Source organism: Hemiscyllium ocellatum, chromosome 46 (genome assembly GCF_020745735.1).
Source record: "Hemiscyllium ocellatum isolate sHemOce1 chromosome 46, sHemOce1.pat.X.cur, whole genome shotgun sequence".
NCBI classification, from domain to species: domain Eukaryota; kingdom Metazoa; phylum Chordata; class Chondrichthyes; order Orectolobiformes; family Hemiscylliidae; genus Hemiscyllium; species Hemiscyllium ocellatum.
This window is the reverse complement of record NC_083446.1, coordinates 12,956,980-13,028,909: the sequence shown is the minus strand read 5'-3', so window position 1 is coordinate 13,028,909 and position 71,930 is coordinate 12,956,980. Positions and strand designations below refer to the sequence as shown.

General features: G+C 43.7%; 2 protein-coding genes, 1 long non-coding RNA gene and 1 other non-coding gene across 8 annotated transcripts; 2 read left to right on the top strand and 2 right to left on the bottom strand.

Moving 5' to 3' along the window:
- Positions 1-5,038: 5,038 nt before the first annotated feature.
- Positions 5,039-8,488, bottom strand: LOC132836134 (uncharacterized). Its single transcript, XR_009647335.1, has 3 exons — positions 8,153-8,488; positions 6,610-6,709; positions 5,039-6,259 (listed from the first exon to the last, which is right to left on the bottom strand). It is a non-coding gene; the product is annotated as an uncharacterized LOC132836134 (long non-coding RNA).
- Positions 8,489-31,744: 23,256 nt separating this feature from the next.
- Positions 31,745-31,817, top strand: trnar-acg (transfer RNA arginine (anticodon ACG)). Its single transcript has one exon. It is a non-coding gene; the product is annotated as a tRNA-Arg (tRNA).
- A 6,826-nt stretch (positions 31,818-38,643) lies between these two features.
- On the bottom strand, positions 38,644-46,358 carry LOC132836127 (zinc finger protein 239-like). 2 transcript variants are annotated; one of them, XM_060855437.1, is made up of 3 exons: positions 46,282-46,358; positions 43,976-44,073; positions 38,644-39,756 (listed from the first exon to the last, which is right to left on the bottom strand). In XM_060855437.1, the coding sequence occupies exon 3, from the start codon at positions 39,649-39,651 to the stop codon at positions 38,761-38,763; it is 891 nt and encodes a 296-aa protein (XP_060711420.1). In that variant the 5' UTR covers positions 39,652-39,756; positions 43,976-44,073; positions 46,282-46,358; the 3' UTR covers positions 38,644-38,760. The 2 variants fall into 2 exon arrangements, with proteins under 2 accessions (XP_060711420.1, XP_060711419.1); XM_060855436.1 differs by lacking the exon at positions 46,282-46,358 and adding an exon at positions 45,801-45,886.
- On the top strand, positions 46,153-71,707 carry LOC132836126 (zinc finger protein 239-like). Of its 4 annotated transcripts, none has more exons than XM_060855434.1 (3): positions 46,153-46,421; positions 63,756-64,680; positions 70,529-71,707. In XM_060855434.1, exon 3 carries the CDS (start codon positions 70,723-70,725, stop codon positions 71,620-71,622), a length of 900 nt encoding a protein of 299 aa, XP_060711417.1. In that variant the 5' UTR covers positions 46,153-46,421; positions 63,756-64,680; positions 70,529-70,722; the 3' UTR covers positions 71,623-71,707. The 4 variants fall into 4 exon arrangements, with proteins under 4 accessions (XP_060711417.1, XP_060711415.1, XP_060711416.1 ...); XM_060855432.1 differs by having other exon boundaries at positions 63,588-64,680; XM_060855433.1 differs by lacking the exon at positions 46,153-46,421 and adding an exon at positions 58,688-58,709 and having other exon boundaries at positions 63,588-64,680.
- The last annotated feature ends 223 nt before the right edge of the window (positions 71,708-71,930 follow it).

The window sequence follows — 71,930 nt, the reverse complement described above, 5'->3', positions numbered from 1 at the left end:
TAATGTTCTGTTTTGGAGTTAAAGAATAACATTGTTGTTCTTTCTTTAAATAGTGGGATTTGGGTAGTTCTCACACTTTAATAGATTATGAGGCGAGGTGAGCTTTTGTGTGTGGAGAAAGTGAGGACTACAGATGCTGGAGATCAGAGTCGAGAGTGTGGTGCTGGAAAAGCTTCATCATGATGAAGAGCTTTTGCCCAAAACATCGATTCTCCTGCTCCTCGGATGCTGCCTCACCTGCTGTGTTTTTCCAGCACCGCAGTCTCGACTCTGAGCTTTTCGGTGTACTTGGTTTAAGGATTTACCCCATGTCGCAACAGTTTGGGGACTCAGGTCCGTGATTTGGACAGGTTTAGACAGGTCCAGTCTGAGATTTGGCCAGATTTGGGGTAAAAGATCCCAGCAGATTTAAACACTTGCCGATTAGTGTCCTAGATCTTTAAATAAAACGTAGAGGAGACAATTTGTTTAATTTGGTTATTTATGGTTGGTTAAATTAAAAGTGAGAGAAATGGCTCTTTAAATTGCTAAAGAGGTTCTGGGGTTTGAAGATGATTCCCAAATTTGCGAAGAATGTTTCGAAAGAAAAGACCATACTTTTAGAATTAGCATAGACGTTAGAATTAGGTTTAACTAAGGACAAAAGCAAAGTTGAAATTGTAAGGGCATTACTTAAACACTTAGCTGTGTCAAAGAAACAGACAAGTGCAGTAGAGTTAGAAAAACTTAAATTACAATTGAGGAAAATGGAGTTAGAAGATGAAGAGAGAAAGAGGAAAGAGAAAGGCAGGAAGGGGAAAGAGAAAGAGACAGAGGAAAAAGGAAGAGAAAGAAGGTTCTTAGCTGAGCAAAGAATAGAGAAAAAAGGGAGAAAGAGAAATGGAGAGAGAGTTTGAACATCAGAAGTTAGTCAGCAAAGTCAAGTTAACAGGATGGAGATTAAAAGAGAAGGGAGTGATATATAGCCTTCTTCATTTCATTTGAAAAATTGGCAAGGCAGATGGAGTGGTTAGAGGACTTGTGGGTAATGCTAGTCCAGACTAAACTGGTAGGCAGAGCTAGTGAGGTATTTGCAGTACTGTCAGATGAGGGGTCAAGAGATTATGAAGAGGTCAAACAGGCTATTTTAAGTGCTATGAATTGGTACCAGAAGCATATTGACAGCGGTTCAGAAACATAAAGAACGAACCAGGCCAGACTTACGTTGAGTTCGAAAGAATTAAACAGAGACATCTTGATAGATGGGTGTGGGCCTTAAAAATAGTTAAGATCTATGAGGCTCTAAGAGAGATTATTCTGTTGGAGGAGTCATAGAGATTAAAAACTCACTTCCAGAGATTATAAGAATTCATGTGAATGAACAGAAAGTTCAAGAAGTGAGAAGAACAGATGGCAGATGAATATACATTGGTGCATAAGACAAAGTTTAACTTCTAGTGAGAATTTCATCCTGTGAGGAATAGAAATTGGGAGAAGGGGAGATCCTACACTATGAAACAAAGAGGAGAGGACGCTGGTAATTGTTTTCCACAGGTTAAAAAAGAAGCCCAAGAGGGTGGAAAGGAGGTGAAAGGCCTCAAGTGTTTCCACTGCAGTAAAGTGGGACATGTAAAGTCACAGTGCTGGTCGTTAAAGAAAGGCGCTGTGGGAAAAGATGTGGTCAAAGAGACTAAGCCAGTGGCATTAGTTAAAGTAGTAAAGGAGACCCCAAGGAAAGTCGAGGAGCTGCAGGAGAGTTCACAGCCTAGGCATGGACTAGTTTTGGCGTTAGTACCTGATATCTATAAAGAATTTGCCTCTGTGTGTAAAGTTTACTCAGAAAGAACAGGGACAGAAGGGCAAGAAGTTATAATTTTGAATAATACAGGACCTGTTTTTGCATTCTTTCTGACCTGTTACCCAAGAGTGTAGTAATTTATCAGATAGATGGACAGAAATTTAACGTTCCCCGATGTAAGATCAGGTTGGAGTGCCAGACTGGTGAAGCAACAGTGGGAGTGATTGACAGTGTGTCAGTTCTAGGAACCTAATTTGTTCTTGGGAACAATTTAACAGGATCCAAGGTGGGAGTGACACCCCTTGTCGTGGAGAAGCCAAAGGAAGACCAGGGAACTGAGAAGTTAAAAGAAAAATACCCTGGTATTTTCCCAGAATGTGTAGTAACAAGATCCCACTATCATAAGTCACAGCACAAAGCAAAAACTAAAGAGAAAGATGAAGGAGTTGAGGTTCTGTTGGCGGACACCCTGTTTGATGTAATGGTGCAGAAAAACCCTAAACAGGCAGAGGGTAAAATAGAAGTGTTTATTCCTGGAAGGATCATGGACTTGCAACAGAAAGACGTGACGATAAAAGATATATTAGTGGATGTGTACTTCAAAAAGGCAGCAGAGAATATTCCTGAGGGTTATTATCTCAAATATAGAATCCTAAGATAAAAATGGAGACCACAGCAGGTTAGTTCAGAGGAGAAAAGGGCACCAGATTGTGTTGCCTATAGCATACAGACAGGAAATGTTACGTGTAGCACATGAACTACCAGTAGGAGGTCAACTTGGTGTATGGAAGACTCAGGTTAAGGTACAAAAACATTTCTATTGGCCTGGAATGCACAAGTGTGTGGTTAACTTTTGCAATTTGTGTCATATTGACAAATAGTAGGTAAGCTACAGGCGGTAATAAAACCAGCACCTTTATTGCCAATTCCCACCTTCTGAAAAACCTTTCACGTGGGTTATAGTTGACTGTGTAGGCCCGCTCCCGAGAACTAAAAGTGGGAACCAGTACTTGCCAACCATAATGGATGTGTCTATCAGATTTCCGGAGGCAATTCCATTACGGAGCATTAAGGCAAAAAGGGTGGTAGAGGAGTTCGTAGCTTTCTTCACACAATATGGGCTACCTAGAGAGATTCAGTTAGATCAAGGGTCTAAGTTTACTGCTAGGCTCTTTAAGGGAGTCATTGATCGCTTAAAAATCACACAACACCAGGTTATAGTCCAACAGGTTTAATTGGAAGCACACTAGCTTTCGGAGGAGCGTCGCTCCGAAAGCTAGTGTGCTTCCAATTAAACCTGTTGGACTATACCTGGTGTTGAGTGATTTTTAACTTTGTACACCCCAGTCCAACACCGGCATCTCCAAATCATGGATAGCTTAGGTATACAGTACTTTAAATTCAATGTGTATCATCCTGAATCCCAGGGAGCTTTAGAAAGATGGCATCAGACCTTGAAGACCATGTTGAGAGCATACTGTCAGGATTACCTGAATGATTGGGCTAAAGGTATCCCATTTGTACTGTTTGCCATAAGAGATGCCACAAATGGATCCACTCAGTTTACTCCCTTTGAGTTAATATTTGGACATGAAGTGAGAGGCCATTTGATATTAATTAAATAGAAATTGACAGGATCAAAGTCAGAAATCTCACACTTGAATTATGTATCGGAGGTGAGGGAGAAATTAAATTGAGTAGATTAGCTAAACAGCACCTATAAAGGGCACAGCATAGAATGAAGCAGGTGGCAGATAAAAACTCTGAAATTCAGACCTTTTCCCATGAAGGTGATGTATTAATATTGTTAGCAGTCATAGGAGATACCTTTAAAGTCAGGTTTAGTGGTCCCTATCAAATTGAGAAAAAGTTGAGTCAGGTGAACTATCTGGAAAAGATGCCAGATAGGAAAAACTGTATTGGGTGTGCATGTGAATATGTTGAAACCTTATTATAAGAGAGAGAAAGAATTGAAGAAACAGATGTTAGTTACAGCCCCGCAGAGTGAGGAATCAAATCCAGATGTTGTGGAGTTTAATATGCTTCAAAATACATTAAACAATGAGGAAGTCCTTGAGGAATGGGATAGGTTAGTAAACTATCTGTCTCAGGAGTTGAAAGATTTGTTAGAGCTGTATGAGGACATATATAAGAATAAAATGTGGAGGACTAATGCATGAGGTAGATGTGGACAATGCTGTTCCAATAAAACAACACCCCTACAAGCTTAATGGTTTCAATGCCAGACAAGTCCAGAAGGAAATGGAAGCGATGCTTAATGAAGATATCATCCAACTGAGTGAGTGGAGTTTGTCGATCATCTTAGTTCCCAAATCTGACAGACTCAACAATTGTGTGTGGACTATCGAAAGGTCAATGCCATAACAAAATTGGACTCATACCCAATTCGGAGATTGGAGGACGATATAGAGAAAGTTCGACAAGCATCACAAAGTTGGACTTACTGTGTGGTTATTGGCAGGTACCTTTATCAGAGGAAGTGAAAGAAATTTCTGCATTTGTAACCCCAAATGGGCAATATCAATTCAAAGTGATGCCCTTTGGAATGAAGAACGCATCCACCACATTCCAAAGACTCATGAACAGTGTTGTGGCTGGATTAAGAGAAGCAAAACTGGTAATAAACTTACAGAAAACAGAATTCACGAAAGCAGAGGTGACGTTCTTGGGACATAACATCGATCATGAAAGGTTGACCCCAAGGAACGCAAAGATGAAGGCCATCGAGGAATTTCATGACTAACCTTGAAGAAAGAGGTGCTTCAGATTTTGGAACTAAGTGGATTCTATCAGAAGTTTGTTTCAAACTTCAGCAACATAGTGGCACTATTAACAAATTGCTGAAGAAGAACACAAAGTTTCGGTGAACAGAACAATGCCAGGGGGTATTTGACAATTTACAAGCAGTTTTAACCATCCCACCAGTTTTAGCTATACCAAATGTTTTGAAACCCTTCAAAGTTTCAATTGATGCTAGTGACACAGGAGTTGGAGCTGTACTGCTACAGGAAGATGATGGAATTGAACTGCCAGTTGGTTACTTTTCCAAGAAACTCAACAACTATCAGAGAAAATACTCTACGATCGAAAAAGAATTATTGAGTTTGGTACTGGCCTTACAACATTTTAATGTGTATGTCACAAACAATATGTCGGAGACAGTTGTGTACATGGATCACAATCCTCTTACATTCTTGGAATGCTTTAAAGACAAGAAAATGAGACTATTTTGTGAGAGTCTTATGTTCCAGACTTTTAATTTACAAATTGTACATGTTGTGGCTCGTAAGAATGTGATAGCAGATGCATTACCTTGGCTTTAACAAAAAAAAAGATGAGATTGAATAAATACCAATGTTATATAAATGTGTGTGTGTGCCGATGTTAGTATAAACTTAGATTAGTGTCCTATGTATACCATGGTAATGTGGTTAAGAAGGAAAAAGCCATCTTTCCATTATGATGGGTCATTTTTTTTCTTAAGGGGGGACGTGTTATGAAGTTGAAGGCGTGTACTGTACCTTTAAGAGAGTGTGAAAGCTGGCAAACACCTGTTGAGATAGACTGCACTGGAAAATTTTAAAATGTAACATTTAGCTGGGAAACAGATAGTTGAGTTTGGTTGCTATGTTTTCACAACAATTTGAATTCAACCAATCAGTTTAAATTATGCCCCAAGATACTAAAATCCAATCGAATTTGAATTTTACTGTTTTGATAACATTAAATCAATGAGACGATCTGATGTTTTGGGGTATAAAAATAAGGCATTTTGGACAATTAGCCAAAGAGACAAAGAGCACCTACTGCTATTCAGACTGCTGCAATCATTCTCTCTGAACAGTACCCTTTCATATGAAACACCTTTGCAGCAGAAGACCGAATACGACCCAGGGTGATCTACAGGACTGGATTGACACAGCTAGCTGGTTTTGAAAATTGATTAGCTGTAAATTTATTAGGGGCTTTATTGGATCAGTATATTGTTATAAAGTGAGAGGTAGATAACAAATTTAGAAAAAAAAAGGATGCTAACAATTCTAATTGGTTGTAGTTTAATGTTCTCTTTTGGAGTTTAAGAATAAAATTGCTATTTTTCCTTTAAATACTGGAATTTGGGTAGTTCTCTGTGACTCATACTTTAACAGATGACGAGGGAAGATGAGCTTTTCTGTGTGTTTGGTTCAAGTAGCAGAAGGATCTACCCTGTGTTGTAACAGACTCCAATGCTCCAGGGATGGGGTGGGGGTGGTGGTCCTTGCGCGTCCAGCCTCTCCTTGTGGCTTGGGCCCTCCATTCCTGGAAATCTCCTTGTGAGTTCTTTTGCAGCTTCTCCAATTTAATAATATCCTTCCTAATGTTGGAGAGTCAGTGCTGAGGGAGCGCCGCACTTTCAGAGCGTCAGTGCTGAGGGAGTAGGCACTGTTGGAGGATCAGTACTGAGGGAGCATCCAGTTGGAACTGTGTGTAAATGGGACAGTGTTAATAAAAACATTGTTGTTTGTCAATTATATAAATAATTTAGCTGAAAATATAGAAGGTATGGTTAGTAAATTTGTGGATGACACCAAAATTGATGGTATAACGGACAGTGAAGAAGATTATCTCAGTTTACAAAGGGATCTTGATTAATTGAGTCAATGGGCTGAGGACTTGCATTTTGGTAAAACAAACAAGGGCAAGACTTATATAGTTAATGGTAGGATCCTGAATAGTGCTATTGAACAGACAGACCTAGAGGTTCAGATACATAGTTCCTTGAAAGTGGAGTCACAGGTAGACAGGGTGGTTAAGGTGTCTGCTACCCATACCTTCATTGCTCAGACCATTGAGTGTAGGAGTTAGGACGTCATATTGAGGTTGCGCAGGGCATTGGTTGGGCCTCTTCTGGAGTGTCCAGTTCTGGTCGCCCTGCAATAGGAGGGATATTGTTAAGTTGGAGATGGTTAAGAAAAGATTTACCATGATGTTACTAGAATTGGAGGGTTTAAGTTATAAGGAGAAGCTGAGACGTTTTTTCCTGGAATGTAGGAGGTTAAGGGATGGCCTTACAGAGGTTTATAAAATCATGTTGGATAGATAAGGTGAATAGCAAAAGTCTTTTCCCTAGGGTAGGGGAGTGAGGGGAAAAGATTTAAAGGGGACCTGAGGGGCAATTTTTTCAGAGAGGCTGGTTCATGTGTGGAATGAGCTGCTAGAGGAAGTGGCAAATACATTTAAAAACCATCGGACAGGTACATGAATAGGAAAAGTTTAGAGAGATATGGGCCAAACACAGGCAAGCGGGACTAGTTCAGTTTGCTGTCTGACTCTATGGCAGATTGGGATCGTCATCCACTACTTACACTGGACACCAAACCTACTGAACCATACCTTCTGGATCCCTTCTAGTTGCTCTGAGCCCTCAATTAACACTCCAGCTCCTCTGCAGTTTTACATTTGTCTCCAGCTACTCTCTAGGAGAAAGTGAGAACTGCAGATGCTGGAGATCAGAGTCGCGAGTGTAATGCTGGAAAAGCACAGCAGGTCAGACAGCATCCGAGGAGCAGGAGAGTCGACGTTTTGGGTATAAACCCTTCATCCTGGTAATCCGGATGAAGGGTTTATGCCCGAGATGTCGATTCTCCTTGTCCTCGAACGCTGCCTGACCTGCTGTGCCTTTTCCAGCATTACACTCTTGGGTCCAGCTACTCTCTACTTGGTAAAAACAATGACTGCAGATGCTGGAAACCAGATTCTGGATCAGTGGTGCTGGAAGAGCACAGCAGTTCAGGCAGCATCCAAAGTGCAGCGAAATCGACGTTTCGGACAAAGGGCTTTTGCCCGAAACGTCGATTTCGCTGCACTTTGGATGCTGTCTGAACTGCTGTGCTCTTCCAGCACCACTGATCCTACTCTCTACTTGGTCCCAGCCTAAGTAAGACTCTAGATCTCCACTAGATGATCTGGGCCTCTATCTAGATTGGGTTGGGATGTCTGGTTGGCATGGATGGGTTGGATCGAAGGGTCTGTTTCCATGCTGTACATCTCTATGACTCTATGACCTATCTTACTCTCGAGTCCCAGCACCTGGTTTAGGAAGACTCCAGCACCCCCGTTCCTGGTTTAATACTACAGTGGACTCCAGTCCCTGGTCTGGACATAATAAGATTCCTTGGATTATCACTAATTTGACTACATTGTGTTTATTCTCCATTTCTCCGTTGAAAATACCGAAAAATTGAACAGACACAGTCTTCATACCACCCAGTTACAGGACTGAAAGTCATAAAGGTGCAGTTTGACACAATTCCAAATGAAGGAGAGTTTCAGCCAATGGGTGAAGAGCTGTGCTCAGCCTTGCCTCTTGCTCACTCTGATTGTTTGGAGGTCCAGCTGTTCCCGCTTGGTCCTCCAGCACCGCCCCCTCTTGTCTATTGGTCTTGCGCTGTCGTCAATCACCAGGACGCGCGAGGTGGCGCATGCGCAGTGCGAGTGGCGGTGCAGAGAAGTGGTTGATTTTGTTCCCGTTTTCGGAAGAAATGTTGGCTTCTGAGTCCGGGGTGCGTGGAACAATGATGATCCCGCATACTTCGGGTATGTTTCAAAGCGAAGACGACAATATGTCGATCGCGTGTTTTGGCGAAGTCTGCAACGTGTTGGCAGTTGTTTCACTGGAAGGCCCCAGGTTAACCACAGCCACCTCTTCTGCGGCCGCCATCTTAATGTGGGTTACGACAGGGCATGCGTGTGACCGTCATCTTAATGTGGGTGTTGTTACGACAGGGCATGCGTGTGACCGTCATCTTAATGTGGGCATTGTTACGACAGGGCATGCGTGTGACCGCCATCTTAATGTGGGTGTTGTTGCGACAGGGCATGCGTGTGACCGCCATCTTAATGTGGGTGTTGTTGTGACAGGGCATACGTGTGACCGCCATCTTGTAGAGGCTGAGTTTCGTAGGTTGCGTGTGCAATGTGCTGCAACTGTGAATTTGTGGAGAAGGTCACTAGACTCCAAACGTTAACCTTGCTTTTGGCTCCATATATGTAACCTGACCTGCTGAGCGGACCCCAGCAATTTTTTTCTTTGTTTAGGATTCACAGTTCTTTGTTTTTTTTAAAGCATTTACTTCCTGGATTGAAGCCAGTGCTCTATGAACTCCATTTAACGGGGTTTAGGAGGAGCGAATTCAGACCAGTTAAACTTCTTTATGATGTATACGATTCTGAATGGTTTGGATATGATTCTGTGAATCACATCAACATTCAGTACAGAAAAGGCTCATAATGCACACTCTTCCTTGCCTGAGGAAAGCTTGCAATTTCAAATGAACCTGTTGGACTGCAACCTGGTGTTTCATTTTTGACCTTGTCCACCCCAGTCCAACTCTGGCATCTGCACATCTTCTTTCGTGCAGTATAATGACCAGAACTGCACACAATGAAAAACAAAAACCAAAAGAACTGCAGGTGCTATAAATTAGGAACAAAAACAGAAAATGCTGGAAAAGTTCAGCAGGTCTGGCAGCATCCACTCTGCTCTTTAATCCGCTCCATTATTGATTAGAATTAGCTTTATTGTCATGTGCTTATGTGAGTACAGTGAACAATTTGCAAGTTGCTACTTATGGTGCCATTTAAGGTAGAAAAGTACCGAAGTGTAGATGCTTAAATACAGATTCTTTGGTATGAAATAGAAAAACTAAAACAATTTCCAGTAGGACTTTAAAGTAGAAAATAACTTATAGTCCTTCTGCACCCAGTCTACATGTAAGGGACTTGCCTCCAGTACAAACCTATTCTGTCCGGGTAAATCAGGGAAAGAAAAGGCTAATAAAGGAATTAATTTTGTATGCTGATTTAGCTATCCTATTAACCAGTCCTGTGAGATCTTTGGATGGACACCTAAAATCCCTCAGTTTGTCTGAGCTTACTAGTTTGTAGCTCCTTGATCTTTCTCTACTACTGAAACCACATTAGCTGTCCTCCAGTCCTCTGGCACCTCCCTTGTGGCCAAAGACAATTCAAAAATTTATATCAGGCCTCCTCTAATTTCTTCCCTCATCTCTACAATAACCTGGGATACAACCCATCTGCACCTGGGGACTTGTCCAATTTTAAATCTGCCAAAATTTCCAATACCACCTTGCTTTTTGTGTCAATCTGCTCAAGCACTTCACAGTGCATCTCCTCACATTCAGTACTTGCACCCCCCTCTCCCAAATAAATACAAAAACTATTTACTCATCTAACACTCAACCAATGTCCTATAGCTTCAAGTACATATTGCCCCTTTGTCTCGAATGGACACTACTCTTTCCCTGGTTGTTCTCTTTCCCTTGACATTCTTGTACGATAACTTGGGATTCTCCCTAATCGTTACCATTTTCTCATACCTCTCTTTGCTCTCATAATTGCTTTGTTGCTATACGCCTTTATGACCTCTGTTGTTTTGCTCCCTTAATACCTGTTATGTCTCTTTTCTTTTTTATTCAGTCCCAAATATTCATAAACATTCATGTTTCTCTGGGCTTGTGACCCCAGCATCACACCTGAAAGGGAATATGTTGGGCCTGTACCATTATTTTGAATGTTTCCTACTGTTCTGCAGTACTCCCAATCTATTTTGGTCAGATCCTGCCTTATCTTAATAAAATCTGCCTGACCCTAATTTAAAACATTTTACAGACCATTTTTCTCTTTTTCCATATCACTCTTGTGATCTCTATCACTAAAATGTTCCCCTCCGTCACGTTGAACATCTGCCTGCCTTCTTTCCCTCGAATTAGGTCCAGTACAACATTTCCTTGTCTCTTGGAGGATCGTCAGCATATTGACAGAAAGTCATAGAGCTGTACAGCACGGAAATGGACCCTTTGGTCCAACTTGTCTATACTGACCAGATGTCCTAAATTAATCTAGTCCCATTTTCCAGCACTTGGCCCATATACGTCTCAACCCTTCCTATACATGTACTCATCCATATGCCTTTAAAATGTTGTAATTGTACAAGCCTCCCACACTTCCACTGGCAGCTCATTCCATACATACACCACCCTCTGCGTGAAAAAGTTCCCTTAGGTCCCTTTTAAATCTTTCCCCTCTCACCCTAAACCTGTGCCCTCTAGTTCTGGACTCACCTAATCTTGTCTATTTATCCTTATAGGTCACCCTATAAGGTCCCCCCCCCCAGCCTCCACTGCCCCAAGGAAAACAGCCTCAGTCCATTCAGCCTCTCCCTATAGCTTTCTCCCTGTAAATCTTTCTTGTATATATCTCAACAAATATGGCCCTTTTAAACCCTTTATTCTATGATTATCCTGGTTAATACTGGAGTAGTGAAATCCCCGAATATAATTAGTGTTATATTTTTACATACCCTGGCGAATTGACTACGTATCTGCCCCGAATTGCCCGCTGACTATTTGGAGGCCTCTACAGTAATACAATCCTGACCGTGTGACTGTCTCCTTTTTATTCATGTGTTCTCCCACAAAGCTTCCTTTGACAATCTTTCCAAGGTATTATTTCTTGCTACTGCATTAACTAAATCCCTAATTAATAATGTGACCATCTCCACTTTGTATCCTCCACTATCCTACCTGAAGAGCCTATTACCCCAGAATGTAGCTTGCCAGTCTTGTTCCTCCCTTAACTGTATCTCTGTAATGGCAACAGTATTCCAGTTCCATATGTCAATCCATGTCCTTAACCCAATTGTCTTGCCTCCCACACTTCTGGCATTAAAGTAGGGGCCACCCACTCTAGCTTTATTCCTTTGAGAATAGCTCCCAGCATGGTTGTGAATGGCTCCCAGCATGGGAAGAGATTCTCTCAATCCTCCAATGCAATTGCCACTGACTGGTTCACTCTGAAGAGTCAGAGAGGTTTTCAGCATGGAACAACCCCTTCAGCCCAACCTGTCCATGCCACCTAGATTTCATAATTAAGTTAGCAGCATTTGGTCCATATGCTTCCATACCTAATCCAACGATGTACCCATCTAAATGTTTCTTAAATGACTAACATTGTATTTGCCTCCGCTGCTACCTCTGGCAGCCTGTTCCAGACACTCACCACCCTCTGTGTGAAAAAATTGCCCCTCTGAACTCTTTTGTGTATCCAATGTAAACTGTCTAATTTTAGACTCCTCTATCATAGGGAAAAGCTGTTAGGTATCAACCTTATCTGTGCCCCTATGGTTTTACAGGCCTCTATAAGGTCACCTTTTGATCTCCTATGCTCTAGGAAAGCAACGTTCCAGCCGATCCAACCCACCTTATAATTTAAACCTTCCAGTCCAGGTAACATCCTAGTAAATCTTTTCTGCACTCTTTCTATTTTAATAATAGGGCAACCGGAACTGCATACAGTACACCAAATGTGCCTCACCAATGTCTTGCACAACTGCAACAATATATCCTAACTCCTATACACAGTGCTCTGACTGATGAAAGCAAGCATGCCGAAAACTTTCTCCAGCACCCTGTCTACCTATGATTCACTTCCAAGAGCTATGAGCCTGTACCCCTAGATTTTTTTATTCTACAGCACTCCCAGAGCCTTACCTTTGACTGTGGAAATAGTGCCATGGTTTGACCTACCAAAATGCAACTCATTTATTTAAATTAAACGCCCATCTGCCATTCCTCAGCTGACTGGCCAAGTTAATCAAGATCTCGCTCTATTCCCAAATAACCACTTTCACTGTTTACTGTACCAGCAATCTTGGTGTCATGTGCAAATTTACTAAGCAATTCTCATCCAAATCATTTATATAAATGGTGAATAACACTGGACCCAGCACCTGTGGTGCACAGCTGGTCACAGGCCTCCAGTCTGAAAAGCAACCTTCTACCAACACTCTCTGTCTTCTACTGTTATTCTTCTACTGTTACTTCTACTAAAATGGATGACCTTACATTTATCAACATTGTACTCCATTTGTCAGACCCTTGCCCACTCACTTAACCGATCTGTGTCCCTCTGCAGACTTTCAGTATCCTCTGAACGCTTTGCTCTATCACTTTTCTCAGTTAAAAAAAATCACACAACACCAGGTTATAGTCCAACAGGTTTATTTGAAAGTACTAGCTTTCGGAGTATTGTTCCTTTATCAGGTAGCTAGTGGGGCAGGATCACAACACAGTATTTATAGCACAAGATTGTAGTATAATGCAACATAATATGATAGATTGAAACAAACCTAGATTGCTGTTAAGTCTTTCATCCTTTAGAATGGGTTGCAGATACCAATTAATTAATACGTAAATCCAGAACTACTTCAAGTCACATTTCTGAAATAACTTAAGGTTTTATTTTTAAAAAGTGACAACTTAGTTCAGACAGTGCGTTAAAAGTGTGAGGTTAGAGTCTGTCTGTATTTCAACCTTGAGTCAGACCAATTCTGTTTCCCAAGTAGGAATTTATAAAATGTCACATTGATTGATAGCCTGCAGATCATGTGCTTTGTGAGCAAAACAGAATGTATCTGCAAATGCAAATTCATCCCATAGACTTATATGTATGTATGCATGCATGTGAGGGAGAGAATGAGTGTGCATTTGTGTGTGAGACTGCATGTGCTTGAGTGTGGGCATGCATGTGACACTATAAGCCTGTGAGAGGGTGTGCACGTGGGTGTGTGTGGACGGGGTACGTGTCACTGAGAGAGTGTGTGTATGAGAGAGGGTCTTCGTGAGTGTGTGAGTATGTAAGTGTGTGTGTGTGTAATGTGCTGGAGTCGCCTGTAATGTGACATGAACCCCACATCCAGGTTGAGGCCATCCTCATGAGTATCGAACTTGGCTATCAGCCTCTGCTCGGCCACTCTGCGTTGTTGCGTATCCCAAAGTCTGCCTTGGTGGACGGTCACCCGCCTGACCAGTTTAAATCTTCCTGAGTGGCTCCAGCTAAATTGTCCCCCAGGGTATTGGTTCCCCCTCCAGTTCAGGTGCAATGTGTCGCTCTTTTACAGACCACCTCTGTCCCAAAAGAGATCCCAATGATCCAAGAGATCCACTCGGCTAAGAGACCTTTTTAAATGTTCTGAGAAGACCTTCAAAAGAATGTTCAACAGATGATTCTACCAGTCCATGCACACCAAGGAAAGCTTGCTTTCCTGCTGTGTGAGAGAACAGATTCATGTGTCCATTCCATGTCCTGATATACAAACAGATTCACACTAGGGAAAAGCCATCAGAATGGCCTCGTTGGAATGTTTCTACTTGTTGGTGAATCAACAGAAGGCCCTGAAAGCAATTTATCAACTTCACAGGGAACTGCAGGTATTTCTTTCCTTAGTTTGTCAAATATGTAACTTACTACTACACGAAGCAGTTGAGATTCCAGGCATTCGAAGAAATGTAAATGGAACACGTAAGAAAGGAAATTAGAAAGATACACTGAAAGGTAGACCAGGTGGCCAGTTTGTTCCTTGTATATCTGAGATAACTCTTTGTAAACTCAATTTTCAGGCTATTGGAAGAGGAAGATTTGATGTCAAGAAAATCAAACCAAACCTCATCTCTCAATCCACTGGGCCCTGAAGATTTGCAAATCTGAAGGGAGTTAGTTCACTGTTTCAGGTGGAAACTGGTGAGAGGCCGCTCCTGCTATTGGAAGAGGTTGACCCCGCTGGAAAACATGTTGACGCAACAGCAAGAGACTGTTCACCTGCTCAGTGTGTGGGAAGAGCTTTAGTTGTTCATCCAACCTGCAGGCACACCAAGTTGATCACATTGAGAGTCATCTTCACCACTCTGCCTCTCGGGACAGCTTTGATTCCTTTTGGGGAAGATTCCAAAGTCACATTGATGAGAGGCCGTACAGTTGCTACCACTGTGGAAAGAGATTTAGTCTATTGTCCTGCCCCGGGGAGCACCAGCTCCTTCACATCATGAGAGACCGTTCAGCTGCTCTCACTGTCAGGAGGTTTTCACTGGGCCAGAGGATCTCGCTGAGCATCAGCAAGTTCACACCAAGGACAGGCCATTCAGCTGCTCCCACTGTGGGAAGAGATTCAGTCAGGCCTCCCATTGCATTAATCACCAACTGGTTCACTCGGCCAGGAGACCTTTTAAATGTTCTAAGTGTGAGAAGACATTTAAAAGAAAGATTCATCTCTTGAACCATCAGACCATGCACATTAAGAAGAGATTGTTTTTCTGTTCTGTGTGTGACAAGAGATTCACTCATCCATTCCACTTCCTGACACACAAATGGATTCACACTGGGAAGAGACCATGCAGCTGCTCTGCATGTGGGAAGGGATTCCACCGGGCATCTGACCTTTCAACACACAAGCGTGTTCACACTGGGGAGAAACCATTTTTGTTCAGTGTGTGGGAGGGGGTTTACTCGTGGGACTTACCTTCTGATGCACAAACGCATTCATTCAGGAGAGAAGCCATTTTCTTGCTCAGTGTGTGGGAAGAAATTCAGTCAGTTGTCTGTCCTGCTGGCACACCAGCAGGTTCACACTGGGGAGAGGCCATTCTCCTGCTCAGTGTGTGGAAACAGTTTCCCTCGGATGTGTCACCTTTTGATTCACAAACGTGTTCACACTGGGGAGAGGACGTATGTTTGTGGCATGTGTGGGAGGGTATTTACTTGCTTCCAACACCTGCAGAAACACTGTCGTTTTCACAACAGAAAGAAGGTGTTCACCTGCTCAGTGTGTGGGAAGGAATTCACTCTGTTGTCCAGATTGCAGAGACACCAACGCATTCACGCTGGGGAGAGGCCGTTCACCTGACCTGTGTATGGAAAGAAATTTCCTCAGCCATGTGATTTGGTGAGACACAAGCAAGTTCACAACAGGAAGAAGGTGCTCACTTGCCTTGTGTGTGGGAAGAAATTCGCTCAGCCGTCTAAGCTCGAAGCACACAAGTGTGTTCATACCGAGGAGAAGCCATTGCTCTGCGCCATGTGTGGGAAGCGTTTTCCTCGTTTGCCCTACCTTAGGATACACGAGCGAATTCACACTGGGGAGAGGCCGTACATCTGTCCCATGTGTGGTCAGTGGTTTGTTTGTTCTTTCCACCTTGTGAGACACCAACGTAGTCACAGTGGGGAGAGGCCGTTTAAATGCTGTGTGTGGGGGAAGGGATTCACTGATCCATCCCACCTGCAGACACAGAACAGAGTTCATGCCAGGGAGAGGCAGTTCACCTGCTCTTTTTGCAAACAGAGATTTAGCCGGCCATCCAGCCTCCTGAAACACCAGCAAATTCACATGTTTGAGGCAGAGCTAGATTCTGTTCTTGCTGCTGTGAGACAGATGAAGGACTAAACCTTTTCCTTTTGAACTCTCGATTGTCCCTTCAATTACTCACACCAACAGATCCCAATACCTCCCAGGGTGACTCTGCTAATGTTGGTATCAAGGGCACGCAACAGTAATACTCCCAGGCATCACCGATATAAATCCCCAGCCTTACATCTCATCTGCTGGACAAAGTGTGTGCATGTGTCTGAATACTTCTGTCGCCTTGAATGTGTGAATAGAGCACCTGGTTTTAATGTAAATCAGCACAGTGTATTGAAGAGAGACGTGCAGGCTGCTGACAGTATGTTAAGCTTTCAGTTTGCACCTGTGCTGCTCTGATTTTTACCTAGAGTGGACAATGTCTGAACTTTTATTCAAAAGTTTATTAGATATAGGAGCAAAATTAGGCCATTTGGCCTATTAGGTCTGTTCCACCATTCAGTCATGGTTGATATGCTCTTCACGCCCTTTTAGCTGTCTTCTTCCCATTTCCCTTCAACCCATTACCAATTAAAAATCAGTTTAACTCTTCCTTAAATTTACTCACTGTCCCAGCATCCAATACATTTTGGGTGTCAAATTCCTCAGATTTACAGCCCTTTGAGAGAAGTAGTTTCTCTTCAACCCTTTTAAATTTGCTAACCATTATCCTAAGACTACAACCTCTCGTCCTAGAAAGCCCCACGAGGAAACGCCTGTTCCATCTTTATTTTTTCCATACTGTTATCATCTTGAATACCTCAATTTGATCTCCCCTCATTCTTCTAAATTCCAGAGCGTGTAAGCCGAAACTGTTCAATCTCTTTCTATACAACAAAGCCCTCATTTCTGGGATTAATCTAGTGAACCTCTTCTGAAATGCCCCCAACGCAACTACATCCTTCCTCAAATAAGAGGACCAAAACTGTGCATAGTACTCTGGTTGTGGTCTCACCAGTGCCTTGTATAGTTGCACCAATACTTCCATACTTTTTATATTCTATTCTTTTAGCTATAAAAGCCAAGGGAGCACCCCAAAGTCTCTCCCCATTTACATAATAGATCGCATTTCCATTTTTTCTACCAAAGTGCACCACCAGACACTTATCCACATTAAACTCTGTCTGCTACATTTTTACCCACTCTCCTAACCAATCTACATTCATTTGTAAGGTTCTTATTTCTTCATTGCAATTTGCCATCCAACCTATGTTTGTATCATCTGCAAATTTGGCCATAGAGCCTTCCAAGCTTGTATCCTAGTTGTTAATTAGATTGTAAATAGCTGGGGTCCAAGGATCTAACCCTACAGCATCCCACTTGTTAAATCTTGCTGTCCAGAAAAAAAAATTATCCCACTTTGTCTTCAGTTCATCAGCCAGTCACCTATTCAAGCTAATAAATTACTCCTAATCCCATATGATCTAAGCTTGTGAATTAACGTTTTGTGCAGCACCTTATCAAATACCTTCCAGAAATCCAAATATATTGCATCTATACGATCCCCATTATCCACTTTGCTTGCTACATCTTCAAAAGAAGTCTAGCAAATTAGTCAAACATGATTTATCCATCATAAAACCATGCTGACTCCCAATGAATAGCGTTTTGATTTTCCAAATGTCATGATTTGGCTGCCTTGATAATTGATCCTAACACTTTGCCAACAACAGATGTTAAGCTAACTGGTCTGTAATTTCCCACATATTGTTTCCCTCTCTTTTTGAATAAGGGCGGTATGTTAGCATTTTTCCAATCTACTGGAATCTTTTCCCATGTTTAGGGAGTTTTGGAATATTGTAACTAATGGATCCACTATTTCCGCCACCACTTCCTTTAATACCCTAGGATATAGGTCATCAGGCCAAGGGGAATTGTCTGCCCTCAGTTCTAATCGTTTGCTGATTACGTTCCCCCTTTTGATGTTGATTGTTTCAATTTTACCTATTCTATTGCCTCTGACTTGCCTGTTCCAATAGGAATGGTATTATTGTCGTCCACTGTGAAAACTGAGGCAAATTATTGATTTTAGCATTTCTACCATTTCCATGCTCCCTATTATTAGCTCTCTGGTTTCATCTTCCAAGGGACCAACATTCTGAATGACTTAACGACCCTCTTCAGTTTTACACACCTATAGCCTTTATTATCCTTTTTAATGTTTGGTGCTAGTTTTTATATTTTACCTTGGCTCTTTTTATGAATTTTTTTGTATCCCTTTGTTTAGATTAGATTAGATCAGATACAGTGTGGAAACAGGCCTTTCGACCCAACAAGTCCACACTGACCCACCGAAGCGCAACCCACCCAGATCCATTCCCCTACATTTACCCCTTCACCTAACACTACGGGCAATTTAGCATGGCCAATTCACCTAACCTGCACATTTTTGAACTGTGGGAGGAAACCAGAGCACCTGGAGGAAACCCACACAGACACAGGGAGAATTACGTTTGAAAGTTTCTCAATTTTCCAGCCTGCCACAGGCCTTTGCAATATGGTAAACTTTATATTGTCCTTGACCACCTCCTATAGAATTTTCTTTCCTCACTGGGTTATATTTTAGTTGGGAGGAATTGAGTAGCTCCTTAAACATCTGCCACTGCTCATCTGCTCTGTTACCTTTTAGCCTTCCTGCCAAATCTGTCCTCATGCCTATGTAATTTTCTTTGTTTAATTTCAGAACACCAATGTGGGACTCTACTTTCTCATCCCCAACTGAACTGTGAATTCAATCACACTATGGTCACTACTCCCTGGAGCAGGGGTGGGCAATTAATTCTTCCTACGGGCCACATGAGAAACCTGAGTTGTATTGGATGGCCGAACCAACAATAAGTTGAACATAATTCTGCTCAGTATTAATTTTCTCCCATTGTAAAAAGTACTAAATTATATAGTTTTGCACTGAAACTTGTAATCAAATAAATAAGGATATTCTGTTACAATAAAGATATGAAAATGTGGAGTAAGTCAAATATAGAAGAAATAAACAGTAAAAACAATAATTTCAGTATTTCATTTTATTTTTAACGTTAATCTCATAAATCAATAATGAAAAGTTATTTCATTATTGTTCAGTATTAAAAGCAACAAACCACTCTATTAAAAAAAAGCAATAAGTGCTTTTCATGTTTTTCAGTTCATTTTACTTGTTTAGTGAGACAAATCCAGTCTGTTTTGGGCTTAAACAAATGCACTGAAATCTGATTGAATGTCTGAGGTGGATATGCAAAGGACAGCTGAGAGGTGATCATCAAATGCAAATTCATCAGTGATAGAGGGTCTGTATTTGGATTTGTTGAACTTCATCACTGAGAATGTCTGTTCACATATATCGGTAGATCCAAAGAGGACTAGAATCTTCTGAGCATGCCTCCTCATGTGTGGAAAGTTCTCCTCTTTGAGGGAAGAGTAAAAATCAAACAGTGAGACTGACGTAAAGTACTCTGCCAGATGTGTGTCAGACTGCAGGTCAATGGGTTCAAGCTGAACATCACTAAGTATATTCTCCATATTGCATGTAAATGGGGGAAAAAATTATGTGCATTTCATTCTCAATTGTTTTAAAGTCTTGAAATCGCCTTGAAAATTCACCATGCAGTGTTTCTAACATAGATGAGTATCTGTGGAGGTGATCAGCTGAAGGTGCAGCTTCCTTCAGTGTTGGCAAGTGGTGAGAATATTGTCCTCCATTTGGCTTGAGAGAAGCTGCACCTTTCTCATAAAAGCCTTCACCAGGTTGTACATTTCATGCACAAAAAGGACCTTGCACTGCAGTTTCAAATTTAGTTCATTCATAAGTGCAGTCACATCAACAGCAAAACCAAGGTCTGCAATCCAGTCTGCATCTGAAAGCTGTGGAATGCCATTCCCTTTCTTCACACAGAAATCTTGAATCTCTTCTTTCAGGTCCCATATATTTTTCAGCATTTTGCCCAGGCTGAGCCACCTGACTGCTGTGTGGTAGCCTTTGTCATGATGTTCAGTCTCATTTTCCTCCAAAAGTGCAACAAACTGCCTGTGATTCAAAGCTCTTGCTCTGATGAAGTTAACTATTTTAGTTATAGCATCAACCACATGGTTAATTTTTAACACTGACTTGCAGAATGCTTCCTGATGTATAATACAATGCAAAAATACCAATTTCTGTTCAGGGTCAATTTCTGTCACTTTATCCTGCATTCTCTTTAAGAGTGCAACATTTTTTTCTATTAAATTTGGACCACCATCCGTTGTCACACCTGCTAGCTTGTCCCATTTTAGTCCCAACGTGTCCAAACATGCATTTACCTCCGTGAACAAATCATTACCAGTTGTTCCTTTCATTGACTGCATGGCTGCCAGTTCCTCTGTGATTTTAAAGTCTGTAGTTATCCCACATATGAAGATGAGTAGCTGGGCTGTGTCACGTACATTGCAGCTCTCATCTAAAGCCAAGGGGAAAAAAAAGTCAAAGTTGACCGCTCTGTGCTGCAGCTGAAGCTCCAGATTTCTCGCGATGTTCCCAATCCTTCTCGTTACAATGCAGCGGGAGAGGGGTACATTCTCAAATGCCTCCTTTTTCTCCGGGCGTATTAGTTCTGCAGAGTCCAACAAGCACTCCTTAATAAACTCTCCATCAGAAAGCAGTTTACTGTTTCTGGCGATTTTGTGGGATATGACATAACTTGTCTTGACAGCTGTATGTCTGGATATGTGAAGTTTGGTGAAAAGTCTTTGCTGGTGATGCAGCTTAGCTCACAAAGCATCCAACTCCCTTGCCCGCTCTTGATCAGACAAGTTGTTGTACTTCTCGGCATGTTTGGTCATGTTGTGGCGATTCAAATTATTATCCTTGAACACAGCGACCTGTGCACCACAAACCAAACACACGGCCTTACCTCCGATTTCTGTAAATAAATATCTAGCAGTCCATGTCTTGTTAAAAACGTGGCATTCCATATCAACCTTCCTTTTTTTTGGTGTGAGCTGACATTTTGAGGGCAAGCCAGCAAGCATCACTTTTAGCTGTTCATGCACGACATACACGCGCATGTGCGTCCATATGCAAATAAAAAAAGCATCCTTTTCAAAACAAAAGCAACACAGTTGTATTCCATGCATGGCGTAAATACTTTTTTGTTTATGTTCTAATTTAAGATTGACCTCATGCGGGCCGGACAGGAACCACCAAAGGACTGGATATGGCCTGCTGGCCATAAAATGCCCAGGTCTACCCTAGAGAATCCTTAACCATGATGTCATCAATTAATCTCTCCTCATTGCACAATACCAAATCCAGAGTAGGCTGATCCCTGGTTGGTTCCACAATATACTGCTCCAAGAAACAATTTCTAATACATCCAATGACCTCTGCCTCCAGGTTACTCTTGCCAATTTGATTCTTTCAATCTATATGCATATTAAAATTACCCATGATTATTGCCATACCTTTCTTCCAATCCTCTAATATTTCACCGCGGAACTACAGTACTGTTTGGGGACTTATAGATTACTCCTCCCAAGGACTACTTCTCTGCTTTTTTTTATATTCTTATAGCTCAGACTTATTCCACATCTCGATCTCCTGTGCATATATCATTTCTCATTACAGCACTGATCCCTTCCTTCATCAGCAAAGCGACACCACCTCCTTTTCCTTTCAGTCTATTTTTCCGATATGCTGAGTACCCTTAGATATTCAATTCCCAGACCTGGTCTCCTTGTAACCATGTCTCAGTAATTGCTACAAAATTTGTATCCTTTTGTCTTGCCATTGTTTCACATGCTTTGTGCATTTAGATACAAAGCTTTTAAGTTTGTTCTGCTGATAGATTTCCCTTTTTTTTATAATTTCTTTGTGTTTAAAGACATTCACCTGTTCTGTTCCTCACCTTTTTGTGTCTGTTAACCATCTGCCACATTACTAACCTGTGCTCTTATCACCTCCTTTAATTTGAAGCCTACCCAACCCCCACCACCATATAGTTTAAAGCCCTGTCTGTAACCCTAGTTATGCGATCAGCTGGGACTCTCATGATTCAGGTGAAGACTGTCCCGTCATAAGAATTTGATGGCAGGACAAAATCTTGAACAGAGAGGTTTTCTATTGTGCTAGGTTCTATAGCATGGAGGCTACTCTCCAAATGATTCAACTTAAATAACCAGGCTATGTCACCTTTGTGGCCGATTACAGAATCCCAAGAGGTCCTTCAATGGGCAACAGTACAGTAAAAACAAAACAGGGAGCTCAGGAAACCACACAGCACTGCAGAGGTTCCTCGGAACCAACTACAACAATGTGAACTATCAGTTCTGTGAATGTCCAGTCTGGTCCCACACTGGACTCAGGCATAAGAGCACCTACGGAAGACAATGAAATCATTTACAGCTTAGGCATACTTCCAGTAATAATCAGTTATCCCCAGAATTAGTTCTGTCCTCTGGACTTATTAACTATCCTCTACAGTAATACTAAAAAATCTGAATAGGCTATAGGGGACTCTGTAATTGGGGGATAGATAATATCCTTTACAAATCGGGTAACTGTCCTCTGTCAGTATTCCTGAAGTGCTGTTAATAAAGTCACTGGAATTCAATCTGTTGTTGTGAGCTTGATTTGTCTGATATGTGAAAGTATAGGTTCAATATTCAGAGTTGACAAGGCAACAAGCAATGGATATATTTCGATTCACAGGAAAAAGTATGACGCAGCTGTATGATGTGGGCACTGGCTGGTCCCATTGTGAATTGCAGCGATCACATCTGCAGCAAGAGTTGGTCGCTGGAGGAACTTCGGCTCAAAATTGATGATCTGGAATCTGAGCTTCAAATACTGTGGCACATCTGGGAGGGGGAGAAGGACCTGGACTCTTTGTTTCAGGAGTTGGTCATGTCTGGTAGATTAAGTACTTCAAATTCAATAGTGGTCAGGGACAGCACAGTGTTGACTGCAAATGAGGCAGATTGGAGGGATCCTGAGTTCAGGAATGGAGGAATCTGTGCTGTTGACCTTGTACAACATGAATGAGGTACTGGGTGCCTGTGTGGATGAGGAAAAGGGCTGTGGGTGGGGAGGAGTGGTACAGCTGACCATGGCACCCTGGTGCAAGAGGCCATTCAAGAGGGGAGAGCAAAAAGACAAGCGGTAGTTTTAGGGGACTCTGTAATTAGGAGATAGATAGTATCCTTTGCATGCAGGATTGTGAGTCCTTCATGATATGTTGCCTGGGTGCAGGACATCTCTGACTGACTTGAAAGGTTATTGGAGTGGGAGGCCGAGGATCCAGTTATTGTGGTTGACACTGGGATAAACAGCATTGGCAAGGTGAGGAAGAAGGATCTCTTTGGGGATTATCAAGCACTAGGAACAAAATTAAGGAACAGGTCCTCAAGGATTATAAACTCTGGATTACTACCTGAGCCATGTGTAAATTGGTTTAGGGATAAGAAAATTAGGGAAATAAACTAGTGGTGTGGGGAAGAGGGGTTCCATTTCATGGACTGTTTTGGAATGGGAGGGATCTGTACCAATGGGATAGTCTCCACCTGAACCGATCTGGAACCTTTGTTCTAGTGAAAAGGATTATTAGGGTAGTCACTAGGACTTTAAACTAGTGAGCTGGGAGCAAGGAAAGGGGAAAGTGACAGGAAGTATGGTGGTAAATAATTGCTATACCATTTTAACAGGCATTAGTTGTTTGTTTATTGCCCACCCCAATGTGATATTATTTGATGCTCTTTTAGTCTACACCTATCAGAGACTTAGAATTTCTAATTTCCACCCAAATGGATTCAACCTTATTCTCCAAACAACCTATATCATTTCTCACCACTGCCCTGATGTCATCCTTAAATATCAGAGGTACACCAATTCCCTTACCTCCCTGTCCTTTCAAATAGTCTGCTGCCCCAGGATATTTAACTCCCAGTTGTGACCGTCCTACAACAAATGTCTTCACACACTCTCATTCTCTCAAGCATACGTACACACAAGTCAATAGGGCGAATTTGTATTTGCAGATAAATTTACTTTGTTCAAAAAGCACACAATCTGTAGGCACTCAATCCATGTGACATTTTATCAACTCATACTTTGGAAGTAGAGCCAGTCGGACTCAAGGTTGGGATACAGACCGATTCTAACCCCAGACCTTCAATGCAATGTGTGAGCTGAGGTGTCAGTTTTTTCCTTATTAAACCTTAGGTTATCTCAGGAATGTGACTCAAAAGAAGTTCTGAGATTTATATATTAATAAATTGAAATCTGCAAACCTATTCTAAGTGATTAAAGACTTAACATCAATATAATGTTGTTCAATACATTGCACCAGTTGTATGACATTTTGATCTTTCTCTATAAAGTGTGTCCTATGATCCTGTTCCACAAGCGACTTGATAAAGGAGCCAGTGCTCCAGAAGATTGTATTTCCAAATAAACACACGTGCATCTCCCAACTGCCTTCCAAGACATCTTTTCCCCAGTCCCACCCTCTCCTATCTATCTCTCAGCCTCCCAACTACGTTCCTGATGAAGTGCTTAGGTCCAAGATGTCAATTCTCCTGCTCCTCAGATGCTGCCTGACTTGCTATGCTTTCCAATACCACTTTTTGACTTTCAAACAAACCTTTTGGACTATAACTAGGTGTTGTGAGATTTTTAACTATTTCCACCCCAGTTCAAACTGGCACCTCCACATCATGGTAAATAAAAAGGAAAGCAGCAAGTTAGCATGTGTGCAGGAGGTTTAACTACATGGTAGACTATGAAAGAAGTAGAATGGAAAGATAATGCAGAAGATATCATAAATGGAGATGTTAGAATTCATAAAGAGAGTACAAAAACTGCATAAAGAGCACTTTACCTGATTGCTTGAAGCATTTATAACAAGGTCGATGAGTTAACGGCACAAATAATTGCAAATGAATATGATTTAGTAGCCATTGCAGAGTCATGGTTGCAGGATGGTCACAATTTGGAGTTAAATATCCAGGAGTATCAAGCTGCTCGAAAGACAGACAGGGAGTCTTTATTTAAAGATGACATCATGGTGGTGAGAGATGGTAGGTTCTATGGAGAATAAGTTTTAGTCCATTTGGGTGGGAAATTAGAAATTCTAAGAAAAAACAGTCACTGATTTTTGTAGTTTATGGGCTACCAAATAATATTACATTGGGGTGGACAAATAACTAACGCCTGTAAAAACAGTACAGCAAATATCATGGAGGATTTTAAGCTACATTTTGATTGGTCGAACAGATCAGTCAGGGTAGCCTTGAGGAGGTGTTAATTGGATGTATCCACAATAGTTTTCTTGAACAGTATGTAATGGAACCAACAAGGGAGCAAGCTATCCTAGATCTGGTCCTGTGCAATGAGACAGGAATAATTAATGATGTCATAGTTCGGGATCCTCTTGGAAGGAGCGATCAGAGTATGGTTGAATTTAGAATACAGAAAAAGTGCAAAGATAAAATCCAATACCAGGGTCCTGTGCTTAAACAAGTGAGACTACAATAGGATGAGGGAGGTTTTGACTAAAGTAGACTGGATAAAAGTTGGGGAATTATAGACCAGTTAGCTTAACTTCTGGAGTGGGAAGAATGCTTGAGTCTTATGAAGGAAGAAATAACAAGGTGTCTAGACAGAGAAAGCATGGGTTCATGAAAGCAAGGTCATGCTTCACTATTATTTTGGAATTCTATGAAGATGTTACAAAAAACTGTGGACAACAGGGACCCAGTAAATGTGGTATATCTAGATTTCCAAAAGGCATTTGACAAGGTGCCACACAAAAGGCTGTTGGATAAGATAAATACACAAGGTGTTACAGGCAATGAATCAGCATGGATAGAGGATTGGTTAACCAACAGGAAGCGAAGTGTGGGAATAAATGAATGTTATTCTGGTTGGCAATCAGTGACTAGTGGTCTGCCTCAGGACTCAGTGGTGGAGCTGCAATCATTCACAATTTACATAGATTATTTGGAATTGGGGACCATGTGTAGTGTGTGCCAAAGTTTGTGGATGACACTAAGATGAGTGGGAGAGCAAAATGTACAGAGGACTGTGAAACTTTGCAAAGGAACATAGATAGTTTAAATGAGTGGGCAAAGGTCTGGCAGATGGAGTATTATGTTAATAAATGTGAAGTTATCCATTTCGGTAGGAATACTGTAACAGTAAAAAGGACTATTACTTGAATGGTAATAAATTGCAGCATGGGACCTGGGTGTTCTTGTCTATGAATCACATAAGATTAGTTTGCAGGTAATTAAGAAGGCAAATGGAATTTTGTCCTTCATTGCTAAATGGATAGAATTTAAAAGCAGAGAGGTTATGTTGCAGCTGTATAGGGTGCTAGTGAGTTTTGATCTCCCTAATTGAGGGGGGGGTGGGGGGGAGAAGCTGGTGGGAACTTATCAAAACATATCCAGTTATGAAAGGAATAGATAAGATAAAAGTAGAGAGGATGTTTCCACTGGTGGGTGAAACTAGGACGAGAGGGCATAGCCTCAAAATTAGAGGGAAGCAGATTTCAGACTGAATTAGGGAGGAACTTCTTCACCCATCTGTGGAATTCCCTGCCCAGTGAAGTGGTTGAAGCTTCCTCAGCAAATGTTTTTAAAGCCAAGATCGATAATTTTTTGAACAGTAGAGGAATTAAGGGTTACAGTGAGAGGGTGGGTAAGTGGAGCTGAGGCCACAAAAAGATCAGCCATGATCTTATTGAATGGCAGAGCAGGTTCAAAGGGCCAGATGGCCTACTCCTAGTTCTTATGTTTAGATTAGATTACTTACAGTGTGGAAACAGGCCCTTCGGCCCAACACGTCCACACCGACTCGCCGAAGTACAACCCATCCCCCTACATTTACTCCTTCACCTAACTCTACGGGCAATTTAGCATGGCCAATTCACCTAACCTGCACATTTTTTGGACTGTGGGAGGAAACCAGAGCATCTGGAGGAAACCCACGCAGAATGTGCAAACTCCACACAGACAGTCGCCTGAGGTGGGAATTGAACCCGGGTTTCCAGCGCTGGGAGGCAGCAGTGCTGGCCACTGTGCTGCCCAATACATATGGCACAAAGTGTGATGCAGCTAATGACAATTTGTCACTATTGTGACTATTTATCAGTCAGTGCATTGAGTATAGGAGTTTGGAGGTCATGTTGCAGCTGTACACAGGATATTAGATTCCCTACGGTGTGGAAACAGGCCCTTCAGCCCAACCAGTCCACACCAACCATCGGAAGAGTAACCCACTCAGTCCCATTTCCCTCTGACTAATGCACCTAACACTATGGGTCTGGGCAATTCACCTAACTTGCACATTGTTTGGACTGTGGGAGCAAACCCACGCAGACATGGGAAGAATGTGCAAACTCCACACAGACAGTCACCTAAGGCTGGAATTGAACCTGGGACCCTGGTGCTGTGAGGCAGTAGTGCTAACCACTGAGCTACCTATTATCTAACACCTTGATAGAACAGAACACAAGGAGATCCCAATAGTAAGAAGCTGTTGGAGTCGTGCAGGGATCACTGCTGGGGCCTCAACCTTTTCTATATCAATGATGTAGATGAAGGGATCAATGGATTACTCGCTAAAGGAAAGTAAGTTGTAAAGAGATTAATGGAGTTCAGATAGGTTGGGAATGTACGGTAAAAAATGGCAGATATGAAAGTCTACCTGTATCCTCTTTGTCATGAAAAAAAGAATAGCAGTTTACTATTTAAGTGAAGAGAGATTACAGAACTCAGTGGTACAGGCAGATCTGGGTGTCCTGATAGATGTATCACAGAAAGGCATGTTGGTACAGCAAGTGGATAGAGAGGGCAATGAAGTAATTTAGTTCCAGGGGAATGATAGGCAATCTCTGTTACAGTTGTGTAGAGCATTGTTGAGATCTGCACCACTATGCACAGTTTTGGTTTACCTACATAAGTGCATTCGAAACAACTCAGTAGGTTCACAAAACTGGCTCCTGGAATGAAGAGGTTATCTTATGAGGAAAGGATGGTCAGGTTAAATATATATCCATTTAGATTTCAGTGAGGGAGAGGTGATCTTACTGAGACACAACAAGTTGAGGGACTGGCAAGGTGGGTGCTGAAATGATATTTCCCCTTGTCAGAAACAATAGGACTAAGGAGACACAGTTCAAAACCAAGGAGTGTCCTATTTAAGATGGAGATAGGATTTTTTTTTCCCTCAGAAGATCATGAGTGTGTGGAACTCCATTTCCCAAAATGTAATGAAGGCAGGGTCATTTAAAATGTTCAATACAGATCTAGATAGATCTTTGATTAGTCAAAGGTTTATAGGGAGCAGACATTGGTTGAGTGACAGATTGTCATGTGACATTCTAAACAGGCAGAATATACCATATGAAGTGCATGAGGGTAGCAGAACAGAATACAGTGTTACAGCCACAGAGAAGATGTACAGAGATCAGAATTAACACCTGAGAGATCCATTCAAAAGTCTGATAACAGGGAAGAAACTATACTTGAATTTGTTTGTAAGTGTATTCAAACTTTTATATCTTCTGCCCAATGGGTAGGGAGAGAGTATAACCGGGGTGGGAGGGGTCTTTGCTTATGTTTGTTGGTTTCCTAAGGCCATGGGTAATATATAGGTGAAGTTGATGGATGGAAGGCTGGTTTGCATGATAGACTGGGAAGAGCAGTTGCCATACCAAGCTATGATGCATCCAGATAGGATGCTTTCCATGATGCAACTGTCGAATTGGTAAGAGTCCTCATTGACATGCTGAATTTCCTTAGCCTCCTGAGGAAGGAGAGATGTTGTTGCTACTACACAGGACAGACTGTTGGTGATCGTCACTCTCAGGAACTTGATGCACTCAAACATCACCTCACCTCATGCAGACAGGGGCATGCCCTCCACTCCACTTCCTGAAGTTAATGAGCAGTCCCTTCATTTTGCTGATGTTGATAGAGAAATTGTCTTTACTCCATGTCACTAAGCACTCAATCTCTTTCCTGTATTCTGTCTCATCACTGTTTGTGATCCAACCTACAATTGTGGTGTCCTCCACAAACTTGTAAATGAAGTTAGGGGTGGAGTTTGGCCAGGAGAAAGTCAGAACTGCAGATGGCTGGAGTACCAGAGTTGAAAAATGTGGTGCTGGAAAAACACAGCAGGCCAGGCAGCATCCGAGGAGCAGGAGAATCGACGTTTCGGGCATAAGCCCTTCTTCAGGAGTTTGGAGTTTGGCCACACAGGAAGTAAAGCTGAGACCACAATCAGATCAGCCATGATCCATGGCAAGGCAGGTTTGGGAGGCCAGATGGCCTACTTTTGCTCCAGAATTGTACTTTCTGGCATACAAATGCGAGTAAGCTTAGTGGGAATAAGATCAGTTAAATGTAATGTAAGTCTCAAAGGTGAGGAGAGCTGCAGAAATCATTGTGGGAGATTAGAGAGAAACTTTAAAAAATGCAATTTCAGGAAATGCTTCTCCAAATCTATCAGAAAATGTAGGACTCCCACTAAAGTTTTATTGTCAACTAATCTCTGAATGACTACATTGTGTCATTTGACTCAGGCAAGCCTTGCAACATAGCAACAAATTTTTAAAACTCTCCTGTTTCATCAATCCTAACAATGGATTCTCCACCGATTGTTTTCAATTATCTACAAACCTTTCTTATTAATGCACCAATGAAGCTGGCCTTTGTGCTCCATCCTTTGTAAATTTATTGCAAACCGGATGTTTGAGTCCATGTAGTGGCCGCTGTGTTACGTCACTGAAGTTGCATTTTGAACTTCTACTTCACTCCATTTGTGTACTTGACTCTGCGTCAGTCCATACACCTCTTTCTCAAACATAAAACCGTACCTTGTTCTTCTCTCCCTCAGTTGCTTTCTTAATACTTTTTGAATTCTCACTTTTCCTATGTGTCACTAATATCTAGGTCCTGTACCTTCACTCTGTACATAATCACCTGTACATGATTGCATATTGATGGTGTGTTAGAAGGAGCTTGTTTCTAGAGAGGAATCACCACATCCTTTTTGGTTCCTTTAGGAATTGAATGAGAAAGAAGGAGAAAAGATTTGGAGGTGCCGGTGTTGGACTGGGGTGTACAAAGTTAAAAAAATCACACAACACCATGTTAGAGTCCAACAGGTTTATTTGGAGGCACTAGCTTTCGGAGTGCCGCTCCTTCGTCAGATAGTTGATGAAGGAGCGTCGCTCCAAAAGCTAGTGCTTCCAAATAAACCTGTTGGACTCTAACCTGGTGTTGTGTGATTTTTTAAAACAGAAAACATCAACTGAGACTCTGCATAGAAGTAGAGTCATAGAGAAGTACAGCACGGAAACAGACCATTCAGTCCAACTCATCCATGCTGACCCAGATAACCTAACCTAATGTAATCCCATTTCCCAGCACTTGGCTCATATCCCTCTAAACCCTTCCTATTCATATACCCTTTCAGATGCCTTTTAAATGCTCCAATTGTACCAACCTCCACCATTTCCTCTGGCAGCTCATTCCATACACGCACCACCCTTTGCATTCGAAATAAGTGGATATGTTTTTGGAAATTTGCATCTCTTCAAATTCAACTTTTTAAAAAAATTCATCCACTATCATCATTATCCTGTTACTGAACACTCCAAAGAACAAAATCTGTTGCAAAATAGATTCAAATACTATAATTTGCTGTAGCAATGCTTTACATATACTTCCTCTAGTTCAAACCCTCACTTTTTATCTGAAATTAACTTAAAGATCCAACACCCTTCCAACAAGGATAATTTTCCTTTGTTCCTCACAGGGTTGTATCATACTCCTTTCATTCACAGATATGTATAAAAGAGCTAGCTCCTTGACAAGTGTCCAGATTTTCTCCTATTGGAGTCAGCAGTCTTTTAGCATCCCACGCCCAGATGGCAGGAGATGGCTGAGCAGTATTATCACTGAATTGTTAATCCAAAAACTCAAGCAATGTTCTTCTATCAACTAGCCTTTTATATATATTTTTTTAATTCCGTGTAGAAACACGCATCCCCCTAACGGCTTCATGGATAAGCCAACACGATTGAGCAGGGATATTTAAATCGGTCAGATTTCTAATTCCAGGTCCTCGACTGAGCCAACCACTGGAGAGCAGGCAGCCGCTTTTCAGAAGACTGACTGACGTTGGTCAGTCTGTAACTGAGTGCACCCTCCCGGCAGAAAAGTGAGCACTGCAGACTGCAAAAGCAAATAAAGTGCACCAGAAAACATGCACTGCCGGGTTGAGGCGTGAAAAACGGCAATGGTTTAACAGCAACAGCTTCCTCGCGGTCTGTGTGCCCTATCACTCCTGAGGAAGGCGCTCCTCATCCCCGCTCAATCCAGGCTGGCTCCCAAACTGCCCTGAACTTCCCTCGGAGTCACTCCGAAGCACATGAATCGTTTAAGCCGACGTGCGGTCGGGAAAAAGGGGATGCTCGATTTCCCAAGATTACGAATCTCATCACTTCTGTTCGTATCGAACACATTTCTCCCGCTCCAGAGAAAAGTATTGTTTTTTAAAAATTCCCTTTTCGCAGACCTTCAGTCTCCACTGATGCTGAGTTTCTCCAGCACTTTCTGTGTTAATGTCACGTCTCCAGCGTCCACAATAAATTGCCTTCAGTTTAATGATGAAAATAAATATTTTTAAAACTATCTCTGGAGGAGGTGACACAAAAGTAGACTGTTTGCCGTGAGGGCCAGTGGCGCAATGGATAACGCGTCTGACTACGGATCAGAAGATTGTAGGTTCGACTCCTATCTGGCTCGTAATAAGTTTTGCAAACTCTGCACCCTCTTTGTGCATGGTTCATTCTCAAACTCCCACAACAAACCGTTCTTTCTCTTTTTCTCCACAGATGCTTCCAGACCTCCTGAGTTTCTCCAGCATTCTCTGTGTTTGTCTTAAACAAAATATTCTGCCATGTCCCACTTGTCCCATCTGGGCCGCATGGTGGCTCAGTGGTTAGCACTGCTGTCTCACAGTGACCCAGGTTCAATTCCTGCCTCGGGCAACTGTCTGTGTGGAGTTTGCACGTCTCCCCGTGTGGGCGTGGGTTTCGTCCCGGTTTCATCCCACAGTCCAAAGATGTGCAGGTCAGGTGAATTGGCCGTGCTAAATTGCCCACAGTGTTAGGTGCGTTAGTCAGAGGGGAATGGGTCTGGGTGGGTTGCTCTTCGGAGGGTCGGTGTGGACTGGTTGGGCCGAAGGGTCTGTCTCCACACTGTAGGGAATCTAGTCTAATCTAAATTTGACATAAACAGTCAATGCTGAAGACACCAGCAGATCTGGCAGCACTTGGGAAGAGGGAAAAAAAACAAAGCCAGCATTTCGAGCCCAGTCTGAGTCCCGTTTGGGAACGGCGCAGCATCCCAGACACTGGCAGCACATTAAGTGATAACAAAAGGCCAAGCATAAGGCTTGAGGAAGGGCGAGCGGAAACTCAGCTCACTAGAGCGTTGTCTGACCGAATGATGCTGGCTTCCAGTGAGAGCTAAGCATTTGGGTGGGATAGCATTGCTACTCCAAGGAGCCCCCTGCAGCTCATCAAGGGATAGAAATGAAACTGCAATGAGGTAAAAACAATGACTGCAGATGCTGGAAACCAGATTCTGGATTAGTGGTGCTGGAAGACCACAGCAGTTCAGGCAGCATCCAAGGAGCAGCGAGATCGACGTTTCGGGCAAAAGCCCTTTATCAGGAATAAAGGCAGTGAGCCTGAAGCGTGGAGAGATAAGCTAGAAGAGGGTGGTGGGGAGCAAGTACAATGGGTGAGTGGGGGAGGGGATGAAGGTGATAGGTCAGGGAGGAGAGGGTGGAGTGGATAGGTGGAAAAGGAGATAGATTGGTAGGACAAGTCCAGACAAGTCATAGGGACAGTGCTGAGCTGGAAGTTTGGAACTCGAGTCAGGTGGGGGAAAGGGAAATGAGGAAACTGTTGAAGTCCACATTGATGCCCTGGGGTTGAAGTGTTCCGAGGTGGAAGATGAGGCGTTCTTCCTCCAGGCATCTGGTAGTGAGGGAGCGGCGGTGAAGGAGGCCCAGGACCTCCACGTCCTTGGATAGAGGTGAGGGAGGAGATGTGGGTGCAGGTTTTACAGTTCCTGCGGTGGCAGGGGAAAATGCCAGGATGGGAAGGTGGGTTGTAAAGGGGGGGGCGTGGACCTGACCAGGTAGTCATGGAGGGAATGGTCTTTGCGCAAGGCGGAAAGGGATGGGGACGGAAATATACCCCTGGTGGTGGGGTCTTTTTGGAGGTGGCGGAAATGTCGGTGGATGATTTGGTTTATGTGAAGGTTTGTAGGGTGGAAGGTGAGCACCAGGGGCGTTCTGTCCTTGTTATGGTTGGAGGGGTGGGATCTGAGGGCGGAGGTGCGGGATGTGGACGAGATGCGTTGGAGGGCATCTTTAACCATGTGGGAAGGGAAATTGCGGTCTCTAAAGAAGGAGGCCATCTGGTGTGTTCTGAAAATGAAACTGCAATATACTGGCGACTTGACTGCCAGGCAGGAGATGAGGACTTCTGTGACAAGCGGAATTCAATCCAGATAGGCATGAGGGAATGTACTTAGGCAGGACAAACAAGAGCCTGGAAAGCACAGAAGATCAGAGCGACTTTAGGGTGCATATCCGCTGGTGCCTTAACATAGGTTCTCTAATGTGGTTAAGAAGGCACGTGGGATAGAGTTAAAAATCACACAACACCAGGTTATAGTCCAACAGGTTTATTTGGAAGCACTAGCTTTTGGAGCGCTGCTCCTTCATCAGGTGGTTAGGCCTTGACCACGACCCCACCTCCCACCTCAGCTCGCGGACGCCTCCTCTTATCGCCCCCTTGACTACGACCCCACCTCCCACCACCAAACCATCATCTCCCAGACCATCCAGGACCTCATCACCTCAGGGGATCTCCCATCCACCGCCTCCAACCTCATAGTCCTACAACCCCGCACCGCCCGTTTCTACCTCCTGCCCAAAATCCACAAACCTGCCTGCCCCGGCCGACCCATTGTCTCAGCCTGCTCCTGCCCCACCGAACTCATCTCCCAATACCTCGACACGGTCCTGTCCCCTTTAGTCCAAGAACTCCCCACCTACGTTCGGGACACCACCCACGCCCTCCACCTCCTCCAGGATTTTCGCTTCCCCGGTCCCCAACGCCTTATTTTCACTATGGACATCCAGTCCCTGTACACCTCTATCCCCCATCACGAAGGACTCAAAGCCCTCCGCTTCTTCCTTTCCCGCTGCACCAACCAGTACCCTTCCACTGACACCCTCCTTCGACTGACTGAACTGGTCCTCACCCTGAATAACTTCTCTTTTCAATCCTCCCACTTCCTCCAAACTAAAGGAGTTGCCATGGGCACCCGCATGGGCCCCAGCTATGCCTGCCTCTTCGTAGGATATGTGGAACAGTTCATCTTCCGCAACTACACTGGCACCACCCCCCACCTTTTCCTCCGCTACATCGATGACTGTATCGGCGCTGCCTCGTGCTCCCACGAGGAGGTTGAACAGTTCATCAACTTTACTAACACCTTCCATCCCGACCTGAAATTCACCTGGACTGTCTCAGACTCCTCCCTCCCCTTCCTAGACCTTTCCATTTCTATCTCGGGCGACCGACTCAACACAGACATCTATTATAAACCAACTGACTCCCACAGCTACCTGGACTACACCTCCTCCCACCCTGCCCCTTGTAAAAACGCCATCCCATATTCCCAATTCCTTCGTCTCCGCTGCATCTGCTCCCAGGAGGACCAATTCCAACACCGCACAGCCCAGATGGCCTCCTTCTTCAAGGACCGCAGATTCCCCCCAGACGTGATCGACGATGCCCTCCACCGCATCTCCTCCACTTCCCGCTCCTCCGCCCTTGAGCCCCGCTCCTCCAACTGCCACCAAGACAGAACCCCACTGGTTCTCACCTACCACCCCACCAACCTGCGCATACAACGTATCATCCGCCGCCATTTCCGCCACCTCCAAACGGACCCCACCACCAAGGATATATTTCCCTCCCCTCCCCTATCAGCGTTCCGCAAGGACCACTCCCTTCGTGACTCCCTTGTCAGATCCACACCCCCCACCAACCCAACCTCCACCCCCGGCACCTTCCCCTGCAACCGCAGGAAATGTAAAACTTGCGCCCACACCTCCACACTCACTTCCCTCCAAGGCCCCAAGGGATCCTTCCATATCCGCCACAAGTTCACCTGTACCTCCACACACATCATCTATTGCATCCGCTGCACCCGATGTGGCCTCCTCTATATTGGTGAGACAGGCCGCTTACTTGCGGAACGCTTCAGAGAACACCTCTGGGCCGCCCGAACCAACCAACCCAATCACCCCGTGGCTCAACACTTTAACTCCCCCTCCCACTCCACCGAGAACATGCAGGTCCTTGGACTCCTCCACCGGCAGAACACAACTACACGACGGCTGGAGGAGGAGCGCCTCATCTTCCGCCTGGGAACCCTCCAACCACAAGGTATGAATTCAGATTTCTCCAGCTTCCTCATTTCCCCTCCCCCCACCTTGTCTCAGTCGGTTCCCTCAACTCAGCACCGCCCTCCTAACCTGCAATCCTCTTCCTGACCTCTCCGCCCCCACCCCACTCCGGCCTATCACCCTCACCTTGACCTCCTTCCACCTATCCCACCTCCATCGCCCCTCCCCCCAGTCCCTCCTCCCTACCTTTTATCTTAGCCTGCTTGGCTCTCTCTCTCTTATTCCTGATGAAGGGCTTATGCTCGAAACGTTGAATTCTCTATTCCTGAGATGCTGCCTGGCCTGCTGTGCTTTGACCAGCAACACATTTGCAGCTGTGATCTCCAGCATCGGCAGACCTCATTTTTTACTCACATATAAGATTATAAGAGACAGAATTTATAGCAAAAGTTTACAGTGTGATGTAACTGAAATTATATATTGAAAAAGACCTGGATTGTTTGTTAAGTCTCTCATCTTTTAGAATGACCATATCGGTTTCAGTTCTTTCATATGTAAATTGCAAAACTTTTTTAAAAGTTACATTCTCAAGTGAACTTTAACAATTGTTGTCATGTCGGCCCAGATAATGTATTGAAGGTGTGAGCTGTCCGTGTGAGACTGTCTGTGCCACAATGGTCAGACTGTAAACCTTTACTTATAAATTCTGTCTCTTACAATCTTACACTCCACAACCACCTGATGAAGGAGCAGCACTCCAAAAGCTAGTGCTTCCAAATAAACCTGTTGGAGTGTAACCTGGTGTTGTGTGATTTTTAACTTTGTACACCCTAGTCCAATACCAGCATCTCCAAATCATGACTACGTGGGATAGAGTTTAAGTGCAGGAAGGGAAGGTCGAACTGCATAAAAATTCAGTTAGGGTACAGCTGTGTGCAGTTCTGGAATCCACGTTATAGGAGTGACGTGATTGCACTGGAGAGAGCAGAAGGGAGATTTATCAAGATGTTACGTGGACTGCAGAGTTTTGGTTGTAAAGAGCGGTTGTGCAGACTCGGGTTGTCTTCCTTAGAGCCTCATTGCCTGGGAGAGTGGTAGAGGCAGAAACACTCATAACATTTGATGTGCACTTGCAAGGCAAGCAAGTGCTGGAAAATGGGATGAGAATAGTTGGGTGACTGGTCTTGATGATCCCAAGCTCGTTGGGTCAAAGGACCTTTTTCTATGCTGTAGATCTTTATCATTTTACTGACCACATTAGTGCATCAAAACAATTGTCCCAGCTTAGATTAGATTACTTACAGTGTGGAAACAGGCCCTTCGGCCCAACAAGTCCACACCGACCTGCCGAAGCGCAACCCACCCATACCCCTACATTTACCCCTTACCTAGCACTACGGGCAATTTAGCATGGCCAATTCACCTTAACCGCACATCTTTGGACTGTGGGAGGAAACCGGAGCACCCGGAGGAAACCCATGCAGACACGGGGAGAATGTGCAAACTCCACACAGTCAGTCGCCTGAGTCGGGAATTGAACCCGGGTCTCAGGCGCTGTGAGACAGCAGTGCTAACCACTGTGCCACCATGCTGCCCTCATTGAAGCAGGTGAACAAAAAGTTTTGTTTTCCAGTAAAATTCACCAAATAACCTAGAAAGTTTGCTCATCATCGAGTTGGTGGATTATACCATTCCCAGTTGCATAATAGTTGGCTTGTTAGCCTGGTGCATTAGTCAGGGGAATTCTGGAGTAATAGGAATGGGTCTATGTGGGATACTCTCTGAACTTGTTGAGCCAAAGGGCCCGTTTCCATACTGTAGGGATTCTGATTCTAATAATTGTTTTAGCACTTTTTTCAAGCTGGAACCATTTCATTTTGTTTAACTTTGCTAATGTCCAAGATATTATTGTTAATTATTTTCTATAAATATCTGGCTTGTTTGTCCATTTTTTGATTCATGCCAAGCATGAACTTCATCCCCTTGAAAACTTTACCTCGTGTATCAGTCAGCCCCTGATTACAGCTCAGAATCGTATTCAAAACTGGACTTATACATGAGTATATATAGTATACAACTTTAATACTTTGTAACTAACTTTGTAACAGAAATCAGATAACAAATTTTATAGCAATTAGTCTTTCATATTTTTACACCCGTAATTAGGACAGTGGAAAATATAAATGGAATAACTAAATTTGATAGACAGCACGAGATACAATAAATGATAGAATTCAAGTTTTCCTGAGAGATAAGCCTTCTGAAGGTAGACCTGGAGGAGTATAGTTCATAACCTTGGAATACGAATGAATACAATGCGCAGAAAGATCCCAAGGACAAGAGATTATAGCGTTTGTTAAACACCACGAGATCATGGGAATCTGGGGCTGTCCATAGGGATGCCAGTCATTGATTAGGCATTTTACTGGTTTGGGTGAATCGAGGGGAAGGGAAGGGCTGTAACCACGTTGTACATAATCATAACACAGAAATGTATAAATACTGCTTTTTTTTTTACTGTTACAGTGTGTCATGGATCTCCATTCAGAGGCCAGTCTTAGAGGAAGATTCTTTGGCTTTCTCCCTGCATTAACTGGTTTCTACTTGAATAAACATCTTCCACATGGTTGAACCCTGCATGCCTCACGAGCTTTCATCTCCCTGTCGGGGGAAAACGACCCTACAGACATCTAACAGAAAGCTTGCAAGGACTTTGGAGACACACACTGTTTTCTTGAGGATGTGGCAGCAGATTTGAAGAAAAATGGAACATATTTGAAGGGAGAGAACAACGAATGTCACATAATAGAGAGAGTTTGCACGCATGTGTGGGTGGGGGAGTTTAAGAACAAGATGATGTCAGGGCATGCACAAGGAGAGAGAGAGGAAGAAAGACTCAGACAAAGGGGAAACTTTGGACAGTTTGCCCTTGTAGGGAGTGGAAATGAGAGAAACAGCAGACAGCTTCCCAGAATTGGGAAGGTGGTATCTTAGCGGCAAAGAAATGCAATGAGCTCCACTCACTTGTTGTCAAAGGGGAGGTTGGAACAGAAAGGGAGAGGGCCAGCCCGTTAAAAGGAAATAACTTATGGTACAAATATTACAAAGACTCAACACACCATATTTAACACGAAAGTACTTTATTTGACTTCTGCGGAGAATTCTAACACCGATAACTGCACTGGAGTTTATTAACATCAGCAGAAACAGATCCAGGTGTACACAGTTCATTCGAACATCAGCAAAGTCCCATCACTGCAGCTTCTTGTGAACTCGTCTGTGACTCAGCAGGTGCGATGACGTAGTGAATCTCTTCCCACATTCGAAACAACTGAATGGTTTCTCCCCAGTGTGAACCCGCTGGTGAGTCAGCAAGTCAGATGACTGACTGAATCTCTTTCCACACTCTGAGCAGGTGAAGGGTCGCTCCCTGGAGTGAACCCGTTGGTGGGTGAACAGCTGAGATGACTGACTGAATCCCTTTCCGCACTCTGAGCAGATGAATGGCCTCTCTCCGGTGTGAATGCGCTGGTGTTTAGTCAGGTCAAATGACAGCCAGAACCCAGTCCCGCAGTGAGAACACCTGAAGGGTCTCTCGTCAGTGTGAACACGTTGATGGGACATCAGCTCCCCAGAACTTTTATAGCACTTCTCACAGTCTGGGCATTTATAAGGTCTTTCCCCAGTGTGAACTCGCTCATGTCTTAGCACGTGGGATAACTGAGTGAATCCCTTCCCACACATGGAGCAGATGAATGGCCTTTCCCCAGTGTGAATTCGCTGATGCACGGTGAGCTGAGATGATTGCCTGAACCCAGTCCCACAGTAAGAGCACCTGAAGGGTCTCTCATTGGTGTGAACGCGTTGATGAAACATCAGGTCCCCAGAGCGTTTGTAACATTTTTCGCAGTCTGTACATTTGAACGGTCTCTCTCCAGTGTGAACCCGCTGGTGTGTCAGCAGACTGGATGACTGAGTGAATCCTTTCCCACATATCGAGCAGGTTAATGGTCTCTGCTCTCTGTGAGTGTAGTGATGAGTGTCCAGCTCAGATTGGTAACTGAATCCCTCCCTGCCAACACCATACTTGAACAGTTGATCCTCAGTATGACTGCATTGGTGAACAGAGCTATTTTCTTCCATGTTCAAAGTTCAATATCATTTAAAGTTATGAGAATCTGAGTGACTCTGAAATATCCTGATGTTCAGTTGACATTAGCTGACCACAAATTTTCCCTGTTTAAAATCCTGTAAAATTGACAAACACACAAAGAAAGAGTGAGCGCGAACCCACAAAAACAAAAGGCACATTGTGAAATGGAGCTGAATGAATCTGATCATTTGTGGGACTGGCTTAAGGCAAAAATAAAATCAGCGTGCAAGCTGCTGAATTGTCAGAAAAGAACAACTGTCCTACCCTTGCCCTTTAGGAAAGAAAAATTGGATCTACAGAAGATGCTGACCTTTATGGGACAGGAGAGAGTGAGAGAGAAACAGCTAGGAGAAGTGAGGCTGCGGGAGGGCAAACTCTCTCTCTACAATTTGATCGGAAGTTTAAAAGAATCTCCGAGAGCACCGACCTTCTTCATCAAGGATAAAAGGTGACAGGTGAATGTGAATTTGGTCAGCTCCAATTCACACACAGTCCTGACTTGTTTGACATTCCATCAGACCATCAGCAATTTACCCCCTTAAAACATTGGGAACACAAAGTGATTGTCTCAGTCCCAGCTATAAATGCTACTTTCTAGCCACCAACTCCAACCTATTCCTTGTAATCATGTGAGGCTGAACTAGATTGTTCATGCAACATGCAGTATTTCACGTTGTCAGCACCAAAATGCCAATTTCCACCTGACTCCTTCATTTAAACTCATCTGCTGCTAAAACTCTCATCTATAAGACCTTGTTAGGTCCAGACTTAAATTTAACAAAAACATTTCTGACTGGCCACTAACTTTCAACTCCCCAGTCATTTAAAACTCTGCTGCCAATGTGCATCGTCTCTTGTTCACCTATCACAGTTTGTGCTCACTGACCTATAGATTAGACTTACAGTGTGGAAACAGGCCCTTCGGTAGAGGCTCCTATTTGTGAAACACAGATTTAAAAAAAAATTCGTTCTCATTTCCCACCTTGGCTGTGATCCTTCCTCATCTCTCCCAGCCCCACGACCCACTGAGATCTCTGCACTCATAGAAGACCAGTTTCTTAGGCATTCCAGGCAGCACAGTAGCACAGTGGTTAGCACTGCTGCCTCACAGCGCCAGAGACCTGGGTTCAATTCCCACCTCAGGCGACTGTGTGGAGTTTGCACATTCTCCGTGTCTGCACGGGTTTCCTCCCACAGTCCAAAAAATGTGCAGGTTATGTGAATTGGCCATGCTAAATTACACCATAGTGTTAGGTGAAGGGGAATGGGTCTGGGTGGATTGCGCTTTGGTGGGTCAGTGTGGACTTGTTGGGCCGAAGGGCCTGTTTCCAAACTCTAAGTAATCTAATCAAATCATAATCCCTTCACCATAGGTGGCTGTTCTTTCAGTTCACTGGGTCCAGGCTCAAGAATTCCCTCCTTACACCATTCCGTCTCACTTTCTTTTTAAAAGGTACAAATTAAAAACTGTCATCTGTTTGACCAAACATTTAGTCACATGCCTGAAAACATCCTCATGTGGTTTGGAGTCAAAGACAGCTTTGTAAAGTTTCCTGTGAAATGCCTCAGAACATAGAATAAAATTAGTGTTGTTGACTTGTACACAGATCACTGCTCCTTCATCTTAATAGAAATCCTATAATTGGCATTGTTGGTTGGTTTGCTGAGCTAGTTGATTTTTTTTTGGCAAATGTTTCGTCCCCCTTCTGGGTGACATCTTCAATGCTGTGTAGCCCCTGGATGAAGTGCTGTTGTTATGATCTGCCCCGAATTTATACAGTTCTCTCTGCTGTGGCAGGTGGTCCTAATACTGATTTTGTACTTTCCTCCGGGTGCTCCGGTTTCCTTCCACAGACCAAAAATGTGCAGGTCAGGTGAATTGGCCATGCTAAATTGCCCATAGTGTTTGGTGCCTTAGTCAGAGGGAAATGGGACTGGGTGGGTTACTCTTCGGAAGGTCGGTGTGGAGTTGTTGGGTCAAAGGGTCTGTTTCCATGCTGTAGGGAATCTACTGTAGATGGGATCTATTTCAACGTGTTTGGCTTTGGCACCAGTGGATGAATACCAGGCCGCCAGGAACTCCTGAGCTTGTCTTTGTTTAGCCTGTCCCAGTGTCGTAACATTGTCCCAGGTGAATTGGTGCCCTTCATTGTCAGTTTGTATTGACATGAGGGAGAACTGGTGGTGTCGTTTTGTTGCAAGCTGATGCTCATGTGTTCTGGTGGCCTGTTTGTCCAATGTAATGTTCCTTTCAGTTGCTGCATGGCATAACTACAAGACTTCTATGTCCTCTGGAAATAATGACAAACCAACAGCCACACTGCACCAGCTACTATTCAGGACAAAAAGACCCCATGCCCACAACCTGCAGGACAAAGGTAATATCCAAATTACCACGCAGCAACTGAGATGAACCTGGCATTAGTCAAACAGGCAGGAAACTAACCAGCAGACTATATCAGCATCAGCTTGCATCAAAACGAGACAACCAGTTCTCCCTCATGTCAATACACACTGACAATGAAGGACACCAATTCAACTGGGACAACGTTACGACATTGAGACAGGCTAACCAAAGACAAGCTCGGGAATTCCTGGAGGTCTGATATTCAATTCTCTTGCAAGGATGCCTTCCTTGAAGAAGCTCTCCTCCTCCCTCTACAAGGATCTCAGTGAGTCCTTCCCTCACTGCACCCCCCAGGTCATCTCATCTGCCCTGAAGCTCTTCAGCCACGTCCTCAACACAGCTACCTAGATTACACCTCTTCCCACCATGCCCCCTGTAAAAATGCCATCCCATATTCCCAATTCCTTCGCCGCATCTGCTCCCAGGAGGACCAGTTCCAATACCGTACAACCCAGATGGCCTCCTTCTTCAAAGACCGCAATTTCCGCTCAGACGTGGTTGACGATGCTCTCCACCGCATCTCCTCCACTTCCCGCTCCTCCCCCTTGAATCCCGCCCCTCCAATTGCCACCAGGACAGAACCCCACTAGTCCTCACCTACCACCCCACCAACCTCCAGATACATCGGATTATCCTTCGTCATTTCCGCCACCTCCAAACTGACCCCATCATCAAGGATATATTTCCCTCTCCACCCCTATCAGTGTTCTGGAAAGACCACTCCCTCCCTGGTCAGATCCACACCACCCACCAACCTAACCTCCACTCCCGGCACCTTCCCCTGCAACTGCAAAAAAAATGAAAAACTTACGCCCACACCTCCCCCCTCACTTGCCTCCAAGGCCCCAATAGATCCTTCAATATCCATCAGAAATTCACCTGCACCTCCACACACATCATTTACTGCATTCGCTGCACCCGATGTGGCCTCCTATGCATTGGGGAGACAGGCCGCCTACTTGCGGAACGTTTCAGAGAACTCCTCTGGGACACCTGCACCAACCAACCCAACCGCCCTGTGGCTGAACACTAACTCTCCCTCCCACTCCGCCAAGGACATGCAGGTCCTTGGCCTCCTCCATTGCCAGACCATGGCAACATGATGTCTGGAGGAAGAGTGACTCATCTTCCGCCTAGGAACCTTCCAACCACAAGGGAATAAATGCAGATTTCTCCAGCTTCCTCATTTCCCCTCCCCCCCTACCTTTTCTCAGTCCCAACCCTCAGACTCAGCACCGCCTTCTTGACCTGCAATCTTCTTCCTGAACTCCCGACGTCTCCACTCCCATCCCCTCTCCGGCCTATCACCCTCACCTTAACCTCCTTCCACCTATCGCATTCCCAACACCCCTCCCCCAAGTCCCTCCTCCCTACCTTTTATCTTAGCCTGCTTGGCACACTCTCCTCATTCCTGAAGAAGGGCTTATGCCCATAACGTCGATTCTCCTTCTCCTTTGATGATGCCTGACCTGCTGCGCTTTTCCAGCAACACATTTTTAAGGCCTGATATTCATCCAAGCCAAAACCAAGCATAGAGGAAGTGAGGACTGCAGGTGCTGGAGATCAGAGCCGAGAGTGTAGTGCTGAGAAGCAGGAGAATCAATGTTTCGGGCAAGAAACTACTCCTTTGATGCTGCCTGACCTGCTGTGCCTTTTCTGCACCACACTCTCGACCATAACCAAACATGTTGAACTAGACCCCATCTACAGACTACTACAGTAGAAAACTTGAAATAGACTGAGCAGATCATAACAACAGCACTTCGTCCAGAGGTTACACAGCATTGAAGATGTCATTCCAGAAGGGGGATGAAACATTCGCAGAAAACTTGACCGGCTCAGTGAATCAATGAACAACTCTAACCTACAGATCTCCACAAAAACCCTTAAATCCTGTAATTCCTTACCCCACAGCAGTACCTCCACCACACGGACTGCAGTGACTCAAGAAGGTCAAACATCGTCATTTCCTTGAGTAACTGTGGATGGGCAATATCTGTGGCAACTGTGGAGAGTTAAACAAAGTTAACATTTTACCAAATGTAGGAAGAATTACAGGGAATGAAAATGCTACAGGATATTTTCAGGAGACAGGTAGCAAGGGAAAACTCATTTAGACAAGGTTTGCAAAAGTAGCAATGAAATAGTAACAGAACTAAAATACACCCATTATTAGGGGTAGGGGAAGTTAGACAGTTAAGAGTTAGACAGATGAATAGGGAGGGAAAACTTGAAGCATAGCATTGGATCTACAGCAATGGGATCAGACATTCCCTCAAGCCATGGAACATCTCTCAGGTAACAGAACCTAGCAACAGAAGTTCTAAACTGAACGTGAACAGACCAAGAAAAAACTCACATCTGAAACAATTTAAGTTTTCAATATTTAAATCCTCTGCTGGAGTCTGCAACTGATTATCAGAAGCACAGGAGTCAGAGAAAAATCTCCAAGTTGAAGAAGTATCCAGGAGCAATTGTGATACCATCACACAATTGTCAGCGGGTGATAAATCTCTCAAGCACATGAACACAGAATATCTCAGTCTACACAAAGCAGTAATCACCACACATTATGAAGGATGTGAGGGTCCCTGAGAGGGTGTAGAGGAGATTTATCAGGATACTTTAAAGGATGACAATGTCAGAATGGAAAAACTGGGGTTATCCTCCTTGTAGCAAAGGAGACTGAGAGGAGATTTGATAAAGGTGTGCCATTGTATGACTGTTTCTGATAAGATATTCCCATTAGCTTATTGCAAGACAATTACAAATAGGTTTAAGAGATTGGCAAGAGGAAGATAGGGAATCTTTTTCTGCCCTTAGTGGGAAACACTCAGAACTCTGTGCTTAATGTCCAGGTCCAGACTAATTAAATGATGAAAGATTAAAGACTTTTTTGTGTCAGTTTGCTGTCAATGCTTTCCTTCTAACCCCTGTAAAAAGATTTTCCAACATTCATGTCAGTCCAGGAGACAAATTCATAATACTCTCTCCCATATCTTCAAGCTCAGGATGGACAAACATAGACTAGGGAGTAGATTGCGATTAGGAATCTAGGCCACTACCAAGACCATTCAATCCTACTCACTCTGTCACATCATCAAGCTGATGGCACCTGCATACTGATTTCAGCTGACCCTGGCATGTTTCTAGGTGTAGGGCTACAGATGACTCCTGCTTGTTTACAGACACAACATCAGGAGCCCCATGTTTGGGGCTTGAGGCCAACACTGGGCATTTACAAAGCTGTTCTGCTTTGTCAGTGTGCCTAAATACTACCCTCCACTTCAACCAGCCTGCAGATGTGACAAACTTTCAAGCTTCGGTTTCTGCCCTAGGCCTGCTGTAGTGGTCTACCTCAGGCCAAATGCAAGCTGGAGGAACAGCACCTCATTTTCTGCCTGGGCACTTTACAGCCTTTAGTTCAACAACTTTGAACTATAGATTCTGTCCTTCAATGTTGGTACACTCCCCTCCCCTTGGTATCTTGGGTGCACAGGTTTGGTCCTAGCAGAGTCATAGAGATGCAACTCAAACTAGCATCTACCAGTAACATCTAGTTTATTTCTCTATCACTGCCAATAATAGTTCTTTTAGCTCTGCATCCTCACCATCTGTTTTACATACTCCTTTTGTTGACATCATTAAAAGAAAATTAGTTTCCAGCCCACACTCAGTGCAACTGGACTCAAAATATTAACTTAGCTTCACTTTCCACAGATGCTACCAGACCTGCTAAGCTTCTCCAGCATTCTGTCTTTATTTCAGTTCTCCAGGAGCTGCAATGCACAGCTTTATTCAACAAACCAACCTCTGTGACAAGCGTTTATACTGCGCATACTCCAAACACCAAAGGCTATTACGTCCATTCCAACGCACAGCGACTCAGTCGACTTAAGTTAGCTCCGGGCCAATAGGGAGGCAGAGGGCGGGTCCGGAGGACTAAGGGGCGGGGCCTGTGTGCAGAGGGGGCGGGGCCGGAGGACCGAGCGAATGGGCCAGTGGCCCGAGAGGGCACGTGTGGTCTTTCAACCAATCAGAGTGAGCGCGGAGCAAGGTCAAGGTGCGACTGGAACATGCGCAAGGAGGATCGTGAGACGACGGTTTCGCAGGAGTGTAAATGGCGAACGGTGGGAGAGGAAAAGAACGGCCTGGGAATAGCGATACCTTTGATACGCCTCATAAAGGCTCTGAAAGTCGAGGAAGAACCTACCTGTGCTGAACTTGGTCGAAGTCGTGCTATATTTGTGGGCATCCTCTGTCGCCAAGCGCGGGCTCCTGGGGGCCATGTTGATCGGGGGCAAGCCGCAGCGCTGCGCATGCGTAGCCCTCTTTGGCCAGGAAGCTGGAAGGGTTCGTCTTTTGTATTTTCTCATCAATTTGTCCAGCGTTGCTATGGCAATAAATTGTGGGGCCCTTTGCAGAAATACTTGTGTCATCTATTGTAGGGATTGGAACGACGTCAGCCAGACGGTTCTTTTTCGGAATGGCAGCTGGTGACAAGTGGTGTCCTGTAGGGTTCAGTGTTGGGGCTGCAGCTGTTGACGTTTCATGTATTGGTGATCTGTATGAAGGGACTGGGGGGCATTCTGGCGAAATTCGCCGATGATACGAAGTTAGGCGGACAGGTCGGTGACGAGGTGGGGAGGTTGCAGAAAGATTTAGACAGTTTAGGGCAGTAGTCCAAGAAATAGCTGATGAAATTCAATGGGAGTAAATGCGAGGTCTTGCACTTTGGAAAAAAAGAATACAGGGATGGACTATTTTCTGGACGGTGAGAAAATTCATAAAGCCAAAGTACAAAGGGAATGTTAGTCCAGGATTCTCTAAAGGTTGACTTGTGGGTTGAGTCTGTGGTTAAGAAAGCAGTTGTCATTTTTCTCTAGAGGGTTGGAGTGTGAAAGCAGTGATGTGCTACTGAGACTTTATAAAGCTCTGGTAAGGCCCTATTTGGAATACTGTGTCCAGTTTTGGGTTCCACACCTCAGGAAGCCCATACTGGCACTGGAGTGTGTTCAGTGGAGATTTATACGGATGATCCCTGGAATGGGAGGCCTTACATATGATGGTCGGCTGAGGATCCTGGGATTGTACTCATTAGAGTTTAGAAGGTTGATGGGAGATCTAATAGAAACCTACAAGATAATGCATGATTTAGAATTTGTTTCCGTCAGGTGGGTATAGTAGGACCCTTGGGCACAGCCTTAGAATTAGAGGGGGTCATTTAGAATGGACATGAGAGGTTTCTTCAGCCAGAGTGGTGGGCCTGTGGAATTCATTGCCTTGCAGCGCAGTGGAGGCTGGGACGTTGAATGTCTTCAAGGCAGACATTGATAATTCCTTGCGAGATTCAAGAATTTAAGGGATACAGGGAGAGTATGGGTAAGTGGTGTTGAAATGACCATCAGCCATGATCGAATGGTGGAGTGGACTGGATGGGCCAAATGGCCTTACTTCTGCTCCTATCTCTTATGGTCTTATAGAATATGAGTTCCTTGTTTGGGGCATGTCCAATGAGTGAGTTCTGGCTGACGTATATAAACAGGATTGACAGGGTACTGTTTGCTCTAGGAGCTGGCTCTGAGCTGGCTGGCTCAGTGTCATGTATTATGCACATGTGGATTGGAGATGGGTTACTAGCCTTTGTGGAGCTCTTTCATCTATAATTATGGGTGAAGTGCCAAGTGGCACTGTGCGTGGTTTCCTGTACTGAGACTGGCTATACTCCTAACAAAAGTTAGGTTCCAAACGAGCGATTGTGATAGGGGACTATCTAGTCAGGGCACAGACAGATGTTTTTGCGGGTGATAGCGTGCCGTCAGAATGGTGTTTCCTCCCTGGTGCTGGGGTCAAGAATGTCTCAGAGAGGGTGCAGAATATTCTCGAAGGGGAGGGTGACCAGCAGGAGATTGTTGTAAATGTTGGCGAAAAGGATGTTCTGATGAGAGAATGTAGGAAATTAGGAAGTTAAAAAGTAGATCCTTAAGTGTAGTAATATCTGGATTATTCCTAGTGCCACATCTCAGTGAGATTAGGAATAGGAGGCTAGAACAGATAAATGCCTGGCTGAGGAGCTGGTGCAGGGGGCAAAGATTCATAGTTTTGGATCACTTGGAATCTGTTCTGGAGTACAAATGACCTGAATAAGAAGGGTGGATTGTACCTAAATTGGGAGGGGACCATTATTCTGGCAAGAAGATTTGCTAGTGTTAGTAAACTAGTGGGAGAAGAGATAGTGAGAAAAGAGAGCTGTCTGAGTCTCGTACAATTGAGAACAGGAGCAAATCAAGTGGTTAAGGCAGACAAGAGCAAGGCAGAGAACGGGATAGGACTGATAAATTAAACCGTGTTTATTTCAATGCAAAGAGGTGTGACTGGTAAGGCAGATTAAGTCAGGGCATGGTTAGGATCGTGGGTCTAATATATCATTGCTGTTACAGAAATGTGGATCAGGGATGAACAGGATTGACAGTTTAATGTTGCAGGGGAATGATGCTGTAGGAAGGACAGAAAAGAGGGCAAGAAAGGAGTGGGAATGGCATTTTTGGTTTGGAATAACATTACGGCTATACTTAGAGAGGATATTCTTGGGAATCTGTCTAGTGAAGTCATTTGGGTAGAACTGAAAAATAAAAAAGGGATAATCACCTTACCGGGATTGTACTGCAGTCCCCACCCAATAGTCAGTGGGAAATTGAGAAGCAAATTTGAAAGAAGATCTCCGTTATCTGAGAGAACAATAAGGTTTCAATGGTTGGAGTAATAACTTTCCAAAGATAGGCTGGGACTGCCATAGTGTTTAGGTTTGAATGGAGAGGAATTGAAGTGTGTCCAAGGAAGTTGTTTTTATTCAGTATGTGGATGTACCTACTAAAGAAGGAGCAAAACCTGACCTTCTATTTGGGGAAATAAGGCAGGGCAAGTGACTGAGGTGGCAGTGGGAAAGCACTTTGGAGCCAGTGATCAAAAATCTATTAGTTTAAAAATAGTTATGATAAAGGATGGACCAGATCTAAAAGTTAATTTTGACATTATTGCTCAAGAGCTTTCAAAAGTTGATTGGTGGAGGCTATCTGCAAGTAAAGGGACAGCTGGAAAGTGGGAGGGTTTCAAAAATGAGAGAACAAGAGTCCAGAGACAGTATGTTCCTATTGGTGCAAGGGGAAAGCTAATACGTGTAAGAACTATAGAATGACTAGAGAAATTGAGGCTTTGGTCAAGAAAAAGGAGGAGCATATGTCAGGTATAATTTAGAGATGCCGGTGTTGGACTGGGGTGTACACAGTTAAAAATCACACAACACCAGGTTATAGTCCAACAGGTTTAATTGGAAGCACTCGGTTTCAGAGCGCCGCTCCTTCATCAGATGACAACCACCTGATGAAGGAGCAGCACTCTGAAAGCTAGTGCTTCCAAGTAAACCTGTTGGACCGTAACCTGGTGTTGTGATTTTTTTAAACTATATCAGGTATAGACAGCAGAGATTGAGTGAATCCTTAGACAAGGGCAGCTGGAGTATACTCAAGAGGGAAATCAGGAGGGCAAATAGGGGACAGGAGATAGCTTTGGCAAATCGGGTTAAGGAGAATCCAAAGAGATTCCACAAAAGCATTTAGGACAAAAGGGTAACTAGGGATAGAACAGACCACTTAAAGATCAACAAGGCTGTCTATGTGTGGAATCAAAGGAGATGGGTGAGATACCAAATGAGTATTTTTTTGTCAGTTTTTACTCTATGGGTATGGAAGCTGGAGAACTTGGAGAAATAAATAGTGATAGCTTGGCAAGCGTCTGTTTTACATAGAACAAGTAGTTGAATGTCTTAAAAGTGGATAAATCCCAGGACCTGATCAGGTGTACCCCAGAACCATGTGGGAAGCTAGGGAAGTGATTGCTGGGCCTCTTGCTGAGATATTTATATCATTGATAGCCATGGGTGAGATGCGAGAAGACTGGAGAGTGGCTAATGTTTGCCATTATTTAAGAAATGTGAGAAGGAAAAGCCAAGGAACAATAGAGTGGTGAGTCTGACGTCAGTGGTTGGTAAGTTATACAGTCATAGAGACTGACCCTCTGGTCCAACTTGTCCATGCTGACCAAATATGCTAAATTAATCTTGTACTGTTTGCCAGCAATCAGCCCATATCCCTCTAAACCCTTCCTATTCATCTACCCATCCATATGCCTTTTAAATGTTGTAATTGTACCAGACTCCACCACGTCCTTTGGCAGTTCATTCCATACGTGCACCACCTTCTGCATGAAACAATTGCCATTAGGTCCTTTTTAAATCTTTTCCCCACTCACCTTAAACCTATGCCCCGTAGTTTTGGACTCCATTATCCTGGGGAAAAGACCTTGGCTATTCACCTTATCTATGCACATCAAGATTTTATGAACCTCTAATTGGTCACCCCTCAGCCTCCGATGCTCCAGGGAAAACAGACCCAGCCTATTCAGCCTCTCCCTATAGCTCAAACCCTGCAAACATGGCACCATATTTGTAAACCTTTTCTGAACCCTTTCTAATTTCACAATATCTTTCCGACAGTAGAGAGACCAGAATTGAATGTAGTATTCCAAAAGTGGCCTAAACACTGTCCTGTACAGTCACAACATGACCTCCCAACTCCTATATTCAGTGCACTATCTAATAAAGGCAAGTGTTCCAAATGCCTTTTCCACTAACCTGCCTACCTTTACCTTCACTCTCAAGGAACTATGAACTTGCACCCTAAGGACTTTTCATTTAGCAACACTCCCCAGGACCTTACCATTAAGTATATAAGTTCTGCTCTGAGTTGCTTTTCAAAATGCAACACCTCACATTTATCAAAACTCCATCTGCCACTACGCGCCTCATTAGCCCATATGATCGAAGTCCAGTTTTACTGTGAGGTACCCACCTTCGCTGTCCACTCCATCACCAATTTTGGTGTCATCTGCAAACTTACTCACCATATCTCCTATATTCATATCCGGACCATTTATATAAATGACAAAAAGCAGTGGAGCCAGCACTGATCCCTGTGGTATTCCCCCGGTCACAGGTCTCCAGTCCAAAAAAGCAATCCTCCACCTCCCCATCCTCTCTCTCTTACCTTCAAGCCAATTTTAAATTGAAATGGATTCCATGTGATCTAACCTTGCTAACCAGTCTACATGCGGAACCTTATTGAATGCCTTGCTGGAGACCGTAAAGATTGGTCTGAAGAGTGGTAAATGGACTTTAATTTGGATAAAGGCGAGGTATTAGCATTTTGGTAAAACTAACAAGGGCAGGACTTGCACAGTTAAAAGTAGGGCCCTGGGTAGTGCTGTAGGACAGAGAGACGTTGGGGTTTGGTATATAATTCTTTGAAGTTTGCTACACATGTTGACAAGTTAGATAAGGCATTTAGCACGCTTGCCTTCACTGTTCAGACCTTGAGTATAGCTGTTGGGCCATCATGTTAAGGTTGTATAGGACATTGGTGAAGCCTCTTCTGGAGTACTGTGCCCAGTTCTGGTCACCCTGTTATCGGAAAGATATTATCAAGCTGGAGAGGGGTTCAGAAAAGATTTACAAGGATGTTTGCTGGGAATGGAGGTTATGAGCTATAAGGACTGTTTTTTCCCATTGGAGCATAGGAGTTTGGTAGGTGACCTTACAGAGGTTTATAAAATCATGAGGGTGTAGATAAGGTGAATGACTTAGGGCAAGGTATTTCAAGACCAGAGGGCATATGTTTTAAGGTGAGAGTAGAAAGATTTAAAACAGATGTGAGAGACAATATTTTTACAGAGCATGTGGAATGAATTTCCTGAGGAATTGGTGGATGTGGGTACAGTTACAATACCTAAGAAAACCTTGGGCTAAGTACATGAATAAGAGAAGTTTGGAGGGGTATGGGCCAAGTAGACAAGTGGGACAAGTTTAGTTTGGGATTATGGTTGGCATGGACTGGTTGCACCGAAGGGTCTGTTTCTCTGCTGCATGACTGTATTACTCTATGACCAATGGAGTATGTGGGACCTGAACCCGAGCCTCTTTGTCCAGGGGTAGAGACACTTTCAATGCGCCACAGGAGCCCTACAGGGTCTGGGTTTCTGTCCACTCCTTGTACTGAACATGCAACTGGAAACATTTCACAAACTGTCCACTCAAACCACACAGCATATCAAGATCCAACAGAGTCACTGCATTCACAAGGATTTGAAAATCGTTGGTCTTTCACGGTGGATGGAAGAAAAGGTTTATTTGTTGACCATGTGGGGAAATGTTTCCAAAGTAATTGTCATTGGAAATGACCTGAGAGATTCTAAAACGTGCCTTGATCTTTTGTTTCCTGTCAATTGGACTGTCCCAATGCCCTATTGGCTGGCCTTCCACACTCAACCCTTCACAATCTCTGGCTCATCCAAAGCTATCGCTTATGGCCTAACAATGGCCAAATCATATTCATAGATCATCCCTGTGCTGGTCTACAGACTCCCAGAAACATCTCACATTTAATATTATCATTGTCTGTCTTCTCCTCCCGGTTTTCATGTGCTCATCCATTTCTACCACCTTTATAGACAGAGTTCTGGATATGATCTTTTGTAATGTAAAATGGTTCTTCCTTGTAACCTTTTAAATGTGTGTCCCTTAATTCCACCATAATCTTATGGAAGTAGCTTTTTCTTTCTCGACTTTGTTAAAATCTGTTTCAAATATCCCCTTAACATCCTCTGCTCCAAAGAGAATGAATCCTGGTTTCTCCTCAGATCCTGAACAAGGAGCTAAATTCCTTTTTTTTCCTTAGAACTATTCTGGCCAATCTTCTTCTCTGTAGCTTTGCATTCTTTCAAAAGTATAGAGACCTGAACCAGTTTCAAGACTCTTATTGGATTCTAATCTCCATATAGATTGGTCGAACCAAGTCAGTCAAAGTAGCCTTGAGGAGTTTATTGAGTGTATCTACAATAGTTTTCTTGAATAGCATGAATAGAACTGACAGGGGAGCGAGCTATCCTAGATCTGGTCCTGTGTAATGAGACAAGAATAATTAATGACGTCATAGTTAGGGATGCTTTTGGAAGGAGCGATGACAGTGTGGCTGAATTTAAAATACAGATGGAAAGCGAGAAGTTTAAATCCAGTACCAGGGTCCCGTGTTTAAACAAGGGAGAGGACAATAGGATGAGGGAGGTGATGGCTAAAGTAAACTGGACAAAAGAGGGGAATTATCGACCATTAGCTTAACCTCTGTAGTGGGAAAAATGCTTGAGTCTATTATCAAGAAAGAAATACGAAGACATCTAGATAGAAATTGTTTGATTGGTCAGACGCAGCATGGGGTCATGAAAGGCAGGTCATCCTTAATATACTGGAATTCTATAAAGACATTACGAGCACGGTGGATCAGAGGGAACCAGTAGATATGGTGTATCTAGATTTCCAAAAGACTTTCGACAAGGTGCTGCATAAAAGGCAGATAAAGATGGAAGGCATTGCGGGCAACATACTAGCATGGATAGAGGATTGATTAAGTAACAGGAAGCAAAGAATGGGGATAACTTGGTGCTTTTCTGCTTGGCGATCAATGACTAATGGTGTGCCTCAGGGATCAGTGTTGGGACAGCGATTATTCACAATTTACATCAATGATTTGGAGTTGGGCACCACATGTAAGTGTGTCAAAGTTTGCAGATGACACTAAGATGAGCAGTCGAGCAAAGTCTGCAGAGGGCTGTGAAACTTTGCAGAGGGACATGGTTCAAGTGAGTGGGCAAAGGTCTGGCAGATAGAGTACAATGTTAATAAATGTGAAGTTATCCATTTCACTAGGAGTAACAGTAAAAAGGACTTATTTGAATGGTAAGAAATTGTGGCATGCTGCTGTGCAGAGGGACTTGGGTGTCCTTGTGCACGAATCACAGAAGGTTGGTTTGCAGTGTAATTAAAAAGGCAAATGGGATTTTGTCCTTCATTGCTTTTAAAGCAGTTTAAAAGCAGAGAGGTTATGTTGCAGCTGTGCAGGGTGCTGGTGAGACCACATTTGGAGTTGTGTGTGCAGTTTTGATCTCCCTAATTGAAAAAGCATTAGAAGGGGTGCAGAGGAAGTTCACTAGGTTGATTCTGAAGTGGCTCATGAGGAGAGACTGAGTAGACTGGGATTATCTTCATTGGAGTTTATAAGAATGAGGGGAATCTGCTAGAAACCTTTAAAATCATGAAGGGAATAGATAAGGTAGAAGCAGAGAGGATGTTTCCACTGGTGGGTGAAACCTAGGACAAGAGGGCACAGCCTCAAAAGTAGGGGGAGCAGATTGAGAACTGAATTGAGGCACTTCTTCACCTCGAGGGTTGTAAATCTGCGGAATTCTGTGCCCAGTTATGTCATTGAGGCTTCCTCATTGAATGTTTTTAAAGCTAATTTAGATAACCTTGTGAAAAGTACAGGAATTGAGACATTGGTGAGAGGGTGGGTAAGTGGAGCTGAGGCCACGAAAGATCAGCCATGGTCTTATTGAATGGGGGATCGGGCTCGAAGGGTCAGATGGTCGACTCCTGCTCCTAGTTCTTAAGAAGGACTTGATACAGGTTCAGCAATTGGGGTCTCTTACGAAGGCACAGGTGGACTGTCCATTCATTTGGGCCTTTTGGTTGACTGATCTTAATATCTCTGCCTTTCTGCTTTTCCCCAGATCTACAGATTCTCAATCATTTTCTCATCAAGTCCAGTTACAGAGCTCTCTTTCAGTGGTGCAACTAGTGCATTCAGTTGTTAATCAAGAGGTTGATGGTTTGAGACCATCCAGGGACAGAGTCTTCACTGTTTGGCAGGAAGCAGTGATAATATCACTGGACATTAGATTAGATTAGATTACACGCAGTGTGGAAAGTCCACACCGACCTTCCGAAGAGCAACACACCCAGACTCATTCCCTTACATTTATCCCTTCACGTAACACTACGGGCAATTTAGTCTGGCTAATTCACCTAACCTGCACATCTTTGTGCTGTGGGAGGAAACCGGAGCACCCGGAGGAAACCCACGCAGACACTGGGAGAATGTGCAAACTCCACACAGATAGTTGCCCAAGGCGGGAATTGAACCCAGGTCCTTGGTGCTGTGAGGCAGCAGTGCTAACCACTGTGCCACCGTGCCGCCTCTGGACTGGACCTGATGAGAAAATGATTGAGAATCTGTAGATCCGACGAGTAATCCAAATCCCAGGCTAATGTTTTGGGACATGCGTTCAAATTCCACCATGGGAGATGGTGAAATATCAATACAACAAAAATCTGGAATTAACAGCTAGTCCTAGTGGTGACCGTGTAACCATAAAATCTCATCTGGTTCATTAGTGTCCATCGGGGAATTAAATCGCCATCCTTTCCTGGCCTGGCCTATATGTGACTTTAGACCCAAAGCAATATCCCCAACTCTGCGCTCACAGCAGTTAGAGATGGACAGTAAATGTTGGCCCAGCCAGTGACACCCGTGTCTCATGAAAGAATCTTTAAAAAAATTGACTCCTGGCACTTGCTTAGTTGGAATGTCAATGACCATTAGGAAGAGGAAGGGGTTCAATGTTGCAGTTTGTTGTGAACCTGATTGTCACTTTTCTACTCCCCACCCCCCCACTCATTCTGTCTGTGTCTGTCTCTCACACACCTGCTTCTTACTCTTGTCTGGCTGTCCCTGTAAGTGATAATCAGACACACGTCTCAGGGACTCCCTGATTTCTAGCACATCTCCAAACTTCCTCTCTTGGCACCTTGTCAATAACTTTCTCTAGATATATGAATATATTGTTGCCCTTACATTAGCCTTCCCAATATCCCTCCATCTTTTTCTCAGACTAAAAATGATGTCTGTAGAATCCCTGATTGGTCCATTGAGTCCACACTGACCCTCCAAATAGCATCCCACCCAGACCACCTCTCCTACCTTTTCCACCTGAGCCACCGTACTGCACCATGGGAGAGTTCAGGCCTAAAATTATTGAATCCGCTACGGAGTCTGGAGGGCTGCAGGGTCCCCAAGCAGAAAATTAGGTGTTGTCCTTGCAGTTTACACTGAGCTTCTCTGGAACACTGCAGTAATGTTGGCCAGGCAACAGGGTGGTGTGTTACACTGGCAGGCAACTGGAAGCTCAGGGTCTTTCTTTGCAGGTAGAATGTAAATACTCTGTGAAGTGGTCACCCAGTCTACGCTTTGTTTCCCCAGTGTATATGAGCCCACATTGTGAGCAGCAAATGCACTGGACTAGTGCATGTAAAGTGCTTCTTCACCTGGAAGGTATGTTTGGGCCCTTGGATACTGAGGCGGTAAACAGACAGTTGTTACACCTTTTGGCTGCAGAGGAAGGTGCCGTGAGGCTGTGGGGTGGTTTGAGAGTAAAGGAAGAATGAACCAGGATCTCCCGGAGGGAACGGTGCCTGTGGAAGGCAGACAAGGGAGGGGAGGGGATTTTTTTCTGGATGTGGCATCACACTGGAGGTGGCGGAAATGGCAGGTGAAGATCTTCTGGATGTGGATGCTGGTGGGATAGTAGGTAAAGACAAGGGGAACCCTCTCACTGTTGTGGCTCGAAGAGAAGGGGTGAGTGCGGGAGATGGGTCAGACCCAGTTAAGGGCCCTGTCGACAACGGTGCTGGGGATTCCTCTGTTGAGGAGGAAGGTGGGCATTTTGGACACTCCCTTAGTGAATTTGGCCTCATCAGAACATATGTGATGGAGCCAGAGGAACCAGAAGATTGCAATGAAGTCTTTACAGGAAACAGGGTGTGAGCACGTACAGTTCAGGTAGCTGTGAAAGTCATTGGGTTTAGAGAGGATATTAGTGGCCAGTCTATCCCCAGAAATGGAAACCCAGATGTTGAGGAAGGGAAGGGAGGGGTCAGAGATAGGCCAGGTGGAAGTGAGGGTGGGACAGAAATTGGAAGCAAAATTGATGAACTTTTCCAATTCTGGACAAGAGAGGGTGGCACCAACGATATCATCAATATATCAGGGAAAGAGTTGTGGTTGGGGGCCAGAATTTCAAAGCTGCCATAAAGCATCAGGAGAATCACAGATGTGCATGGGCAGGGACTGGACCGGGGAGAAAAGACTGAGTTATGGTAGGAAGAGATGAGCTGTGTTGAGGAGGAGCAGGCTGAAACAATGATTCTGCCTGGCCAGTGCTGTCTGGATTTTCGGAAGGAGGTTGAAGCGAGCTGTGTGGGACTGGGGAACTATCAGCTTGGAGGCAGTGGTGTTGGGGAGGGATTGCCATTACAAAATGAGGCCAGTGGCTGTAGTTGATACAATGGCCTGAAGTGCCGTGGTGGGGTCATGGTCAGGGGAGCTAGGAGGAGGTATCTGAGAGCTGGCACTCAGCGTCTGTAATGTAGAGCTCAGTACGCCAGGATCCAACAGCACCATCCTTATCGGCAAGCTTAATAAGAAAGTCAGGATTGAATCTGAGCAGACAAAGTGCAGTCAGTTTGGAGGGAGATAGCTTGGATTGGATGAGGGGGATGGAGAGATTGAGGTGACTAATGTCGTGTCGACAGGTCTCTATGTTCAGATCGGTAAAAGGCTAGAGGGAGGGGTACAGGTGGAAGGAGAGTGTTAGAGCTGGGCAAAGGAGTCTGTGGGATGGGGAGAGGACTCTTGCCCAAAGAAATGGGCATGGAGGCAAAGATGACAGATGAGTTCAACATCATGTCCCGCCCTGAAATTCATTAGGGTGGGGATGCAGAGGGATAAAGCTGAGAGCTTTAGGAGAGGGGATGGAGTCAGAGGGAAGGGGAGGGGTGCAAGGTTCCGGGAGGCCATGGGTGTCTGAGTTGTTGCATCTTGCGGGTCTTGAAAGGAAAAGATTTTTTGTTAGCATGGTGAATGAGCCGGAGGATGAAGTGGAACTGCTGGGTGGTGCAGCCCTGAGCCAGCATCTCCCTGTAAAGTTAGGCAAACTCTCCTCCTTAAAAGGCTGTTCACACTCGATCAGAGATTTAACAACTTTGCTACTACGATGTGCTCAGGAAAGTGAGGCCTCACTGCTTGGTAGGGTGGAATAGGCTTGAAGGACTAAATGGCCAACTCCTGGAGTCCTGACTGAGCTGTCAGTTCTGCAGGGTCTGGGTTCTACCTTCTTCATTCACTGACTCCCAACTGAAATTGTTTTTGCATTAGATCAGTTCACTCTGAACGATAATCCTAATTTCACCTCAGGAGCAAAATCTACAACTTAAAATCAGTAATAAAAGAGTTTCTGTGGTTTTTCAACATCATTCATAACCTCAAACCGCCCCAAAGTGATTGACAATGATGGACTTTGGAAGGAAGAATAAGGAAGGGGAAAATAAACTAAATGGTGCACATTTAGAGTGGATATACAGAAATCTTTGAATATGACAGCACACTGTTTTATAACAATGTGAATGGAGGTCCCAGGATTTATTCTTCGAGGCATGCAGGACAAAAGCAAGGAAGTTAAGATGAACTTTACGAAACCTTTCGTAGTCGTGAGCTGAAATCTTATGTTTGATTCTGAAGGATGTCAGGGTGTTGAAGAGGGTGCAGGGAACGTTCACCAGACCTGTGAGTATCAAGGGTGAGAGATTTCAGATATGTGGAGGCACAGCTTTCCTTTGGGCAGAGAAGAGCAAGGATTGATTCAGTAAGTGTGTTGAATTTATTTTTAAGGAGTTTTCTTTAACAGTGGGAGTGACTGCTTTCATTGGCCAGGTGGTTGGGAACTGCAGAATGCAGAAAAACCTCCAAGGTGAAAATGAGGAATTATGTCACTGAGCAAGTTATGATGAATTGGAACACACTGCCTGAATAACCTGGAGAAGCAGATTTCAAAAACAATCTAGGCTTTTACCTCGAGGGAAGGAGAAGCCAGAGAGACACTGATAGTCTTTCAGCTCATTGATAGTTTTTTCAGAGACAACGTAGTAACAATCAGCTCTTCTCTCTGATTCTATTGCATATGTTTACTAGGAATCATTAAATTAAGGATATTATTTAGCTCGAGAGTGTTCAGAAAAGAGTTGCCAGGAATGTTGCCAGGTGTGGAAAGTTTCGGTGATAAAGAAAGGATGGATCAACTGGGGCTTTTTTTTAATGGAGTTTATAAGGTTGAGAGGTGACCATTTAGAGGTTTATAAAATCATGAGGGGTATAGGTAGGGTTAACATTGGGTGTTTTTTCCTTAAAATATGCCTCATAGTCTTGAAATTCGAAGGTGAGAAGAGAGATTTAAAAAAGACATGAGGGGTAAATCTTTTGCACAGAAGGTGGTTCACATGTGAATGAACTTCCTGAGGAAGTGGTGGATGCGGACCCTTTCAACACTTAAAAACATTTAGATAAGGACATCAATTGGAAAGGTTTGGAGGGATATGTGCCACAAGCTTGCAGGTGGGACTACTTTTGTTTGGGATTATGTTCAGCAAGGACTAGTTGGACCAAAGGGTCTGTTCCCGTGCTGTATGATTACGACTCTATTACAGAGTCTTATAATAGCAGAGCATGAATGGGGCCTGTTAGGCTCATCGTGAACCCATTGGCTTTTCCAAAGAGCTAATCTGTTAATGGCACTCTCTCTCACTCTTTCTACCTACCCCTTGTCAAAGGTTCAGCCCATCACCTGCCTGTGACACACAGACACAGTCACACTGGGGAGAAACCATGGAAATGTAGGGTCTGTGGGAAGGAATTCAGTTATGCATCTGGGTTGGAACATCCCCTATATGCACATAGGGATAGGCCTTTCAACGGGTCAGTGGAGGGATTCACTTGGGTCTTCGAAACTCCAAACATGCCAGAGGGTTCGTACTAGAGAGAAACAGTGACAGAGCTTTAAAATGCAGCTCTGTTTTTATAACCTCAGTGAGAATCAGAGACAAACTCTGGGTCCAGAAACCCATGAAAGTTTTGAGATGAGATTTTGGGTTCATAGACTCTGAGGCAGCAATGGCTGTTGTGGAGCTTAAACTGCTTTCTGATATCTACGGTGTCCTTTCAATCATTATTTTAAACAAAAACATTGATGGTTGCAGTCGAATGGACAGACTCCAAGGCACGATAGTTGCTGTTAAAAAAAACCTGTATGTGTGTGTGTGTGAGCTTATTTCTTGAATAATCAGGATCATAATGTACAATAATTATGATTCTATTATATTAATAGTCAGGCTCCACTGTTCATCATGAATTGCCTCTTGCGTACAGATTTGAAATCCTGTAAGATTCTGGATACTGATATGTGAAGAATCAGATAACTATGATATTAATATTCTGGTTCCTATCACATCAACAATCAAGGTCCAATTAATTATGCAGCTCCCACTGCATTCCCAATCAGTTGCCTATTCCATCTGTACTCAAATGTTCAACAATCAGGAAGTTGTATGTCAAAAATCACACACTTCAGTTAATAATTAATACATCATTAATTAGGATTCTATTACATTCAAGATATTTGATGTTTTGTCAATAATCCTTATCATAAAAGATGAATAATCCGAATGACATTGCATTAATGAACAGACTCCAAGAACACTAATGATCCATTAATAATCCTCAATCCATTTATTAGCTGAAGAGCCTTCCTCCTGACCGCCTCCCCCCCCCCCCCCCCCACCCCCCCGAAAAGAAACCGGCACACTGGGGTCAGAGGCATTGAAATGAGGTCACTTCAGGAGAAGGTTGTTAAAGATTTTAATGCATTTATCTCAACACTCATCAGTCACAGTCACACCTGACTGTTCTACATTCTTTTTTTTTTCTTCACTTGTGTGATGTGGCTGGAGCTTGCTGGACATCTATTCCTCATCCTGAACTTCCCTTGAGAAGGTGGGTGGTGAGATGACTTCTAGATTTGCTGTAGCCTCTTTGCTGTAGGTGCACCCACAATGCTGCCAGGGAGGGAACTTCAGGTTTTTGGCCAAGTGACACATGGAACAGCTGACATATTTCCAAATCCAGATAGTTCAGAGAGATTTGAGGGCAACTTGATATATGGTGTTCCCATTATATTTGCTGCTCTTGTTCCTGTGGGTTGCAGGTTGGAAAAGTGCTGTCCAAGGAGCCTTGGTGAATTTCCACAGTGCATCTTGTAGATGGTACACACTGCTGCTGCTGCTGAGTGTCAGTGTTTAAGGGAGTGAATGTTGAAAGTGATGCCAATTAAGCAATTTGCTTTATGCTGATACTTCGGGCTACTTGAGTGTTGTTGGAGGTGTACCCACCTTCCTGACAAAGCTTATTATTATTAGTGGTTATCAGGTGTCATTGTGAGTTGCTGTATCTGGTGCTGGCACCATTCTAGAAGTAGTGCTATCAAAGTGTATAGGGATGGGCATTTTGCCTTTGAAAGGAGTGGTTGAGACAGAAGGTAGACAGCCAACTAGCTCCAAAGTCTCGTCAGGTCCTATCCTATTGATGGTGTTGAATGCTTTACCGAGACTGATGAAAATATGGAGTGAAGGTCTGTCCTGTTCCCCATATCTTCTCCCATAGCTGGTGTACAGGAAATGTCATCTGTTAATCTGCCAGCACAGAAACAACACTGTGCTTCTGGACACACTTGCTCTGCAGGTGGTTGCAGTGTTTTAAACTCCCAAAACCCCCCTTCTTTGCGATGCTAAAGAGGGAGATGTTGTTGCAGTTACTGTCTCCTGTGTTTTTGTACCATGTGAGTGTATTTGCATCATGTTTGTCCTGTTGATGGCCTCAACTGGGACCTTGGGTTCATGTCATACTATAGGTGACCCCACTATATTACACACACTCTCACATACAAACACACACTCCTCCAGACCCACACACTCAAGCAGACCTTCTCTCATATACAAGCTTTCTCTCATATGCTCACACACACACGCCCTCTCACAGACCTGTACCCCAATACACTCACACACACACAGACGTACACTCTCTCACAGAAACTCATACATACATGCACACACTCACTTGGTCTCCTCTGCACACACAAATATAAGCTTGTGCAGTGAATTTGTACTTGCAGAATTATGCTTTATTTTACTCAAAAACTGCATAAATCCATGTAAGATTCTGTAGCTCCCACTTTAGAAATAGAATCAGTCTGACTTAACATTGGGACACAGACAGACTTTAACTTCACACCTTCAATGCATTATCTGAACTGAGATGGCACCAGACTAACATGGTCATTCTAAAGAATGAAAGACGTAAGCTAAATTTGTTTACTGTTACATTCCATGACACTGCAATCCTGTTGCTATAAAGTCTGTGTCTTATGATTCTGCTCCACAATCACCTGATGAAGAACAAGCACTTTGAAAGCTAATGATTCCAAATAAACCTTTTGGACTATAAACTGGTGTTGTGTGATTTTTAATTTTGTCCACCCCAGTCCAACATTGGCATCTCCAAATCACGTCCTGTTGAACAGATCCTACCTCCCAATAAAGGAGGAGGAGATCATAAAGCTGCGGCAGTAAATGGCACTTTCTATATTTGAGCAAATTCTTTCTGTCCTAGGAAACTTTTTGCTTGCTCAGCAATCAATTGGCTTTTTCCAGGTCTGGCGATGAACTCAGCCACAACAGGAAGGTGCAGGAGAATGTCAAGTAGAGATTCAGAAATGTCTCTGTCACAGGAGTACAGCTCACAGCAATGTTCAATCCTTTGGGAGTTTGCTTCTGTTTACTTCTTTCAGTGAAAAGTTCATTTCCAAACGTCAGCTGGGAAATGGTGATGCTCTTGATCACCTCAAATGTAGCACATAGATTTCCATCATCACAGGCAGTTTGGATTTCTGCACAGAGATTGATCCAGTGTTTCCTTATCATATCTCCAAGTGATTTGCACAACTGTCTCAACTACGGTCAGGTGATACTGTGTTCCAGCTGTTGGGCTGATGTTGTAAATCAGATCAGCTTTGATTATTGCTTCAATGACAGATGTCATCTCTGCTGATTAGATCTCAAACCAGTGTTTATTATGGGTTCCACCTTTCTCATATTGCTGTGTCATAAATTCATTACCTTCATTACAGTGGTGCTTTATAAACACTGATTTGGAGAGTTTGTAAAGACCAATTTAGGATTGAAGCAAAAATTCTTCATCTACAAATATAATTATCATGGAATTAAGTCCTTGAATTAAGGGGGAAGCTCAGAGCTGCATAATAAGAGGCAGTGCAGCTTCAAAAGCTATGACACATTGAGAGTGTCAGACTGCATCTAGATTTATGGATTGTTAATGTCAGCAGAAACAAATCAAATTTTGTCAGATTTTCAATCACGGATGTAGTTAACAGAAGAATCCAAGCCCTGTAGTCACTAATGGACTTGTTAGTGTCTCTGTAGCTGGGATGGCTGAGTGAATTCTATCCCACACACAGCAATAAAATGGCCTTTCCACAGTGTGAACTTGCTGATGTGTCAGCAATTGGGATGACCAAGGGAATCTCTTCCCACACTCCGAGCAAGTGAAGGGCTTCTGCCCACTGTGGGTGCGTTGGTATTCTTTAAGTTCCATTGACTGCTTGAATTTCTTTCCACAGGAAGTGCAGTGGAATGGATTCTCTTTCATGTGAAAATGGTGGTGCGAATAGAGGGCGAGTTACTGAGAGAATCCCGTCTGACACACAAAGCAAGTGAACAGTTTATGCCTGTGTGACTTTGCTTGTGTTCACTGAGCATATCTGAAACCCTAAACGCTCTGTCCACAGGTTGTACAGCTGAATGGCTTCTCCTTGGTGTGAACAAAGGCTGGATGACCAAGCAAATCCCTTCCCACACGAAATGCAGGTGAATGGCCTCTCCCCAGTGTGAATGTGCCAATGGATATCCAGCTGGGATGAATAATGAAATCCTTTCCCACAATCTTCACATTTCTACGGTTTCTCCATGGTGCTGATATCCTCCGGTCTCTCCAGGTTGAATGATCAATTGAAGCCTCGCCCAAACACACAAGATCTGTACAGTTTATTGTTTATTCACACGTGTAAATCCACCGCTTAATGCTTTACAAAAAGTCATCCCTATCAGTCCAGGATGGTAATTCTGAACGGAGAATTGCAATTCCCCTGGAATGCTGTTTCCTGGTGTCCCCTCCTCCCCTTGCTGAAATACAAATAAACTGTGGAATAATTCTTCACTTGCTGGAGACAATCCGATTATTTCTGGAAATAAACATTCCTCAGGCTGCAGCTCCAGTCAAGCATTTGGCTGCGCATGTGCCATAGGGATTGGCTCTTCATGACCACAATGCTCTGGCTACCGAATGATTGGCGGCAGGTTTGCACCAATAGCAGCAGGGGGCGGTACAGGAGACCGGGTCTTGAACGGACGTTCCTCCAACCAATCGGAGTGGGCGGGGCCAGCCGTGACTGGCGCATGGGCAGTGTGGATGGCTGCTGGACCCGGAAGGAGGAAGTGCAAAGTCTGAGAGACGAGAATTGGGAGTTGTCCTGAACACTGCTGGTCCGAGCTATCCACAGTCGGATTAGAAACTCCAGAGTCTCGTTTACACCCAAATGAAATGTTTGTCTTTCCTGGACTGAGAAGGTTGGGAATCTTCTACGTTCTATTTTTGCAGGAGATTGAACGGAAAGGATTCGCAGACGGGAAACCCGAGCTAAACATCTCATCAAGGTATAGAGAGAATTCACACGATACCAGGTTATAGCCCAACAAGTTTGTTTGAAAGCAAACAAGCTTTCGGAGCGCAGCCCCTTCAGCAGGTGCAACGAGAGAGCAGGGTTTGCATAAACAGCCAGAGAGATAAAACGATCTTCCAATTGATGTGAGTGCAGAGTCAGATAATACATCTCTGCACTGACCAAGAGTGTGGGGTGGGGTGTCAAGTGTTTATAATGCTAATGTCAGTACTGTGCTATCATGAACAATCAACAGAGCGATAAGAATATACAAAAGGTGACCTCGAGTCTGACTCTGAAATGTGGGTGTGAGGCTTTGTTGGCAAGCTGCTTGAGTTTTTTAGTCTGGAATCAGGCCGATTTTATTCCAAAAGCTGGAATGTATAAGATGCCATTAACTGACTGTAATTACAAATTGTGTCTTTTGAACAAATTAGGATGTACCTGCAAATAAACAAATACCTTGGATGAAATGATTCACCCTGTGGATTCATGTGTGTATGTGGGGGCGTGGGGGAAGAATGGGTGGATGAGGAGAGGAGGGGAGGGGAGGGGAGGGGTGGGGAACTGTGTGTGTGTGTGTGTGTGTGTGTGTGAGAGAGAGAGAGAATGCACTTGAGAGAATGTGTGAGAGTGTAATAAGGAGTTCAAAATTGTACAAACACCACAACAAGATAAAGAAAGTTTGTCAATGGGCGGAGCAGTGGTAAATGGGATTTAGAGTCATACAGATGTACAATATTGAAACAGACCATGCTGATCAGATATTTTAAATTAATCTGGTCCCATTTTTGTGCATTTGGCCCATGTCCCTCTAAACCCTTCCAATTTATATACCTTTTTAAAATGTTGTAATGATACCAGTCTCTACGACTTCCCAAAGCTGCTCATTCCATACACGCATCATCCTCTACATTTAAAAATTGCCCCTTCTGTCCCATTTAAGTGTTTCCCCTCTCACCTTAAACCCATGCCATCTAGTTTTGGACTCCATCAACCCCAGGGAAATTACCTTGTCTATTTACCATATCCATGCTTATCATGATTTTATAAACCTCCACAAGGACACCCCTCAACCTCGAATGTTCAAGGGTATATAGCCCCAGCCTATTCAGCCTCTCCCTATAGTGCAACCCCTCCAACCCTGGCTATCTTTTCTGAACTCTTTCAAGTTTACTAACTTACTAATCATACCTCATATGTTCATATCCAAATCATTTATATAAATGACAAAAAACAGTGGACCCAGGACCAATCCTCGTGGCACATTGCTGGTCACAAGGCTCCAGTCTGAAAAGCAATCGTCCACCACAACCCTTTGCCTTCTACCTTCAAGCCAATTCTGTATCCAAATAGCTGTATTCCATGTGATTTTAAGCTTGCTCACCAGTCTACCATGAACACCTTACTGAAGTCAATATAGGTCATGTGCAACATTCTGCTCTCATCAATCCTCTTTTTTTTCCTTCTTCAAAAAATTGAATTAAGTTTGTGGGACGTGATTTTCCACACACAAAGCCATGTTGACTATCCGAATCCGTCTTTGCCTTTCCAAATACAGGTAAATCCTGTCCCTCAGGATTCCCTCCAATAACTTGTCCACCATTGATGTCAGACTCAGTGGTCTATAATTCCCTGGTTTTTCATTAACACCTTTCTTAAATAGTGGCACTACATTAGCCAATATCCAATCTTCTGGAGCAATAATTTCCTTAGCTTCTCACAGTGGTCTAGGGTACACCCAGGAGTTATCCATCTTTATGCATTTTAAGCTGTCAAGCACTACCTGGTATGTAATATAGCTTAATCTTGAAGAGTATAAGGTGATGCATTTTGGCAGCTCTACCAAGGCGAGGGGACACATTGCATGGCTGGACCCCAGAAAGTACAGAGGATCAGAGAGTCATTGGTGCGCATGCCCACAGATAAAGTGGTTAAAAAGCATATGGGATACTTGCCTTTTTTTGTTTGGGGCATTGAATACAAGAGCAGGGAGATGATAATGGAGCTCTGTAGGACATTTGTTAGACAGCAGCTGGAGTACTGTATGCAGTTTTGGTTACGTGCTTAGAAGGACATGATTACAAGAGAGGAGGTGCCTGGCTTGAACGTATCAGCTATGGAGAGAGACTAGATTGTTGGGTTTGCTTTCCTTGGAGCAGAGAAGTTCAAAGGGGATGGGATGGGACCTGATTGAGGTGTAAAAACGTTATGAAGAGCATAGATAGGGGAGATAAAAAACAACTTTCTTCTTGGTGGAGGGATCAGTCAGCATGGGGTGTAGATTTAAAGTAAAAGGCAGGAGGTTGAGAGAGGATTTAACCAAGTTTTTTTTTCAGTTAAGTAGGTGGTGGGTGTCTGGAACTCTCTACTTAAGATCAGTAGAGCTCAATTATCTCTCTCGAGTTTTAATTAGTTCACAGACCTCAGATCTATGTATGGCAGCAAGGTCTGCACCCAGATGTCAATGCATTAGCACAGTGATCAGCATGTGTGGCACAGCGGAGATTGAACTGTGGTAGAGGTCAGAGCCATTACAACATTTAAGAAGTATTTACATGAGCACTTTAAATAGCACAGCATACAAGGTTAGGGGCCAAATCCTGGAAAATGGGATGAGAGTAGACAGGTGTAGGATGACCACTGCAGATACAAAGAACCAAAGGGCCTGTTTCTCCCTGCAAAAACTCTATGATTATAAGACTTAACAGTCATTCAATTTATCAGAGCCTAAATCTCACTGGCATTTTGATTGTGGAAAGAAAAATATCTGCTGTGTCTATTTCTCTAGGCCTTGGGATCTTTCTATGCATCCTATTAATTAACATTCCAAAACTACTGGTTAGACTCCTTTGGATCTGTCCCAGACTTGCTCATCTCTAAGGACTGGTTGAATTCTGTTATTCATTGCATTCCATGTACTATCTCTGTCAAATTCAGTTATTCCTCTTATATTTTCCACTGTCTAAATTATATATGTAAAAAATACAAAAGACAGTTGGTCTTAACTAACTGCTATAAGATTTGTAATATGAATTTATGTTAAAAAGTTCATTATAAAATGTAGAATTGTACAGGTACTTCTACTGTTAGCACTTTGTGATTAATAATTGCAAGCAATCTATTTCATTCAGGGCGTACCACACATTTTTTTATAGTTAAGGAAAGCATTCCTTAAGACTAATTAACTTTCACATGTATGTTTAAATGCTTTTCCCCTAATGCTTCTATTAAATGTTAGCAATATATGTATCTATACTTAGGAGAAAGTGAAGACTGTAGATGTTGGAGATTAAAGTCAAAACGTGTGGTGCTGGAAAAGCACAGTAGGTTATGCTGCCTGACCGGCTTTTCCAGCACCACACTTTTTATATCTATACTTATGTTGAATCTATCTTTATGAATATCTGAAGAATCTTTAACCACAACCTATTTTCTTAATATTGTGAATAATATTGTGTAGTAATATTGTGAAGCAACCAATTACTACAAAATAACTTTAGCTATTGTTTTCAAAGTTGCTTAATGAATTAGGTGCTAATGGGCTGAGATTTTGATTCCTTGTTTTAACTGGTGCTGTTCACCTAATGGGACAACATCCATTCATTAATGAGGCTTTAATCAATTATTTGTCTATCCTTAGACAGCCTGTTATCAAACTGTCTCAAATGGTTGCTTGCAGGGTCCCTTATTGACCTTGGAATAGGCCTGTTCAAAGATACCATTATGTTGCACTTAAATATTGTAGCAGGCTATTTCATTCTGTTGAATACTTGTTGGCCATTTTGTGTCTTTCAAACATGGGCCTCCTTACAGGCCTAATAGATAAAGGATGTTTCTGATGACCAGGGTGTCAGAACCAGAGATCACAGTCTAAGGATAAGAAGTAGATTATTCAGAACTGAGATGAGGAGAACCCAGAGAGTGGTGAGCCTGTGAAATTCTCTGTCCCCAAAATTGGTTGAGGCAAAACCATTGAATTTATTCATTAACGAGTTAGATATAAAATCAGAAATTACTAGAGAAATGTTTTAGGTCCAGTGAAGTTCTCTCCATGAATGCTGTCAGACCAACTGGATTTCTCCAGCAATTCCTATTTTTGCTTTAGATTTCCAGCATCTGCAGTTTTGGGGACTTTAAGGACTTACATGCAGTTCTTAGAGCTGAAAGGAAAAAGGCTATGGGGACAAAGCAGGATCAGGGCACTGAGTTTGATGATTCTCTATGATCGTATTGATTGGTGGAGCATGCTCAAAGGTTTTCAGATAACAACTCCAGAATTGGTGGTATGGTGGACAGTTAAGAAGGTTATATAAGATTACAAAGACCTTTGAGTATAGGTGTTGAGACATTATGCTGAGATTGTACAGGATGTTGGTGAAGTTCCTTCTGGAGTGCTGTGTCCAGTTCTGGTCACCTGGTTATAGTAAGGATATTATTAAGCTGGACAGGCCTCAGAAAAGATTTACCAGGATGTTGCCAGGAATGGAGTGTTTAAGTATAAGGAGAGGCTGGGTAGACTGGGACTTTTTTAACTGGAGCATAGGAGATTGAGGAATGAATTTGTCGAGGTTTATAATATCATGAGAGGCACACAAAAGATGAATGGCAAATGTCTTTTCCCAAGGGTGGGGGATTTCAAGGCATATTTTTAAGGTGAGAGGGGAAAGATTTTAAAAATACATGGGGGACATTTGTTTTTTTACAGTGTGGAAATAAACTGCCAGAGAAAGTGGTAGATGCAGTTACACCATTGAAAAGACATTTGGATAAGAAATATGTGGAGGGAGGACTAGTTTAGTCTGGGGTTATGGTCTGTGCTGACTCTGAAGGACTGAATGGCCTCCTCCTGCTCCTATTTTCTATCCATGACGGGTCCCGCCCCTCATTCGCTCCGATTGGATGGTAGACCAAACTTCCGGTCGGGCTTCCCTTTCTCCCTCTTCCTATTGGTACTATCTGTCTGTCAATCATCTCTCCGTCAGGAGCATGCTCGGTGGTGTCTTCAGGTCGGACTCAGGGGGCCTAATAGAAAGGTTTGGACGGTTATGGCAGCGGGTAGGTCGGGAGGCTTCATTTAAACATCAATGTTTTTAACTGTGAATTGGAAGCGCGTGGTCGGACTTTTAATCCGGCGACAGACACTCGGGTGTTTCTGTGATTTAGACGCCCCGTTCACGGCCACCATTCTGTCCCGCCCTACTGTGTCTGTCCTGTTTGTCCGTTGGTCCATGCTCCCGTCAATCATTCCGCTTGCCCATGCGCAGAGATGCCAATCGAGTGTCATTTGTTTGTAACTTCTGTGGCCGGTAGAGGGCGAGATGGAGCCGTGCTGGCCCAGATGATGTTAGTAACACTTTGTACAGCTGCAGACTCTGGCCAACATCAGCAGCTCCCAGGTTTGTGCTGCAGTTGGTGGGCCTCTCCTTCCCCAGAATAAGTCCAAAAATACGTCCTCCATCGTGGGGCAGCAAGTGAAGGCTACAGTGAAGAAGTAAATACCTTTGGGACGGAATCAATGAGTCCTCTGATTTCTGGTGAGGAGGGAAAACCTGTACAGTGAGGATTCACACACATCCACTGGAGGTTGCAAACCCTGAGGAGGAATCTCTGCAGGTCCCGGGTTTGCAGGTCACTTTCGGGAGCATACAATCGTCTTGGTGAAGCAAGAGCTTCAAGATCCCTGCATGTGGGAGAGAAAATGATTGCTTCTCATTTAGTTTAATTCCACTGTGCACACTATGGCTTGAGAATTGAAACCAGCCCAGAGTAAAGGGAGGCAAAGACTGGAGAAAGGAAATGGTTAATCGAGACATGAAGAGTTTTGTACTTTTCTTTTTCAGGCTGCAAGGCGTGGAAGATTTGTAGAGGAATAGCTTCAAACTCGATGTCCAGATCTGACAAGGTTTCTCAATTCAAGATATTTCAAACGTCACTATCACTGGAAAAGCTGATAGACACTTATGGATGTATGAGATTCTTCCAAAGCAGTGAGACCTGACAGCTAAAATCATTGCACCTTTCAGAGCAGGAGTGTATGTGGAAGAGGGATAAACTGATCATCCAATGTGGAAAGCACCAATATACTGGCACCATGGAAAAATTATGGAAATGTGAGGACTGTGGTAAAGGATTCAGTTATCCATCCCTGTTGAGAAACCATCAAAGTATTCACACTGGTGAGAGGCCATGGAAATGTGAGGACTGTGGAAAAGGATTCAATTATTCATCCCTGCTGGAAATTCATCGACGCATTCACACTGGGGAGAAACCATTCACCTGTTCTGTGTGTGGGAAGAAATTTACACAGTCAACTTCCCTGATGATACACCAGAGAATTCACACTGAAGAAAAGCCCTTCAGCTGCACTTTCTGTGGGAAAAGATTCAATAGCACATCTACACTAACTATCCACCAGCGAATTCACACTGGGGAGAAGCCATTCACCTGCGCTGTGTGTGGGGAGGGATTCATTAGGTCATCTGGCCTTTCAACGCATCAAAAAATTCACACTGAGGAGAGGCCCTTCAGCTGCGATTCCTGCGGAATGTGTTTTAAGCAGTCATCCACCCTCACTGCACACCAGCGCACTCACACAGGGGAGAAACCATTCAACTGTTCTATGTGTGGGAAGGGATTCACTCAATCATCTACACTCATTGCTCACCAACGGGTTCACACAGGGGAGAGACCATTTACCTGCTCTGTTTGTGGGAAGGGATTTGCTCGATTATTTATCCTGCAGTCACACCACCGAATTCACACTGAGGAGAGGCCATTCAGCTGCACTTCTTGTGGAAAGAGTTTCAGGCAGTCATCTGGCCTCTCTGTACACCGACGCACTCACTCTGGGCAGAGGCCATACAGCTGCTCTGTGTGTGGGAAAGCATTCACTCGGTCCTTCAACCTGCTAAGACATCAACAAGTTCATATGTGACAGCAGAGTTTAGATTGTCCTGTCACATCCAGCATTGATAGTCTGACAGTTTTTTTGACAACCTTTATAAATGGCTGGAGTTTCATGTTTTGAGTGTGTGGCGAATTATTTTTAGGACTGCAGTGTCCTTTCTTAAAAGCATCATATTTCCCCTTCAATCAAGAACTCTCAATTTTGGAATGCCATTGCAATAAAATTCTGAACTTTTACTTCAATCTTAAATTGATCATAGAATTGTTGTGGTGCATATAGTCATTTGGCCCATATACCTGCACTACCTCTTATCTAGGCGAAAGTGAGGACTGCAG

Excerpts from the sequence above, each read along its gene's own strand:
- LOC132836127 (XM_060855437.1), bottom strand. The coding sequence starts at position 39,651 with ATGGAAGAAAATAGCTCTGTTCACCAATGCAGTCATACTGAGGATCAA.
- LOC132836126 (XM_060855434.1), top strand. The coding sequence starts at position 70,723 with ATGTGGAAGAGGGATAAACTGATCATCCAATGTGGAAAGCACCAATAT.